The 71,787-nt window shown below is 45.5% G+C and overlaps 2 protein-coding genes, 1 non-coding gene and 1 pseudogene across 3 annotated transcripts; 2 read left to right on the top strand and 2 right to left on the bottom strand.

Moving 5' to 3' along the window:
- Positions 1–15,339: 15,339 nt before the first annotated feature.
- Positions 15,340–15,411, top strand: TRNAA-UGC (transfer RNA alanine (anticodon UGC)). Its single transcript has one exon. It is a non-coding gene; the product is annotated as a tRNA-Ala (tRNA).
- A 10,212-nt stretch (positions 15,412–25,623) lies between these two features.
- Positions 25,624–41,669, bottom strand: LOC144119063 (uncharacterized). The gene is made up of 8 exons (XM_077651789.1): positions 41,615–41,669; positions 39,501–39,570; positions 39,216–39,304; positions 35,300–35,365; positions 34,638–34,745; positions 34,057–34,110; positions 33,865–33,918; positions 25,624–25,921 (listed from the first exon to the last, which is right to left on the bottom strand). The coding sequence occupies exons 1-8, from the start codon at positions 41,657–41,659 to the stop codon at positions 25,673–25,675; spliced, it is 735 nt and encodes a 244-aa protein (XP_077507915.1). The 5' UTR covers positions 41,660–41,669; the 3' UTR covers positions 25,624–25,672.
- Positions 41,670–49,445: 7,776 nt separating this feature from the next.
- LOC144119062 (uncharacterized) lies at positions 49,446–54,587 on the bottom strand (annotated as a pseudogene).
- A 6,959-nt stretch (positions 54,588–61,546) lies between these two features.
- Positions 61,547–68,957, top strand: LOC144119061 (uncharacterized). The gene is made up of 8 exons (XM_077651788.1): positions 61,547–61,750; positions 62,202–62,305; positions 63,641–63,869; positions 64,670–64,707; positions 66,731–66,883; positions 67,211–67,276; positions 67,655–67,723; positions 68,113–68,957. Exons 1-8 carry the CDS (start codon positions 61,555–61,557, stop codon positions 68,233–68,235), a joined length of 978 nt encoding a protein of 325 aa, XP_077507914.1. The 5' UTR covers positions 61,547–61,554; the 3' UTR covers positions 68,236–68,957.
- Positions 68,958–71,787: the final 2,830 nt, after the last annotated feature.

Genomic DNA, 71,787 nt, shown 5'->3' with positions numbered 1-71,787 from the left:
CAGGAAGAAAGGATAGGGGGAGAAGTAATATACACAAACTATTTACACAATAAGAAATGTGTCCAGGTTGTGCGCGTGATTACTAAAAAATTGATGATCGAAAACTGGTTTTTGACCGAAGGAAATGGCGCCGTAGCTGTCTCACATCTCGGTGGAAAATTGAACCGCGCCTTAAGGGATCCTTGGTTGGGCTGAAGGTCATTCAAGCTGGTTGTGCTGCCTACACGAAACTGCTTTACATGGCGTAGTGCAGCTAGTCGGCTCAGAATGCGCCGTCGCGGTGGCTCAGTGGTTGAGGCGCTCGTCTACAGAGCTGGTGTATCCGGGTGCGAACCCGACTGCGGCGGCCGCGTTTCGATTGAGGAGAAAGGCAAAAGGCCTATTATGCGCGGCGCGAAGACAAGGACGAGAAGTTTAACACTCAAGGACCAGCGCTGACAGAGAAGAGAAGTTATTTCGCAGAGTGGATTCGGATACAGCAGTGAGGATGGAGAATTTAGTTACTTGGAAATAGTCTCCACGCATTCAAATCTCCGGAAGATCTCAAAATATAGCGCGGTTGCCGCCAAGGAACAGTTTTCTTTTTTTCCGTTCTGTGACATGGGCGTCAACAGTTTTAACTTTCGAAACACTTTTACGCTATGAAATTTGTTCGTTTATCAATTCACATGCTATGTGGTACTTCTAGGATGTTTCAATAACGTTAGCTTGAGGTTTATGAATACGCCGTGGCTCATACAGGCAGCATGAGGTCTGGTTTTAGGAGCCGCTTTTACTAGGTTGACATTTTATGCAAAAACCACACCAACACAGTTTATCTATGAGGGAGTCCGTAGTGAAGGGCTCCGGAAATTTCTACAATCTTTAACGTGCCCTGACATCGCACAGTAGACAGGCCTCTAGAATTTCCCCTCCAGCAAAATTCCCCAGCCGCGGTCGGGATCGAACGCGCGCCTTTCGGGCCAGTATATAAATTGGTGGTTTGACGTTACGCCGCTGTAAATGGGCACTGGCCTACTGGAGGGCTCCGTAATAATTTAGACCACCTGTAATTTCTTCACGTGCACTGACATTGCACAGCACAAGGGCATTTTTTTTTTCATTTGACCTCAGTAAATGTATCCACTTCGGTTAGGATCGAGACTACGGCCTAGGGTTCATCAGCCTAGCGCTTGAGCAACCGCGGCTGATTGAAAGTGCATTGATTGAAAGTGCTCAATGTGCTTAACGTCAGTCATACATTTAACGACAGCGAAAAGGCCCATCCTTCAAACGTTCGCGGTGGAGTGCAGAAGCACGAGAAGAAACGCGTAGAAAGAGGTCAGCAAGGCCTTACAAAGAACTCAACGTAATAGTTGGAGATATAGGAGGTTGTCGTGAAAATGTGGTGAAGCTGTTCCTTAAAACGTTTGATAGGCAGCAGAATGGGTAAGGTGGCGGCGTTAAAACGGCGTTGTGAGAACAATCTCCATGGTGCCCTGCAGTATATATCAGTACATGCAGATAATAGGCTGCCGTACAACGCTGTTCAGCAGCCTTCGCGCGAAAGATTAGACGTTGTCGCCGATCACGCTATCGCTTTCTCCCTGCCTTGGCGCCGCACGTCGGTTTCTAGCCATTCCCTTATTTGCAGTTCGAATAGTCCAGCACTTCAAGATCGCGTATGTATACCGTCGCCCGAAAATATAACACGAGCGCTCGAGTGCGTTGCTTGGATTGAGATTACATCCGCTGAGCGGTGGCTATGCTAGGCTAGCTGAAGCCCAATCGCCAGCCTATGTACCGTGCAACAATGTCTCGGACAGAAATGAGAGCGGCAGCTACGCTAAAATATGTAATTCCAAGCGACGCGCTCGAGTGATCGTGGTACCATTACGGGAAGACTTACATGATTCGAAAGGGCGTGGATCTGAGGCGCTCAAGCTGCGTACTCTTGCCACCTACGCCGATATCTAGGATGTATCTCCTGCGCGTACTTGCATGACCAGGAAACTCACATACTATACATTAGCCCACTCGGATACCCGAACCATTTTTGCGAGGGGCACAGGTGGTGCGCTCACGCGTTTCACAGTTGCAGTTGTGTGCACGCAATCAGAGATCAGTTTCGTTGAGCACATCCAGCGCTACCGGCTAGGATATCAAGCCAGCTCTTCTTCTATCATCACCAACATGAGTTCTAGCCGCGCACTTTTTGACCAACATGTTACCAACAAGCCCAACTTTGCCACCATCGTTGCTAACATGAGCTTCCACCGCCTCCACCGAGTCTGCCATGTGCCCAATATTCGCTCATCTTTCAACAATCACAGGATTATTTCCAATGTCGCCAATGTGTTTTCAACGCACCTATCAATGTGTTTTCAATGTGTTCATCAAGATTTCCATCAGAAATCATGTCGGAATTTTCAACAAGCACTTGAGCTGCAGAAATTTTAAAGTTTTAGAAATGGATAATCGAAGAATGGTTACAAGTGCTCGAAAGGTCGGTTTTGCTAGTGAGTGCCCGGCGACGAGTATTTGGATGCCAATGCCAAAGGCGGAAACACGAGCAAAAAACAAAGCATAGCACAGCGGCCACGTTGCGGCGCAGTGGCGAACCCTCCTTAGTGTTAATCCCGGCTCTCGTAGTCTGCTAGCCATCAGTGTTTGCAAGTGCGCACAGCCATATTTCTGATGACTGTTGTTTTCTTCGCGTTTTCATTGCCCTTGTTGTTAGTTCTCTGCCTCTCAAGAAAGGCATCCGAGTACATCCGACAATTTTAACACTCTATGCACTTCACCGGGACGCTTAACTTAACTAAGCTCTATGACCTCACATTTATTGCTCGATTACTCCTCGACCAAAACCGCTAAATTAGTCTCACTCGATAAGGTTCTTGAGTCTAGCTCTAGTCGAGTTAAAACCGGATTTACAGCCACAAGAGCAAGCACCCCCTGCGGCTATGGGACTCAGAGGGTACTGAGAGAAACAAATTAGACTCAATAAATCGTAAATCAGAAAGAAGTATTCATAGTGGCGTGCAAGTCGCAGAGGACAATTGGAAAAAAAAACGAGTTACTTGAACAAAACGCTTTCGAAGATCAGTCTGCCCACGGGGTGGAGCTGATGCTTAACGGTGGGCACAATGAGATGCTTTGCTCTTTTATTTATGCTGTAGAATGCATGTCATCTTTCTAAGTGCAGTGGGCCATAGCAGCGGAGGCTTTTTATTATTCAAGAAAGTAGCTTCCTCAGATCGCGTGTCTAAAATTAGAGGAAAAGGTTTCGGGACCTTTGAAACGCAGCTCATGCTTGCAACAAAGAGTTCACTGTGCGTAAGGCATGAAATGTTAGTGTCTGGTGCTATACATGCTGGCAGCTACTACCTTGCTGATACATTTGCTGTGGGGCTAAAACCTAAGAATTACAAGAGCACGCATCAAGAAACTGCAGACGATGTTACCCGTCCCGTTATTCATGCAGGTTGTTCAAATTTTAGGCATAATTGTTCTTCTAATGTCCCTTCTAAGCAAAACACTAATCTGAAGCCTATGAACAGGTCCTGGCGTAAGAGAAGAGTCCGACACTGCTCTTCAGCAAAAAGCAAATCAAAGTAAAATCCAGTGCCCTGAGAGTTCGAGAAGTGGTACATAAGATAAAACAATTGTGTACCTCGGCGAACGTGACAGACCTCTTTTTCACCAGTTCTTACGCACGCAATTTTCACTCATGGCTTAGTGTGCAACTTGCCGTGGTCTGTTAATTTTGGTGCTTTATTGACAGAAGCTTCGAGAGGAATTGGCAGAGCATGACTCTAAACGGCAAACAGTGAATGCCATAGCGGCTCATTCCCGAGTAATGGTATCATGCTGTGCCTCTGACGCCAATGTTTCTGTAGTAGGCAATCGAGCAACACAAGTACTCGAAAGAGTCAAGGACAGATCAACTTTGTCAACGTTTTTCGCCTCCGCAAACGTGTAAAAGCTGGAAAGAGGCATTCCGGAGGGGCATGACTGCAAAAAGGTATTGCTGGCAACAATGTAGCAATCTTTACTTTAACGTCCCTGTTTTGTTCACCTTTAGAGCTTTAGAGTGTGTGAGAAGTGGTTGGAAAGATGCAGCATAGTTTGAACTACGATTGTTTTCGTTCAGTCTGCCTTCACTTAGCAGATTACCGACATCTAACAAAAGTGATACGCCGAGACTTGTTCATCTTAAAAGCCTTTCATTAATGCAAAAAATTGCTATCTTTCCTTAGTAGCAAGGTAGCAGCATCTGTGCTGAGAACCGTAAGCCACACTTTAGGTTCGGATATAAAATAGCATAGCAATTTAGGGCTTACGAATGGTACGAAAACAAGAAGCAACGAGATTTTGCACAATGAGTTACTGCTTGTTCCTTAAAATTCAGTCCTTGTGCAATAACGTAAAGTAAAATAAAACAAACTTGTCTCATATTTCCTTGAGCGTGCTTGCGTGCCGCCAAAGCAGAGAAACTTTATGCGAGCTTAGCGAGAGCTTTAAGCAGTGCTGTGTGACACAAGCACGTAAATGAAGTAATGTGTGATTTTTATAACATCTAAAAAAAATTCTTAGTAGTAGCTGCTTAGTGAAAACAGTGCACACACAAAATCAGATAAACGCTGTCCTGAAGGCCAGACGAGTAGCGTCTCGGTCATTGAGCACGCGGAACTAGGCTGCTAGCGGCTCGCTTCACTGTGGCCAAAGAGGTGTCGGCGCTGACGCTAGCCGCCGGGAAGCGGCTGCCGATGACGGCGCTCCATTCGGGACGCGGCGCGGGTGCGAACACGCAGTGGTGGTCGCGGTGGGCTCCGTGGTCGTAGGGCGTGTACAGCGGCTGGCCGTTCTTCACCTTGCGTAGATGGTGGCAGTAGGGCTTGCACAGCACGATCAGCACCAGCGCCTGCACAGTGTCAGCATTCACCACATGCTTACTGTTTGGACGTGTGGCAGTGTACATGGCATATACACTGAACATATGTAGTTGGGAAGGACCTGCATTGTAGCAAAGGGAAAGCGATATTTGTGATGCGACTGTCCGGTGCAGGGAACAGCTTTTGAAAGTTCAAGGGACTGGGAATTCAAGCACAGGAATAAGCGGCGCAAAAGATGGTTCACTATTATCACTGAAAAAATAAAGCCCCAAATAAATTATGACGTCCGTAACATGCAACAGGAAGCGTGGATTGTAGCTATAGAGCTGGACACAGATAATATTTCCATACTTGCTAATTAATACCATTTAAGTGGCCTTTTTTATCTAAATGTGAAGCAACTACAGCAGCAAGACCTTTGCCGTGAAGTTAATGGCGTGTATACATTATTAATCCTGCTCGCAGTTTTCACATAATGACACTACAATTAGTAGTCAATTTTTTATCCAAGTGATTAAGTATTTCAAATTGGGTTTCTTGCCATTGCTTTCGGTGTCCAAAATATTCCAATCGAATAATCTCTCCGAATGCAATGTCAACGCCGCATTCAAAGACTGACGGAGTGATAAGTGCTTCTACCCGCACTGAACAAGCAGACATTCTTATATTTGAATTCAGCATATATATTGCGGCCTTGCAAAAGGTGCATGTCTTGACGCTGCGGATTAGTTCACATTTGTATCGTTGCCAGAGAGCAGCAAACTTACTGTTCGAATACAGAGAGATATTGCTTAGAGATCTGAAACAAACAAAACGGTGCGCTGTCTCATAAAGAGAATCCTTGATGCTGGGAAAACGAACTTCCAGACTGTTTATCTCACGCCGCTTTGTAGAACCGCTGTTACAAAGTTAGGCTTGTGTATTGGGTATTCATAGCTAATATAGCGGTGCAGCGCCTGCAGTTCAACATCTTGTGCTGACCACGGCACAGCCAATGAGCTCTAAACAGCAGCCAAAAGCTCATTGGTAGTGAAGTCCTATCTGTATCAGCATTCAAGGATTGAGAGTAGCCAGAAAGGTGAAGACAGAGAAGACGCTTCACGGTGCCTTGCATTTGAAGAGCAAATAGCGCGCTGGTCAATGCGCACCCCTCACAGGAGCCGACGCCTGGTTCCCACAAGTGTCGCACGCCTGACTGTAACAGTGATGACGATACTGAATAATTCTAAGGAAGCAGTGTCACATAAATGGAATGGCTGCAGTTGCTGCCGAGGCCCGATTCTCTCCGTTTAAAAGGGAGTACGTGCCAAGCAGGTTTCACGAGCAACACGGACTTTTGTTGTAGTATAAAATTCAGGGAGAACTGCACATGGGAACTCGCTACTCTCCTCTAGAAGTGTTGGGGGGGGGGGGTGGCTGGTGACTTTTTCGGTGAAAGAACGCGATAAATCAAGAGGAATATTGAAAGACACAACGTACTAAAAGTTTATATGACGACGTGAAGCGCCCACGCTCGGAATATGCTGAAAGATTGGCTACTGCTTAAGGTCAGATACAACTCAAGAACGCAGCAGCTTTTATCCCTCAAAGGACCCCCTTTCAGCCAATGGCGTCGGCCAATTCTCACAACCCTACAAGCGTGAAAATATAGGAGCGGCGCCACAATGTAAACAAGAGTCTATCCCCCACCTATGAGGGGAGGGATTATCCCCTTTCATTTACCACCTCCTGCTTTTTCACACTAGCAGGGTGATGAGAAGCGGCCGATGCCATTGGCTGGAAGGTGTTCTTGGACGTGGAAGCCGCTGCGTTCTTAAGTTTTATCCGACTATAGTGGGAATGTGCTGCCAAGCATTACACTTTCAAGTGCAAAGTAAAGAGCTCTTAGTCAAGTGTCATCTTCGCCTGATACCATATTGTGTTCTTCTATAATAACATGTTAAAGGAAGAGGTGCTCCTGTTCGATCGCTGTTCTGCTGCGCTCCGTCGTTTTTTTTTTTGAATTTGTGTATGACGGCCATTTCGTGAGCCCACTGGTCCTCGTGTGGGCAGTGCATGGTACGGAGTGCGCTCTGTTTGATTTCGCGTGTCCGCAGCCACCGCGGTGGTTGGAGACCAACGCCGAAAAAAACCCAGTCTTCCGAACCTCATGTTGCGATAGGTATCCCGTCATACTAAATGCATTCCGGCGTCCAGTTAAGCATCGGCTGACCAACATGTGGTGAATAACGTCCTCGAACCACCATTACTGGTGTTAACGGAGTGGGATCTATCCCAACGCATCCTCCCGCAGAGGATGAAGTAGCGGAAGTGGAGAACAAAAAACCTAGCCTTCAGGAAAGAGCCAATTATAATAAGAGCACCTTACACAATGCGCAGAGCGAGTCGGAGTGTGATGAAGCCCCGTTGACGCTTGTCTCCTATAATAAAAAGTGGAAGGAACGGATTCCTGTAGTGTCCCATCCGAGTCAAGAGGGCTGAAACTTTTGGCAAGTGAATACAAACAAATTTTCGTCAGAAATTGTTTCCGCCGCGAAGGAGAAAGTTACGTCATTCAGGATAAATAGAGACGACAGTGTCTCTGTATGTGTTAATTCCTTGGCATCAGCTAAGCCTCTGGTATTGCTATCTGAAGTGGCTGTGTTAGGTGTCAATCCTTCCATTCTTGAGCCCTACACACGAAACGTTGGGAAAATGGAGCTGAGCGATGAGCAACTACAATTTCTGAGGGATGCCGCAATAAACTCGACACGCCAATAGACTATGTACCGGCGTCAAGAGCATGGAGCGGTGGTATCCCGTCCCATATATTCAGTGAATCTCACAAGCAGAGAAGACCGCCCATTGCCAGAGAGGGTGTTCTTGGGCTTCACTAGTTATCCTGGCAAGAGTACTTTAGACCAGAACTCCGATGGTTCAACTACCGGCGAATCGGCCACGTTGCAAAGAACTGCAGCGGGAAGCACCTATGCAAGGTTTGTTCGGAGAGCCATGAGCACACCCACTGCGAATCGTTGCTGCAGTAGAAGCGTGAAAACTGTATTGGTAATCATGCCGCTTCTTTCTCAGGCCGCTTCTTTCAATGGTCCTGCTTTCCTCAACTCGGCAGAACTGAGGACGGAGCTTGAAGTCGTGCTATAGAACACCGCTCCAGGGCAGGGCCAGATAAACAGCAAGATGCTCGTTAACATGAATGAACCCTCTTCAAAGAAAATAATGAAATACTTCAAAAAGCAAGCACCGGAACAAGGGCCAGGTCCCCGACTCTTGGCAACTTGCTTTTGTAAGGTTGGATTGGATTGGAAAACATTTAATTCGTCAGAAAAGGCAGAATGCAGACGATCCGTGCTAGGTGGCTATCAGTCCATGACTGACAGCGACCTGGGTAGCCCATTCAATGACCCGGGTTTGAACTCCCAAGTCTGAGCTGACCAACACGGCCTCCCACTGCTCGAGAGTAGGAACCTGTATTAGAGATTTCGGGGGCGGCTCCTCTTTACAATTCCACAATAGGTGATCATAAGTGGTTATATCACCACATAATGTACATGCAGGGTCGTATTCACCGGGGTAGAATTTTGACAACATGTAAGGCGTCATGAAGGATCGCGTCTGGAGTCGCCTCCAAGTGGTCTCCTGTTCCTTATTAAAGGCTTTGTCTGGAGGAGGGAATATCCTCCTTTCAAGTTTAAAATGATTAGTAATATCGTGAAAAGATGATAGGCCGTCCTTCGAGAAACTCTCAGCAACGACAGCGGCCCCTGCTCGGCTGACGAATCCTCGAGCTGTTATGTGTGCCGCTTCGTTACCAGGGTTCCCCGAGTGAGCCGGGACCCATATCAATTCAATAATTCTAAGTCTTTGGTTTGACCCAATATGCTCATTGCTGCCTGAGAAATTCTGCCCCTCGCATAATTGCGTATGCAAATTTAGAGTCGCTCAGTATGGTAGTAGCTTCTGTGTTAATGATAGCAAGGGCGATTGTCGCCTCTTCTGCCGTTTCCGAGGATTTCGTTATGGTAGTGCCGGAGACTATCAGTCAACCTTGCGTATCCACCGCCGTTTGTGCGAACGCTTGTTTCTGGGGATATTCTGCCGCATCTACATATACTGCATGTTCATCTTGGTTGTATATGTCGTGTAGAGCTTTTGCCCTAGCCCTTCTTCTCCCCTCGTGGTGAGCAGGATGCATAATCTTAGCTAGTGGCTTAACTATTATTACCTTAGCGATGCGTTTAGGTATCTGTGTTTTGGTATCTTGGGGTGGCAACTGTATGCCTAGTCTTAAACGATCAAGTATGGTTCTTCCTGCTTTGGTGCGGGAAAGCCGGCCTCTCTGCATTGTTAAGTGTGCCTCTGTAAGCTCGTCTAAGGTGTTGTGTACTCCCAAGCCCAGAAACCTTTCGGTGGAGGTACAGTTCGGTAGCCCTAATGCTGCCTTGTATGCTGTTCTAATCATAGACTCTACTTTGGCTTTTTCACTACTGTCTCCCAAGCCCAAAAAGCCAAGCGATATTGGTCATTTATGAACAATCTCCCTGAAGTCGTCTCTGGGTAAACTGTTCGAGAGGGTCGTGAGCGCGCGACTGAAGAGACTCCTTAGGAATAATGATACTCACCCGGAAACGCTGTATGGGTTTAAAGAAAAGCTGTCTACACAGGATATTCTCCTTGGTATCAGAGAGGATATCCTGGACAACCCCGGCAGATGTCAGGTCAAGGCCATCCTTGCGCTCGATTTAAAAGCGGCATTTAGCAATGTCAACCACCAGGGAATACTGGAGGAGCTTAAGAGAATCAACTGTGGCGACCGCACTTTTAATTACGTAAGGGGCTTTCTCTCCAATAGGAAAGCGTCAGTAAAGATTGGTGATCCGACCTCCTCAACATTCAATCTAGGTTCCAAGGGCACTCCACAGGGCGCGGTCTTATCTCTGCTTCTCTTCTTCAACCTGGCTACGCGTGGGCTACCAGAGAATATGGACCGAGTTTAACGCATTGAGCACGCTATATACACCGACATTACGATCTGGTGTTTCAGTGGTAAAGAAGGGGAAATTCACGACCGGCTTCAGGAAGCAGCGAATGTCGTGTGCCAGCATGCGGCGAGGCATGGTTTAACGTGCTCTCCTGACAAATTCGAGTTACTCCTGATCGACCATGGCAGAAACAGAATAAGAAACTTTTGTCGTCCAGTACCTCCGTCGCTATTATGGTCCAGGGTATGAGCATTCCGATCAAGAAAGAGATCAAGACACTGGGAGCTGTCATACGCAATGGCAACACTAACACCACTACAATCAGACAGCCAAAAGCCAATCCCGAGCAAGTCTCTAAAATGCTGCTCCGGGTAATCAAGGAAATAAATGGGCTAAGAGAGAAGGGGGCCCTAAAATTACTTCAAGCATTCATTCTCTCTAACATAACATACGCCACCCTGTACTTACTGCTTTGGAAGAAGGACAATGACCAACTTGATGTTATTATTCGAAAGGCAGTTAAGACGCCGCTGGGACTTCCATTGTGCACATCCACTGAGCCTTTAATACAGTTGGGGATACATAACACCATCGATGAACTAATAGAGGCCCACCATGTAAATCAACTTATCAGGCTCTCGAATCTAAGCCTGGCAGGAAAATATTACCGAAACTGAGAATCCGTCCCCGGAAATTCGCCGACAAGATCGACATGCCCATGCAGATGAGATCACACATCGCGACTTTCCCCGTACCAAAGCGCATGGATGAGGAATACAATAAAGGACGCAGACTAGCCAAAGCTGTTCACCTCTCTAAGTGCTGGCATGGAAGCAAGGACACGATCTACGTCAATGTGGCTGCACCCGTGTAGGGGGTCGCAAGAATTGCAGCAGTTTCACCCTGGGGGGATATAATAGCAAGCAACGTTATCCAAGCGGTGGATACCACATCGGCTGAAGGAGCAACTATCGCGCTAGCGATATCAAAGAACAGCGAGGCAACGGTTACGTCCGACTCACAAGCAGCGGCAGGCAGTTACTTTAGAGGTGACGTTGGGGCTCCGCGGTGGGAAATTTCGCAAACGTCTAATCCTTCTAACGTCCAGACCTTCTGGACGACAGGGAACCTATCAACGACGGGCAATGAGGCGGCCAATACAGCTTCTCGAGCTCTCCTCCTCCGAGTATCAGGCACGGAGCCTCTCTCTGACACAGCCAACAACCCCTCATCCTTAATAAGCTACGCAAAAATTACGGAGTACTGTAAGATCATAAGAAGGACATATCCTTTTCTTCACAAAACCCTCAGCAAATTTTAAGAGCACATAATCAGACGATTCAAACTAATACTTTGCCCAATCCCTACTTGAGTAAATGGTATCCAGACACCTACGACTCGTACTGCCCATTCTGTGGAGCAGTCGGCACACTCTTTTGCAGAATTTTGGAATGTCAAGAAAACCCAGACTTGGACAGCAATCCTGAACCGACATAGGAGCGTTGGGAAGTAACCCTTCATAGCCACAGTCCTCTCGACCAGATACGCTGGTTGAGAGGGGCCGGAATATGATGGCGGCCAATGGGTTCTCCTACTTTACCCATCCAGTATTTAAGTTCTTAATAAATCTTTTTCCTAGTCCTCCAGGTGGTCGAAATTATCCTGGAGCTCACCAATATGCCACCTCTTTTTCCTTTCTTCTCTCAGTCCCTCCTTTATCCTTTTCCTTACGGCGCGGTTCAGGTGTCCGCCGATATGTGATACAGATGTTGCGCAATTTCCTTTCCCCTACACAGCGCACACTGGGCTTGAGATATCGGAAGACTTCCTCCACCCTCGGCACTGCAAATGAACACAAGCGCTGCTGGCCTTAGAGCTTCAAAAGGTATTTGACAACGTATACCACACTGCCATATTATGCGCTCTGACTCACATGGGTGTTGAGAGCCGAACGCAATACTACATCACCTCTTTCCTCCGGGATCACACAGCAGCAATTCGGGTCGGCCCACTGAAATCCTTCCCGCCATGGTGGCTCAGTGGTTAGGACGCTCGGCTACTGATCCAGAGTTCCCGGGTTCGAACCCGACAGCGGCGGCCGCGTTTCGATGGAGGCGAAACGCAAAAGGCGCAGTGTGCTGTGCAATGTCAGTACACGTTAAAGATCCCCAGGTGGTCGAAATTATTCCGGAGCTCTCCACTACAGCACCTCTTTCTTCCTTTCTGCTTTCACTCCATCCTTTATCCCTCCCCTTACGGCACGGTTCAGGTGTTCAACGCTATATGAGACAGATACTGCGCTATTTTCTTTCTCCAAAAACCAAATATTATTATTATTTTTATCACTGAAATCCTCCGCTTTCCCTCAAGTTAATCGAAGGAAGCCTCAAGGGTCGGTACTCTATTTCTTTTAACATCACACTCATTCTGATGGCTGAAAAACGTTCTCAGATTTTGAGTGTCTACCATTTTTTCTCGCATACGACATTACGCTGTGGGCCACCGCAGGCAATCTCAGAAGGATGGAAGAAACTCTTTATTCAAGATTTAAAGTGGTGCCGTAGTGCACGGCCTTCATATGCTCCGCTTGCTCCACTGCCAAGTCACAACTATTGTTACTCCACCCAACCTCTCTGGCTCCACGCACCAGATCATTCGAGTAATCATCGCATGAAAAATATACACCGCGGCATGCGCGAACAGAGCCTCCGAAAACTGGTACAAGCGTTCGTGATAAGCCGGATGCTATACTCCCTCTCCTCCCCTACCTCTACCTCACCAAAACAGAGGCAGAAAAGATAGACGCACTAATAGGACGTTACTACAAGACGGCCTCAAGTCTGCCCAAACGCATCCTCATTTTTCGTCTCTTACGCACTGGAGTCGACAACACGCTCATTCAGCTGACAGAAGCACACCGCATAGCCTGGATAGACAGATTGTCTTCCACTACTACTGGACGCCATATTCTAGCCTGACTGCAGCTTCGACCGATCAGCCCATCGGCCTTTAACAACCGCACTGTCTCGAAATACGTCAGGGACCATCTCACTATACACCCCCTACATAAAAATATCCATCCAGTCCACCACCAGACTCGTCGGGCCACCCGCGCCTGCGCCTTGCATAAAGCACATGAAAATGAACCTGACATAGCCTACATAGATGCCACAGAGTACTGCCAACTCTTAGCTTACGCCCTCTTCATACTCTTGAACAACCTACAACACACAATACCAGGCTCGATCAGGGCAAACAACTCGATACAAGTCAAGAAGCAGCCATAACGCTAGCGATATCGTCTTCCACTGTTAACCTCATCCTGAGGGATTCCAAGACTGCCATTCAATATTTTGCGCGGGAAGGTACATGCTGCCGCCTATAAAATTCTCACCTACAACTCCCCAACCACCTCGCTCCATCCAAATAATCTGGGTACCGCCCCATTCCGGTAATCCCGGTAACGAAGTGGTCCATTCCGCTTCACTAGCTTACGTCAATCTAGCGGTGCATGCCGAAGACCCAGGCAGTGGCAGAGAGCGGGTGATCACATACCACGACATCAGTGTACATAACCGCGAAGAACGCCTACTTTACACCCAGCCACACACATCCCTGACAAAACAACGACAACCTGGCGACAACTCCAGGCTCACAGCTCTCCTTCCCCAGCGCCCCCTCCTTGCTCTTTTCTTCCCTTCTGCTCACGCTCACAAATCTTCCCTTTGTGGGGCTCCGAGAGCCACATTCGACCATATTATATTCATTTGCCGCAACTGCAACCACCAGCCCAATGGGCTCTCGCGAACTCGGCGGGGTGGGAGCTTGTAGTTTCTGGCTCCTACCCGGCCTGGCAACTAAGGCTGGTGAAAAGGGGGGAAAAGGTCGCCTTCGGACACTGGCTGCCCGCCACCACCCATGAACAGGAAACAGCCCGCCTCTGAAATTTGGACTATAAGGGCTTCGCCAAAAATAATTTTTTTTCAGCACCACCACATCCACCACCGACAGTATGAACGCTCCGATTGATGTTTTCTGCCGCGTCTGCATATACAGCTCGTTCGTTCGTTCCGTATTTTTTCTCTGAAGGAAACCCGCCGTGTTGGCTGAGTGGTTAGGGCGCTCGGGTACTGATCAGGAGTTCCCGGGTTCGAACTCGCCCCGCCACGGAGGTTCAGTGGTTAGGGCGCTCGACTACTGATCCGGAGTTCCCGGGTTCGAACCCGACCGCGGCGGCTGCGTTTTTATGGAGGAAAAACGCTAAGGCGCCCGTGTGCTGTGCGATGTCAGTGCACGTTAAAGATCCCCAGGTGGTCGAAATTATTCCGGAGCCCTCCACTACGGCACCTCTTGCTTCCTTTCTGCTTTCACTCCCTCTTTTATCTCTTCCCTTACAGCGCGGTTCAGGTGTCCAACGATATATGAGACAGATACTGCGCCATTTCCTTCCCCCCCCCCAAAAAAACAACTATATTATTATTATTATTATTATTATTATTATTATTATTATTATTATTATTATTATTATTATTATTATTATTATTATTATTATTATTATTATTATTATTATTATTATTATTATTATTATTATTATTATTTTCGAAACCGACCGCGGCGGCTGCGTTTTTATAGAAGCAAAGCGCTAAGGCGCGCGCGTGCTGTACGATGTCAGTGCACGTTAAAGGTCCTCAGGAGGTTGAAAATATTCAGGAGCCCTCCACTATGGCACTTCTCTCTTCCTTTCTTCTTTCACTCCGTCCTTTATTCCTTCCCTTACGGCGCGGTTCAGGTGTCCAATGATATACGGGACAGATACCGCGCCATTTCCTTTCCCCCAAAACCAAATATTATTATTGTTATTATTATTATTACTATTATTAATATTATCATGAACTAATCGCGCGCACAACCTGGACAAAGTTCTTATTCTTTAAATTGTTAGTGTATATTACCTCTCCCCCATGCTCTCTTCCTGTGCCCTCAACTCTTTCATTTCATTTCTCCATTCTGCCTGCTATTTTTCATTTCCTCAGATTCTTAATCAGTACCGATGGCAGATGCCGGGGCTAGCTTTCCTTTTTATTATTATTTTAATAAAACCACCTACCACCACATATTCGTCCCCTGACCCAGGGAGCCAGTTCTGCGCCATTACTTTCATCAAAGTCACAGCAGTCTTGAACGTTCTCAACGCTGAAGGCTTATAGAGAAATACTGCGCCATTTCCTTTCCCCAAACTCCAATTAATATTATTTTTCTCTGGAGGAAGAAGGAAGGTGGGAGTCAAAGCAAAAGGAAAAGTGGTGCCGAGGTGTAAAGCGCCGGAATACTTTCGACCACCGGCGGATCTATAATGAGTAGTGACATTACTCTCTTACATTTATAAGAATTTATGCTTACAAATGTAAAAAAAATACGCAAGACAAAAAACAGTGCGCACAAATCTAAGCACATATTGCCATTATAATCACTCCCACTACCGCGGGGGTGTAGCTCAGAGGTAGAGCGCTCGCTTTGCATGCGAGAAGTCCCGGGTTCGACCCCCGGCTCCTCCACTGTGGTATGTTTTTTTTTAATATTCCTTGCAAATGTGGGGAAGTTGGTGGGCTAGCGATGGCAGACAAGCAAAATTTACTATATATGACCCACTTCGCTAGAAATGCACGAAGCCTGCCAGTGTGACGCGGCATTAGAGCGCTCGAAATTCGTGTTCATGAACAGCTGCTGACACATCGTTCCACAATGTGATGAGAGGCATTTAAATTTCATTTCGGTAATCTCCTCCAGACTCTTCAGCCACTACATGCTCAGCCAGCGCGCGCATTGTCATGAAAACAACATTGAGCGGTAATTTCTACAGACATTGAGTGTCTGACCATAACGACGTTCACTGGTTTTCGTCAACCGCAGTTGAGTTCATTGCCTACACTGTATTTATAGCTGCTCTCCGCCATCTGGTGTTGCCGGCCAACTTTCATGTTGAAAGTCGCAACATACAAGACCCGCCTGCCCTTGCGCAAATATGCAGTCATGATGACGATGTAGCGGAAAGCTTTTGGGGAAACGTTGAATTGGCAATGAGTGAAGTAAAAGCGCACATCAAGGTCATCGTTGGAGATTTCAATGCCAAGGAAGTCAATAAGCTGCGGGAGACCGGGCCGTGGCTTGAATATGGTACAGGTTCTAAGAACGGGGTAGGGGGGGAGTTATAAGCTGACTTCGAATAAAGAAAAAGTTGAATGATGAGGAAAACTTCCTGCGCACGGCAGACCAGGTGACCGGAGGTGGGCTTGAAAACTCCCGTATGATAAGCATAAATATACACTACTTACGTCAGTAAAGGTGAATTGACTTAGTATTGCCATGGTCTAACGGAACCGTGCATGCAGCTGTTGAGTTGTAGCGGGTAATATTTAAATAGTGGAGTCCAGCCCGAGCGCTTCTCACGCCGCCATCCGCTTCGTCGTGCTCATGCCCTAAAGCGCATGTACAACGGAGCTTGGCAAGTGGCATTACTCCTACAGTGCCAAAGCTTAGAAAATGACTGGCGTTTAGCACTGAAAAGCATGAAATATGCTGCCGAAGAACAGTTCTCTTTGAAGGTCGGCACCACCACCACGGTCTTGGTAAATAATTACAGGATTTCACTTGTCTGCTTATGAGCGCTACTGCGAAAGCCTGTCCATGTCCTCTTTCATCCTCAATTTTTCTTTTTTTTTCTGCCATTTAGCGTTTCTTTGAGCTTATTAATTTATTATTCTTTTTATCTTTTATTTTCATTCAATACAATTGAATGCTGCATTCGACTACACGTGAACGCATTTACTTTCCTCAGAAATAAATTTTCAATTCATTCCACTTGAACTGCACACTGTGGGCCCGAAGACTTTTCACGGCGGGATGTACCTCAAGGCGCGATTGGTGTGTCTACTCACACAGGAAACCAGTTATACGCCTTTTCTTTCCTTGACATCAACGCAGTCTAAACCTTTCGCTCGTTTTGAGGAATGGAAATGCTCAGCGGTTAGGTTTCTCGGCTGCCTAAGTGGAGGTCCCGGGTTTGAAGGCGAGACGCGGTAGCCGCGTTTCGATGGAGGCGAAACGGGAAGGCGTCCGTGGGTTGTGCGATATTAGTCCACGTTAAAGATCTCCAAGTGACAGAAAGTATCCGGGAACCCGCTGCAGTGGCAGCCGTTCTATTATTGTGAATTGGAAATCGTTCTTGGGGAAAGGAAATGGAACCCGACCGCGGCGGCTGCGTTTTTATGAAGCAAAAACGCTAAGGCGTCCGTGTGCTGTGCGATGTCTGTGCACGTTAAAGATCCCCAGGTGGTCGAAATTATTCCGGAGCCCTCCACTACGGCACCTCTTCTTCCTTTCTTCTTTCCCTCCCTCCCTTATCCCTTCCCTTACGGCGCAGTTCAGGTGTCCAACGATATATGAGAGAGATATTGCGCCATTTTCTGTCCCCCAAAAACCAATTAATAAAAAAAGGAAATGGTGCCGTGTCCATCTTACATCTCGGCAGACACCTGAACCGCGCCGTAAGGAATGGGATAAAGGAGGGACTGAAAGAAGTAAAAAAGAGGTGCCGTAGTGGAGGGCTCTAGAATAATTTCGAGCGCCTAGTGATCTTTAACATGTACTGACATCGCACAGCACACGGGGACCTTTGCGTTTCGGCCCCATCAAAACATTTTCGCCGCGGTCGGGTTCGCACCAGGGTACTTCGGATCAGTAGCCAGGTTCGAAACCAACCGCCACGGCAACGTTTCGATGGAGGCGAAACGCAAAGGCTCCCGTGTGCAGTGTGATGACAGTACACTTTAAAGACCTCGATTAGCTCAGCTAATAGAGGATATGCGAAACGAAAGCTGTCGATGTTCATTGCGTTCATTAGCGTTGGCGCTGATAACGTTCTAGACGCCGATGATTTTGAGGAAAGGAATTGGTTTTTGGGGAAAGGAAATTGCGCAGTATCTCTCCCATATATAGCTGGGGTGGTCCTATCAGCCTTACTTTTTAACATTGCCGTATTGCCCTAGCGCCAGTGGCAAATGCCCTTGCTGCTATCCCAGGGATCCACACAGCCATACACGCAGATGATATAACCCTCTGGATAACGGGAGGATCCATTGGAACAGCCCAGAATATCCTGCAATCTGCCATATATATCACCACCACCCAAATAACAAACACAGGCCTCCGTTGTTCTTCAAATAAATCGGAACTCTTGCAGCTGAAACTCCTCCCCTCCCCATTGAACTGCACATGTATGGGAATCCAGAGCCCATTGTGTCTGAGGTGAAGATTCTCGGCCTTCTCATTAACAACACGCTCGCTGCAGCCGTCACTCCTCAGCTCTTGCAAAGACAGACCAAACAGGTGGCTGCACTGATCGCGAGACCAATATGACCACTGTATTAATCATTAGCCGCATTACATACCACTTCCTATACTACATTCTCACTCAGCGCCAAACACGACAGGCAGACATCCTAATACGCACGGCTGCCAACTCCGCCCTACGTCTTCCACGGACGATTAGCATGAAACGTCTCCCGGCCACTGGTATCCACAAAACCATGATCGCATTAATAGCGACTCAACGCACCAACCAATTAGTCTGCCTGAGTCGCACGGAAACAGGACAATGCTTACTGCGACAGGTGTCTCAATCCCCCATTCCCACGCAAACAAGTCCTACACTTTACATGATTTCTATGCGCACGCAGGATCACAGATATCAGAATCCCCTACCACCCATTATGAGCGCTAGCCTCCATCAAGGTAGGCGGCAGGCTCGAATGTGCTATTACTCCAAAACATAAAGCAACCGCTCCGATGTACTTTATGTCGACGCGGCCGAAAATTCTAAAGCAGGATTCTTCACGGCAGGCGCAGCCTATCAAGACGGCACTGTGGGGGCCACCGCCACTATCCGAACTAGTTCATCTGCAGAGGCGGAAGGAGCCGCCATTGCACTTGCGCTGTCCCACTGTAGCATTGACAAAAACATAACCGAAATTTGCACAGATTCCCAGGCCACATGCCGCCACTAGCTAAAGGGCGTGGCGACGCCGGGCACACACCGTATTCTTGCCACAGCCACCTCTCTCGACCGAACGGTCATTCGACAGTGTCGTCGATCCCTGGGCATGCCTCGATCCGCAGTAATGAGCGCGTTCATGGGCTGTCCCAAGAACTCTCCTCCCGGACCCTGGACGATCAGGCATCCAACCCTGCACAAGAGGCCTCATCGGTCATTTACACAACTCATCAAATCACAACATTCTACAAAATCAGCCTCATGACATTACCACCACCCCACAATACTGTCGCCCTTTTCCAGGGCCGCATGGCAACAATTACAGACGGCCTGCTTTATTTAACACTACCGTCTATAATGCTTTCACCCCAGCTTTCCTCCTCATTGTAACACCTGTGGCGTGCCGAGATCCACACTTTTCCACTACCTTTCGGAATGTCCTTCCCCACTGGCAGCACCCCTCATCCCCAATCCTACTCATTCTTCCCGGGAGGCTGCTTTACGGACCGCTGAGCCCGCCGGCCAGAAATGGCAGGTGGACCGGGCTCTATGTGAAGCACAAGCCCGTGGACTCCTGGACCAGTATCGAACCACCTTCGCAGATTTCTTTTTCGTCTAAGAAAAGATGCTTCTAACCAGGGTACTCCGGATCAGTAGCCAAGCACCCCAACCACTGAGGCACCGCGCCGGGTCAAAGCGCAATCAAAGCAAGTTTTTGCGTTTGGACACCAAAGCCACCTACATGAAAGCGAGATTGAGGTGTCCACTGACGCAGACAGCCAGTTGTGCGTCTTTCCTTTCGTAAAAATCAACAACCTCTACAACGTTGTCAACGCCAATTAACGTCGGCGGCTAATTTGTTTTCTCTGGATTAGAGGAAATGAAATGGCACAGCAACTTGCATATCTTGATAGACACCTGAATCGCGCCGTAAGAGAAGGATAAAAGTGGGAGCGAAAATGAAAGGAAGACGGAGAAAATGAAGTATATGTGTAAGTGGTTTTTTATTAAAATAATAATAAAAAGGAAGGAAAAGATTTTTTCTAGCCCCAGCATCTGCAATCGATACTAAAGCACCTGAGCAGGAGAGTGGAAATAAATAGCAGGCAGAGTGGAGAAATGAAATCAAAGAAGAGAGGGGACAGTTTACACAGTAAAAACTGTGTAAACTGTGTTTACGCAGTAACTATTTACACAATAAGAAATGGGTCCAGGTTGTTCTCGTGATTAGTATAATATTGAAGATCGAAAACTGGTTTTTGACCGAAGGAAATGGCGCAGTATCTGTCTCACATCTCGGTGGACAACTGAACCGCGCCATAAGGGATCCTTGGTTGGGCTGAAGGTCGTTCAAGCTGGTTGTGCTGCCTACCCAAAGACCTTTACATAGCGTAGCGAAGCTTTTCGGTTCAGAATGCGCCGTCGCGGTGGTTCAGTGGTTAAGGCGGTCGTCTACTGAGCCGGAGTACCTGGGTGCGAACCCAACTGCGGCCGCCGCGTTTCGATTGAGGAGAAAGGCAAAAGGCCTATTATGTGCGGCGCGACGGACCGCCAGGTGTCTGCCGGAGCACACGGACGCGTCTCACGTCGGCTGCGATTTTTTCTACTCCATAAATTTAGGCTATAAACAATTTGTCTTCAACTTCTGTTTAAGAGAGTGCGTTGCTGGGCGAGTCGGTCAGATATTTTAACAAAGGGTGCTGCACACACACAGACAAGGCCAAGAAGTTTAACACAGCAGGAACTCTTCAAGTGCACTCTTGTTAATGTCTTGAGTCAAGAGCTAGCGCTGACAGAGAAGAGAAGTCATTCCGCAGAGTGGCTTCGGATACTGCAGTGAGGATGGAGAATTTAGTTACTTGGAAATTGTCTCCACGCAATCAGATCTCCGAAAAGATCTCAAAGTATAGCGCGGTTACCGCCAAGGAACAGTTTTCTTTTCTTACGTTGTGTGACATGGGCGTCAACAGCTTTTCTTAACTTTCGAAACACTTTTACGCAATGCAATTTGTTCGTTTATCAAGGCACATGCTATGTGGTAATTATAGGATGTTTTAATAACGTTCGCTTGAAATTTTTTAATACACCGTGGCTCATAAAGGCAGCATTAGCTATGGTTTTAGGAGCTGCTTTTGCTAGGTTGACAGTTTATGCTCAAAACCACACCAACACAGTTTTGGGCGTTTTTCTCGCTTTCCTAGCTCTCGGCAAGCTATTCCGACGGCAGCATAGAGATTGTCCGCTATGGCATGCCAGCCATCAGAAAATCTTCGTATTGCCTAGTGGGAGGACGTAGGTGGCCTGCAGGCATTCGCTGCCATGTCGTAGGCGTTGTTAAACAACACTGCAGTAACAACATACGACTCTACTTTTTACTCCATTTAGTGGCCACGAAATCTATGCTATCGACTCGTAATTGAAGGCGTATGTGCCGCCTGTAGATACCGATTCACCATTGTCGCTATGTCAGGAATACAAAGACTAGAAAACTGCGCCCAACAGTGAACATCACATACATATAAGAAATGAGGAAAACTGGCTTGTTTAAAATAGATCAAATCCACTAGCATTAACAAAAGAATCTAGCTTTTAATAAAAAAATCTGCCAAAGACCATTCGAAAGTGTAAATAAACAGCACTAAAACTAAAGCAGAATGATCTAAATGCATTGTTTTGTACTCTAGGCCTAGTAACCAGAAACGCGATTGGCATCATAAAAAAAGAAAAAAATATTCAGATACTGGATAAAAAATGTAATACTGGCGAGCGGAAACTGAATTCAGTTCGTAGTTGCCTCCTGAAATAGTGCTTCGTAAGTTGTGGATTGGTTTAGTTTGTTTTGGTTTATCTATGGTGGAGTCTGTTGTGAAAGGCTCTGGAAATTTTTACCATCGTTCACGTGTCCTGACATTGCACAGTAGACAGGCCTCTAGAATTTCCCCTTCATCAAACTTCCCCAGCCACAGCCGGGATCAAACGCGCTCATTTCGGGTCAGTATGTAAATAAGGGAGTTGGATGTTCCGACGCTGTGAATGGGCACTGACCTATTGAAGGACTCCGGATTAATCAGACCACCTATAATTTCTTAACGTGCGCGGACATCGCAAAGCACACAGGCTTTTTTTCTTCTTTTCACCTCTGTCAAAATCCCGCCACTTCGGTTAGGATCGAGACTACGACCTACGGTTCAGCAGCCTAGCGCTCAAGCAACCGCGGCTTATAGAAAGTGCTTTGAACTCACGCGGGTTCAATGTGCTTAACGTCAGTCATACATTTAACGACAGCGACAGTTCCCATCCTTGAAACGTGCGCGGTGACGTGCAGAAGCAAGAGAAGAAGCGTGTTGCGTGTAGAAAGTGATGAGCAAGGCCTTAAAAGTACCCAACGTATTAGTCGTAAAGGAGGTTGTCGTGAAAGCCTGGTGAAGCTGTTCCTTGAAACGTTGTATAGGCAACAGAATGGGCGAGGCGGCGGCGTTTAAACGGCGTCGTGAGAACAATCTCCATAGTGCTCTGCAGTCTATCACAGTACATGTAGATAATAGGTTGCCGTACAACGTTGTTCAGCATCCTTCGCGTGAAAGATAAGATGTCGGCGCTGATAACGCTAATGCATCCTCCCTGCCTTGGCGCTGCACGTCGGTTTCTAGCCATTTCCTTATTTTCCAATCCGAATAGTGCAACACTTCAAGATCGCATATATATACCGGCGCCCAAAAGTATAAGACGAGCGCCCGAGTGCGTTACTTGGATTGACTTTACATCCGCTGAGTGGTGGCTGCGCTAGGCTAGCTGAAGCCCAATCGCTATCGCCAGCCCCTGCACCGTGCAACATTGTCTCGGAGAGAAATGACAGCGTCAGCTACGTGTCATTCCAGGCGACGCGCTCGAGTGATCGTGGTACGTTTGCGGGCAGTGGTACATGATTCGAAGGGGCGTGGTGCTGAGGCGTCCAAGCTGCGTACTCTCGCGACGTACGCCAGTAGCTGTGAGGTATCGCCTGCGCATACTTGCATGACCCGGAAACTCAGACTATACATTAGCCCACTCGAATATTCAAACCATTTTTTCGAGTGGCACGCGTGGAGCGTGCACGTGCTTCACAGAGCAATTGTGTACACACTATCAGAGAGCAGTATCTTTTAGCACACCGAGTGCCACCGACTTGAATACCCAGCCAGCTCTTTTCATAGCCACCAACAAGAGCTCCAGCCGCCCAATCTATAACCAACATGTAACCAACTAGCCCAGCTTTGCCACCATCGTTACCATCATGAGCTCCCACTGCCTCCACCGAATCTGCCATGTGCCCAACAATCTCTCCAGTAACGTTGTCATGAAATCTATCCTCCGCCACCGTACCCAGCATCTTTCAACAATCACAGTATTATTTCCATTGTCGCCAATATGCTTCCAACGCACCCTTCGTGGTTTCCAATGTGTGCATCAAGATTTCCAGAAAAAATCATTTTGGAATTTCGCCAAGCACTTTAGCTGCAGAAATTTTGAAGTTTTAAAAATGAATAATCGATTAATGGTTACAATTGCCCGAAAGTCGGTTTTGCGAGTGGCTGCCCGGCAATGAGTTTTTGGATGCCAATGCCAAAGGCGCAAACACGAGCAAAAAACCAATAACAGCACAGTCGCCACCTTGCGGCGCAGCGGCGAAACCTCCTTAGTGTTAATCCCGGCTTGCGTCGTCTGCCGGCCATGAGTGTTTTGCTAGTGCGCATGGCCCACATTTCTGGTGACTGTTGTTTTCTTCGTCTATTCAGTGCCCTGGTTGTCTGCCTTGTCTGCCTCTCACAAAAAGAATCCGAGTACATCCGACTCTTTTAACATTATATGCGCTTCACCGGGACGCCTAACTTCACTAAGATCTATGACCTCATATTTATTACTCGATTGGTTCTCGAACAAAACCGCTTATGTAGTCTCACTCGATAATGTCCTTGAGTCGAGCTCTAGTGTAGTTAAAACAGGATTTACAGCCACATGAGCAAGCACCCCCAACGGCTATGCGACTCATAGAACACTGAGAGAAAGCAATGTGACTCAATAAACCGTAAAACAGAAAGAAGTATTCAGAGTGACTTGGAAGTCGCAGAGGGCAATCGGAGAAAAAACGAGTTGCTTAAACCAAACGCTTTCGAAGTTCGATCCGCCAACTGGGTGGAGCTGAACCTTAACGGTGGGCACAAAGAGATGTTTTGCTCTTTTATTTATGTCGTAGAATGCATAATTTTTTTCCAAGTAGGGTGGGGCGTAGCAGCCCAAGCGTTTTTATAAATCAAGAAAGAAGCTTCCTCAGATTGCTTGTCTTAAAATTAGAGAAAGAGGTTTTGGGACTCAAAACGCAGCGCATGCTTGCAACAAATCAGAAGAAAGAGTACACTGTGTGTAAAGCATGAAATGCAAGTGTCTGGTGCTAGACATGCTGGCAGCTACTACTTTGCTGATACATTTGCTGTGGGGCTAAAACGTAAGAATTTCAGCAGCGCGCATCAAGAAACCTCAGACGGTGTTACCCGTCACGTTATTCATGCAAATTATTCATATTTTAGCTACAGTTGTTCTTTTAATGTTCCCTCTAAGCAAAACACTAATCTGAAGCTTCTAAACTGGTCCCGGAGTAAGAGAAGAGTCCAACACTGCTCTGCAGCGAAACGCAAAAGCAAATCAAAGTACAATGCACTGCCCTGAGAGTTCGCGAAGTGGTACATAAGATAAAATAATTGTAAACCTAGGCGAACGTGACAGACCCTGTTTTCTTCGCCAGTTTTTATGCACGCAATCTTTCACTCATGGGTTAGAATGCAACTTTCCGTGAATTTTGGTGTTTTATTGGCAGCAGCTTGGAGAGGAATTGGCAGAGCATGACTCTAAACGCTGTGATAAACGCCAAACAGTGAATTCCATCGCGGCTCATTCTCGAGCAATGGTATCATGCTGTGCCTCTGACGCCAATGCTTTTGAAGTAGGCAATCGAGGAACACAAGTACTAGAAGAGTCAAGAACAGATCAACTTGTCAGCGTTCTTCACCTCTGCAAACACGTATAAAGTAGAACAAGGCATTCCGGAGAGATATGATTGCAAAACGTTATTGATGGAGAGCACACCGCGCCGCATGGCAACATTCTAGTGATCATTATTTTAATGTCCTTGTTCTATTCACCGTCAGAGATTAGATTGTGAGAAGTAGTTGGAAAGATGCAACATAGTTTGTATTACGATTGGTTTCGTTCAGTCTTCATTCACTTAGCGGATTACCGACATCCAATAAAAGTTATACGCCGAACTTTGTTCATCTCACAAGCCTTTCGTTAATGCAAAAAAATTGTTATCGTTCCTTAGTAACAAGGTAGCAGCATCTGTGCTGAGACGCGCTAGCCAGGCTTAATGTTCGGTAAAAAGTTAGCATAGCAATTTAAGCCTTACGAAAGGTACGAAAACAAGAAGAAAAGAGTTTTTGCACAATTAGTTACTGCGTGTTCGGTCAAAGTCAGTGCTTGTAAATAACTTGAAGTAAGAAAAACAAACTTGCGCATTTTTCCTTGAGCGTGCTCGCGTGCCGCCATAGCCGACAAATTTTATGCGAGTTTAGCGAGAGCTTTAAGCAGTGCTGTGTGACACAAGCACGTAAATGAAGTGATGCGTGATTTTTATATCATCTAAGAAAATTCTTAGTAGTAGCTGCTTAGTGAAAGCAGTGCACACACGAAATCAGATAAACGCTGTCCTGAAGGCCAGACGAGTAGCGTCTCGGTCATTGAGCACGCGGAACTAGGCTGCTAGCGGCTCGCTTCACTGTGGCCACCGAGGTGTCGGCGCTGACGCTAGCCGCCGGGAAGCGGCTGCCGATGACGGCACTCCGCTCGGGACGCGGCGCGGGTGCGAACACGCGGTGGTGGTCGCGGTGGGCTCCGTGGTCGTAGGGCGTGTACAGCGGCTGGCCGTTCTTCACCTTGCGTAGATGGTGGCAGTAGAACTTGCACAGCACGATCAGCACCAGCGCCTGCACAGTGTCAGTATTCACCACATGCTTACTGTTTGGACGTGTGGCAGTGTACATGGCATATACACTGAACATTTGTAGTTGGGAAGGACCTGCATTGTAGCAAAGGGAAAGCGATATTTGTGATGCGACTGCCCGGTGCAGGGAACAGCTTTTGAAAGTTCAACGGGCTGGGACTTCAAGCACAGGTATGTGCGGCGCAGAAGTTGGTTCACTATTATGACAGAAAAATAAAGCCCCAAATAAACTGTGACGTCCGTAATCAATAACAGGAAGCGTGGAACATAGCTATAGAGCTGGGCACAAATATTGTTCCTTACTTGCGAAATACTATCATTTAAGTGGCCTTTTTTATCTAAATGTCAAGCAACTACACCAGCAAGTCCTTTGCCGTGAAGTTAATGCCGTGTTTCCAGTATTAAACCTGCTCCGTCAGTTTTCCGGTAATGACACTACAATTAGTAGCCAATTTTTTATCCAAGTTATCAAGTATTTCAACTTGGGTTTCTTGCCATTACTTTCAGTGTCCGAAATATTCTAATCGAGAAATCTCTCCGAATATAATGTCAACGCCGCATTCAAAGACTGCCGGAGCGATAAGTCCTTCTACCCGCACTGAACAAGCAGACATTTTCGTATTTGAATTCAGCAGATATATTGCGGCGTTGCAAATGGTGCATGTCTGGACGCTGCGGATTAGTTCACATTTTTATCTTTTCCAGAGAGCAGCAAACATACTGTCCGCATTCAGAGAGATATTGCATACAGATCTGAAACACATTAAGCGGTGCGCTGTCTCATATTGAGAATCCTTGATGCTAAGGAAACGAACTTCAAGACCACTTATCTCACGCCGCTTTGTAGAACCGCTGTTACAAAGATAGGACTGTATATTGCGTATTGTTAACAAATAAAGCGGTGCAGCTCCAGCAGTTCAAGATCGCGTTTGTAGTGAAGCCCTATATCTATCAGCCTTCAAGGAACGAGAGTAGCCAGAAAGGTTTAGGCAGACAAGACGCTTCACGGTCCCTTGTATGTGAAGAGCAAAACTAGCCCGCTGGTCAATGCGCACCACTCACAGAAGCCGACCCCTGGTTCCTACAAGTGTCGCACGCCTGACTGTAAAAGTGATGATGATAATGAATGATTCTAAGGAAGCAGTGCCAAATACATCGAGTGGCCGCAGGTATTGCCGAGGCACGATTGTCTCCGTTTAAAAGGGCGTACCTACCAAGCAGGTTTCAGGAGTAACACGAAATTTTGTTGTACTATAAAGTGTAGGGAAGACTGCACATGTGAATTCGCTAATCTCCTGCAGAAATGGGGGGCTGGTGTTTTTTACGAAGAAAGAAGGCGGAAAATACAGAGGAATATTGAAAGACACAACGTACAAAAAGTTCATATGACGACGAGAAGTGTCCGCGCTCGGAATATGCTGAAAGATAGGCTACTACTTAAGGTCGGATACAACTCAAGAACGAAGACAGCTTTTCCCTGTCAAAGAACCCCCTTTTGGCCAATGCCGTCGGCCAATTCTCACGACTCTGCAAACGTGAAAATACCGGGAGCGGCGCCACAATGTAAACAGGAGTCTATCGACGACCAAAAAGGGGAGGGATTATCGCCTTTCAACTGCCACCTCCTGCTTTGTCACACTAGCAGGGTCATGAGAACCAGCCGACGCCATTGGCTGGAAGGGGTCGTTCGACGGGCAAAAGCCGCTGTGTTTTTAAGTATTTTTTCCGACTATAGTGGAGACGTGCTGCGAAGCATTGCACTACCATGGCAGTAAGTACAAAGTAGGCGCTCTTAGTCAAGTGTCATGTTCGCCTGATACCATATCGTGCGGTTCAATAATAACATGTTAAAGGAAGAGGTGCTTCTATTCGATCGCTGTTCTGCTGCGCTCCGTCAAGTTTTTTTTTTTTGCATTTTGTGTCTACCGCCATTTCGTGAGCCCACTGGTCCTCGTGTGGGTTTTTGGTACGTCTAGTTCATCGTACGAAGTGCGCTGTGTTTGATTTCGCCCGTCTGCAGCCACCGCGGTGGTTGGAGACGAACCCCTAAAACACCCAGTCTCCCCACCATAATGTTTCGATAGGTATCCCGGGCATGATAAATGCATTACTATGTGCAGTAAAGCGTCGGCTGGCTGTCATGTGCTGAATAACATCCTCGAACCACCATTACTGGTGTTAACGGAGTGGGATCTATCACAACGCATCCTCTCGCAGAGGATGGATTAGAGGAAGTGGAGAACAAAAACGCTCGCCTTCAGGAAAGCACCAGTTATAATTAGAGCACCTTACACGATACGCTGAGTAAGGCGGAGTGTGATGAAGCCCGGTTTACGCTTGTCTCCTATAATAAAAAGCGACTGGAGCGGATTCCTGTAGTGTCCCGCCCGACTGAAGAGGGCCGAAGCTTTTGGCAAGTGAATATCGATAATAATAATTGGTTTTTGGGGAACGAACATGGCGCAGTATGCCTCATATATCGTTGGACACCCGAACCACGCCGTAAGCGAAGGGATAAAAGAGTGTGTGAAAGAAGAAAGGAAGAAAGAGGTGCCGTAGTGGAGGGCTCCGGAATGCTTTCGACCACCTAGGGATCTTTAACGTGCACTGACACCGCAGAGCAGACGTGCGCCTTAGCGTTTTGCCTCCACAAAATTGGCAAGCGAATACAAACAGAGATTCGTTAGAAATTGGTTCTGCCGAAAACGAGAAAGTTACGTCATTCAGAGTAAATAAAGATGACAGGTTCTGTGTGTGTGTTAATTTCTTAACATCAGAGAAGCCTCTACTGTTGCTATCTGCAGTGGCTGTATTAGTTGTCAGTCCTTCCATTCCCGAGCCCTACACACGAAACGCTGGGAAAATGGAGCTGAGGGATGAGCAACTAGAATTTCGAGGAATGCCGGAATAATCTCGGCACGCCGACAGACTATGTACTCGACGTCAAGAGGATGGAGCGGTGGAATCCCATCCCATATATTCAGTGAATCTCACATGCAGGCAAGACCGCCCATTGCAAGAGAGGGTGTTCTTAGACTTCACTAGTTATCCTGGCAAGAGTATTTTTGACCAGCACTCCGGTGCTTCAACTACAGGCGATACGGCTACATGGCAAAGAACTGCCGCGCAAAGCTCCGATGCAAGGTTTATTCGGAGAGCCATTTGCACACCCAGTGCAAATCGCTCCTGCTACAGAAGTGGGAGAACTGTGGTTGTAATCATACCGCTTCTTTCTGAGGTTGTCCCCAAAACATAGCTGCTTCAAACCTCTGGTGTCACGAAAAACGTCATGGCAGTTCGCCTCGCCAAAACGCACCTCCTCCAAATCTGGAAGCAGTGCATCTAGTGCGCCAGAATCCAGTGCAGCCTGACATACACCAAGCTTTGAAACCTGCATCGTATGCGTCCGCGCTGTACAAGTCAGCTAAAAAAACTCAAGCAATCAAGTACACAATTCTGAATCCAATTCTTCAGCTGTGCGGCTTGCTTCCGCATTGAAGAGGCCTACTCGGGAGCGTTCTGAAAGTCATGTGCAATATCCTATTTTGGATCTCTCAATCCCCTCATTTGAGCGTTCTTCTGCTCGGCCAGTGCAAGCGGTACCTGAACAAGGCCCAGTTACTGGAGTCAACTCTTCAATCTCAGTGGTGCAGCTGTTTACTGTGGTTCGAGCTATTGTTACAGCCATGCCGCAAGGAAACAACCTCCCGGAGGTGAAGGCTTTGCTCTCGGTGGAGCCTCTACTGGCACAGCTTCCTAGGTCCTGCATTGGGCAAAGTTTTCATGAAAAACCGCTTACAAATGTCACCCTTATTCAGTGGAATGTAAACAGTTTAAGAGCAAAAAGTGCCGACTTTCCAAGACTTTTTGAGCAAAACAATTTTCCTGGGTTGTGCATACTTGAAGCCGGTGCTGGTGACGACTACCGTATTTCGAACTATTTGTCATACAAATCATCACGTCCCTCTGGTTTGAGCAGGGTGATGTGTGTGTGTGGAAGGACCTACCGTGCTACCTGATCCAGTACAGTTATTCTGATGTTCCGGAGTAAAGTGTCGTTGGTAAGGTCTGTGTAACTGTTATTAGTATCTGTAAGCATCTTGTCGTTGCTGCATTGATGCTGTACTGAATATCTTTAATATAGCGGGCTCTCATTTACCGATTTGCAGTGATTTTACACTCATAATATTGCTTGGGGTAGTGGTCACTATTTCACCCGGGGAAGGGTCGATGAGCGCGCCGTACAGAAATGTAACTTATGTTTTGTGAACGATGGTTCTCCGACCTTTCTACGCAGTTTTCTTTATCCGAGCTGCATAGATCTGACTCTGTGCACAGAATATCTGGTGTCTGATGTGGAGTGGGCACAGACATTGAGACACGTGGTGTGATTACTATCCGGTATTGGTAAATCATGCTAGCTTACGATGTCAGAGTGCCCGACGTAAATCCAAACTTACCATTTGGGAAGCTTTTCGTCTGTCAGTCACAACATAACTCACAAAGTTTCCATAGACAATAATATTGACGACTTCGTTTTGCTGGTGCAAGATAGCCTCAGTCTTTGCACCAAGCAAGCTCCCATGCCTGATGAGTTCACAAGTATAGTTGAAGAGCATGAGCGACATGAGGGCACTTGGATGAAAAATGGAAAATGTTTACAGTCGATTCAGGCCTTTAGAATAGTATCATGAGGCTCAAAAGATTCATTCGTTCATGCGTAAACGTCTGCAGCAATTTGTAACGAAAAAATGGCGTGACTACAGCAGAACATCGACCCCTCACACTCCAGTACCGAGGATACGGATGAAGGTCCGCTCCTTAACCCATTTGGGGCCGCTTTACGTTAACAAGTACGGCTATAATTTCTTTTATTTTTAATTGGAAAATGAGTATTTCTTTTTCAGTAGTTTGCAACTACACCAGCAGAGGGACAGCCAACACTCCTAAATCAAGCGAGCGCGTTCGCAGCACTCCTAGGAGTACATGTCTACGATCAACTATCGGCCAATTTCATTCCCGCTAACCTCTCAGGTAAGCGCCTCGTAAAATTGTTCTCCTGGTTAGAGTATCAATATTTCATGAAACATCTTTTATATAGCTTCAAGAAGAGCGGAAGTAAGCACTGAGTGCTGTGAAAGTTGCATACGTTTTACGCTTTTTGTGTAATATAAGAGTAAACCTTGCTGCAGTATCTTTAGTACACCAGTACCTCGTGTGTGCACAATGGCAGTCGCTCTTCTAAATAGCTGATACTATAAATTCGGATGGCTTCTTCGGCAAGAAACCATTCTGTCGGCTCAGCGAAACACACGAGGCTGCAGCAGATAATTCACAGAATGTTGGAGATGATGTTGATTTGGTCATAATTCCTTGAGACTCATCAGCAGAAACAGACGAAGAGGAAGGCGGCGAGGATTGTATGCGTGCTATGCCAGTGAATGACGTTTCTGGTAAAAACTGTTTTTCTGTTTAGTGTTTTAGTGTGGTAGCATTTACTTAGGCACTTTGAGGCTCCTCAATGTTCGGCGTCAATGATCGTGACAGCAACAAAGCACTATTTTTCTTCGTTATTTTCATCCGTAGTAGCCTAGACAGTATGTAGTGGGGCTGAAGCGGGTAGAATAGGACAGGGCTCGGACACCACTTAGGTTGGTGATTCAGTGAGGGAGGAGAGGAGTGTGCACTGCGAATATTTGTATCAGTTTGCGCGGGGGTCTCCGAATGTTCTGCGATCCACCTTCGAGGCGCAGTTCATCCTGCGCAGAAGCATGTCCTTTGCGTGGTTCTTACCGATGCTATTGCGTCCTGTTTTGAGCGAAACACACTTTTTGCCATAGCCTTCAAAGCCGTGCAAGTCCTTTACATCAAACTGTTTGTTTTGCAGGCAAAGTCGAAGTTAATTGCTATAGCAAGGAAGAAGATGACGAGTGTGTCCTCGCGTTGAAGCGCGCAAAGGTTCCTGTCGTGAACTGGACCAGGCATCAAGCTGAGCATACCTGGGAGAATTCAACTAACGAGGCAGCGGAGCGCAAGGCGATGTTAAGATCTCTCTACAGCGGTTATACTCCGAGTCAAATATGCAGCACCATTCTTGATGACCAAATACTCACTCATATGATAGTAGACTGGCAACTATACAAAGCAAAAAAATGGGCACGGCTTTTCTAGCGATTTAGATGATCTGAAGAGGTGCACCGGTATTTTTCTGCAGTCTGTCTAGAATAGCCGCCCACGTCTGAAACTTTACTGGTGCGTTGATGATGATGTTGGAGTGCCATATGTAGCTAAGCGTATGAGCCGAAATTGGTTTATTGAGATAAAAAAAAGTTGCACCTAATTCTTGATCGAGGAGACGACTGATCGGATGTTCAAAATACGTCCCCTCATGAACCTACTGAACGAAATGTGCTTTTTGAGGGCGGGATTCGCTCGCGCGACCTTGTGTCGAGCAGTCGCACACTACATCAAGTGAGCAAATACGCCGAGTGCCCGGTTACTGTCAACTAACAGTTTACCCGCTTTCAACAAACTTTGAAGTCTGAACGGATATTTCCGATCCGATGTGAGGTGAATGATGCTGGAGTTTAATGATAATCAATATATTGTAGAAGACTAGCCCTACTGATTACAACTTTCCATGCCATAATGACCATCAAGCGAGAGTTATAAAAACAGCAGTAATGACAGGCCCGCTGCGCTACTCGTCATGAGAACATTAGTTTTTTTTAGCATAGATGACATAAAATAGCGTATGCAACATTTCACTTTGTTGTAAATAATCGCACTCAAGACGCTCAACAATTACAAAGGAACATAATACACCCAAAGCTGCAAGAGGCGATATGCAGGCAACCAAACTTATTATTATGACGCCACTTCCAAAATTGCTGAATCTTGCTGAGCGTGAATTAGCCTTCATATACTGCTTCGTTCTGTGACCCCAAGCATGCTTCTTGTAATTTGCCTCACACGTAGTCATGGCCATATTTCTGCAACCGCTGCACATCTGTCACACTTCTGCGCACCGCTCACCAGGACCTCTCCTTGCGCTCCTTTATTTGTTCTGTGCTTACAGCAATAATAAACACTGCTCCACAGACTACAGGCCTGATCTGGCTATTAATTACTGTAAACCTAAAGTCGAGCGCGTTTTAGAGGGGGAAAGCTGCATGTGGCTATATTGTAGTGATGAAATGTAAGCTCCAAACACAGCCATCTGTTGCCTCACGATATATAAGGTGAGGTCGCTTAGCATGCTTAAATTTGCGAAATATTCAAGGCTTAACATAACAGCGCTAATCTGCTGAGTGCACTTTAAGGCAAATGAACTTCAGGATTTTCCGCTTGACCCTGGGGGAAGAAGAGATCATGGTAGCTCTACTGCGTGTTTCTCAGGTTCTTACACTCATTATCAGTCCTCCGGCCCAACATGACCATAGGCGATACATTCTCATGAGCAGCTGCTCCTAGGCCTCTTAATCATTACTCTAAGCTATTAGGGTAACGCGATTTTAGGCAGCACGTGAACACATCAGTTTTCCCATGCAACACATCAGAACAGCGACGGTGATGCCGCTTCTATATGAAAAAGGCTTGTTCAACGCTACTAGTGCAACCGCACACTCTGCATTTTGCTGCTCTTGAGTGGAGACCCACGCAGCTATTTAAAAAGTTTGACGTTACGCCTTGAATTCATTAAAGACATCCCACAAAAAACAGGTACGCGAAATTTGACTGATAATAATGGAACCGTAGTTGCGTTAATTTATTGCTTTTTATTCAGATGTTTGGACATTTGAAGACAATGTGGGGCAGCGGCAGTAACCACCGAGGGAAAATTTAAGACGTCTTTGAGAAACTTCTCCTTTTAGGTGAAATTTTCCAGCCCATAATTATTTGTAGATAAAGATGCATGTTACTCACCTTGAAAACGGCGTATATAAAGTAGAAAACGACATAGGAAAAGATGGATGTGTCCTGTTAAATGAAGACAGTGGACAGCATAGTGCGTTACGGGCGAGGTAAACATGACTGTACAAAATTTGTCACACCTGATTTTATAAAACAGGAAGGCATAGTCGCAAAAACTCACTGCACAACATCAAATGCCCTCACCCGGAGTTTGTCATGCTTTCTCAAAACGTTGTCGTCTTTAAGGTTGTAGCTGGGCTGTAAAATGAGAAATAACAATTTATTATCTTCCTCTTGTACATCCAAAAATAAAGGATAAATGCAGTTTTCGTGACATTTCTAGCGCGTTTCTTGTATCTATGTTTCTTAGATTTTTCTTCGTAATCATTTCTAATGGAATGAAATATAGCAACTAAATCATGCTGCCGGTGTTCATTTTACTACATCATTTCTATTAGTTTTGTCTTAAAGTATGCGCAATCGGTAATAAGGTGATCACTTTCAGACTTGAACTCACATGCATGCACTGAGACTCCGACGACATTGATCGCATGCTTTTATTCTGCAGTGACAACACTCAGGCGCTTTGCTGTTGGCATAAGACAGACATTTCATGCTTTGGTTCAGGAACATGCGTGGGTTGGAAACATTGAGTCTAACAGCAAGAACTGTATTCTCCCAGCAACACATTCATAGCTTATGCGCTAAAGCCATTATATGGCTATCAGCCTGGGCAGTGCATCATTTCCTTTCATGATTGAATAAGGAAGAAAGGAGGTACACACGATGTCTCCCCACTTGAGCACACAGGCAAGGGTCACACTGCCGCAGAAGCACAGGACGGCAGCCACTACCGCCCAAGCGATGAATAGCCGGAGTGACTCCAGAGGCTCCTACACATGCAGTCAGAGGCAGAAAAGAGACATGTGAAAAGCTCAGAACAAACGGCTTAACACAGGCCATTAACACGACCATTGCACAACTTTTCAACGCAATGACGACTCCTACGTGTCATATACCCGAGATATATAACAGTAATAAGTTATTACTGAACTCCTTTGCTTCTTCTGCTTGTGAGGCCACGTGCACTAGCGCGAACGCAGATTACAGTATTCACTTTTCGATCAACTGGATGCGACACGACGCAAAAGGGCGGAGTTCACTTTGGTGTTAGCGTGTAGTCGTTGAATTCATTGGGCATTCATTTCATACTTTTAAATGGAATGTCTTAGATATAAGCCGCTTTATTCAATAAGAAAAACAGTGCGCGACCATAATGACAAGATGCTGCACTTGTGGCGCCATAGATGATTGCGGGGCATCTTTGAAGCGGCATGCCGCGCTAGGCTAGCAATTTCTGCAGCAAGGGCTGTCATTATATTTACAAAGACGATTGCCGAACTGCAGCCACAGGAATTTTAAAATCCTACGCTTGAATGTAACTTACATCCACAAACTTGGTAACACAGTGGCACGTAGGATTTTCCGCGAGCTCTTCTTTCGGTATTCGAAACTGGGAGAGAGAGCGACGCCAAAATGACATTAGTAACCAGCATCAGACTAGTGTTTTCAAATCAGAACAGGAAACCAGTCTGGCGTGCAGGCGCCTAAAGCACAGCCTAATGTACAATTTAACGGTGCAGCGCGGCGCAATCGAGAAGCTGGTACATCCACTGAAAAGACGACACATCACAACTGTCGGAGGCGCGCCATAAGATTGCTGTCGCCTTACAGGTGGTCTGGTCGAAGGTGGGCCGCTTTTAAAATTGTTTTTATGAGGCGCTTTATTTATATGTCTTCAAACTACCCATTAGGTCGTCATTACGAGGGAATTATTGGGGTAAGGGCATACTGTGACTAGTGACAAAAAGGTCTTTAGAGACACGGTGAGAACAAATCCACGCAGTCCTATTTCTCTGTAAAAATCATTTCTATGGCTATTTCATTTAATGTTATTATTAGTCCAGCGAAGATTGATCTATTTATTGAGCTAATTCCAAAAAAAAAAATTTACCCCTACCCGATTCAAGATAATAAAGTGGTAATTTCGTCGGCTTGGTAACAAAACATATATATGTTCAGTCTTTCTCGTCCATGTGTGGTGTTGCGTTATTTGGATGCAAATTCCTGAATTCTACGCCATAAAGGGCTCTGTGGTTGGCCTTTCGGAGTGCGTCGCGGTGTAGCGAAGCCTCTGGCATCCATGAGGAAAAGTGTGCCTGCATAAAGCAGTGTACTTGAGAAACGGATAGGTTATGTCGCCTCCTGCGTCTCATTGTTCGCCTTTCGCACGGAATGAAAGCTGGCATTTCCAAGAATACACCGTATTTTCATCTAGACTGGGGCAATCTGTTGAAACAGGTCAGCTTGAATTAGTCACTGGTGTTTCTTTATTAATGTGTTCTAGGGAAATTATTCTACAAAGAACAAGGGAGAATAAACATTAGAATAGAAAGCGGAGATAAAAGTCTCATATTCGAACACCAAGGAAGTAAATAACAAAACAATATGTGCAGCAGAAAAGGGCTCTCAAAGGTACAAAAATTGACAGTTGCCGAATGAGTAGGCCGCAACGCGCGGCATGTCTTCTCGTGTCCTGCTTTTAGCTTCCTAGAGAACGTGGCAACGATCACAAAGAGTACTTTTGTGCTCACCAAACCTCGCGCTTCTCTTGACAATGATTTCGCAGCGCACCTTTATCCGAAGAAGGGCTCATTCACTGCTTGCGGTATGCTGCAACGCGTGCGTTCGCTTCTAGTGCGCTCCGAAATATGCAAATTTGACAGTGTTCACGCACTTAGTTCAAATCATGCTGCAGTTTGACGTTGACGTGCATTGTTAAGTAAGAAAAATTGGTGTCGTGGGCTGCATAAGACTACGGCAAATTTGGCGCACTCCAGAGGTTTAACTTGCTCAATAAACGCAGAAAGGAATTCCTGGTGACTCTGGAAGGTCGCATACAAACTATTTGCTTAGAACTGCATATAATGGTCACTGAACAAAGTCAAACAAACAAAACAATTGACCTTTTGCATTTCATGTGAAATCCTTTGTTTAGAATAGAGCACTATGGGCACAGGTGGCTTATATAGTCTTCAGATCTGTTGCCGTTATATAGCCTAATGTGACAAATGCATATAACAGGCATTGACAAAAGTAAAATACAAAACAACTCTTGTTTCACAGAAGACGACAATAGGAAAACTTGGCATATGTAGCCTCCCTGTGACCTTATCTTGCTTGTTATTTTGGTCCTGATGACGTGAGTGCGTAGCTCAAGCTGCCGCTATTGTTTGTTACGGGACGGAAAGCCAACGAAGAAGGAACATGAAGGATGGTGATGGCATAATTTTATTGGCGCTGGAGCCCTGGCGCAAGCGCTCCCGCCAGCGCCACTGTGCAGTTCATCGACTTCTAGTGCGCCACAAGACCAGGAGCCACCGAACGATGGTTCCGATCGCAAACTAGAAAAATGGCAAGACGATGAAAGACAGCACATGCCAATGGGTACGATAGAAGGGATGAACAGAGAAGTAGATGAAGGGCTTGCCGTCACGATGAAAGATATGAGCAGATTAGCCGATGACGACCGGGTGAAGCCAGGTCCACGAAGAGTGAAAAGCCACCGGTTACCGGAAGCCTACGCCTAGGACCGTGGACGCACACAACGGCAGGGCTGGGGCGCTGTGTTCTTTTGTGTGGGGGGGTGGTCAGTGGGGTCTCAGGTCAGCGGTTTTGATCTGGGATACGTGGCGTCGTTGGTCATCGTGTCTTCTGGGTTCACATGTGTGGGCGATCATTGAGACTCACATCAGTGGCGGCGGTCTTGGATCAGTGTGGTCGCAGTCATGTCGTCGTGTCTTCTGGTCGGGCTTGAGGCAGGGCAGATAAAATCGGCGGCGTTGGGTCATACCTGGCATGCTGGGATAATGCCGGGAGGTGCGAAACCACGAGCACTTCAAAGGAAACATGCGGGCAGCACAGCTCTGAAGCTCCGGGGCCGGGGTAGTAAAAATACCACGCACTTCCACCAAATGTTGCGCAGCGGCCAGCCAAAGAATAAGGCGCGATGAACAATGTACAAGAGATTTTTAATGTCCGCTGACCTAGAGCGAGCGCTCCGTCCCGCACCACTGCCGGCCTCGTCTCCTTCGTCGCAATATGTTCCGCTAAATGTGAATGTCCAAGCGAAGCGAATGACAGAATAGTTATTTAAACTATCTTCAACCACAACTTGCCTTTCTGTGGTTCTATAATAATTATAAAAATGACCTGGACCAGCTGAATTTAGACTGCAGAGAAATAGAGAATCCACGGTATAAAGCGGCTTTGTTAAAATACACCCAGAGTAGGCCTGAGCAAACAAAGTGATTGATCGCAAAGGTTTATTTGGTCTTGTTTTGAATTATTTAATGCACGGCAGCTGCAACAAATCATCGTCCACGCCAAACTAGGTGCAGTAATATCTGCAAATTAAGCCGGTTCAATAAAATATTTGGCATAGAAATGCTTTACGAAATGAAAATGGTACGTGCAGTTTAACGTCCCGCATCTGCATCTGGAGTATGCCGGATACAGAATTGGAAGGCATCGGGCAAATTGCGATAGCCTAGGGGTCTTAAGCGCGCTGATATGCAGGTTTTAACGAGTTTTACGATTTGATTTGTACTTTTGTATAAATGACTTAACTATGATGCAAAAAAAAATAAAAGGCACCTTACAGTTTTAATTAGTAATCGGCGCGGCGCAATAACAAAGGTGTGTTCGCTGAAATATGGCTCTGTACGGGACAAAACTGGCGCTTTGATTTGACCGGATGAACAACGCATACTTTGCTGAAATGCTGATGTGAACTGTTCACTTTAGCTTTGCTCTGGTACGCAAAATTATAAATAAAACTTAACCCGATCTTACAAGCACACTTTAAATTGCTTGCATCCAGGTGGAAAACTGTTTAAGAGTGCGAGTTCCACGTAAACTAGAAGTTCACGCGACCGTCAATGACAGGATTAGAATTCCGATCAGAAGTGCGGTCCTAGGCTCGAGCCGACTTTCAAATAATACCCTTGACTCCTTGATACCAATAGCAAGGTCCAGCGAAAAGAGTCCTAGCTCTTTTTCCTATTTCTGGCCCTTTCAGATGCAGCTCTTTACACATAAGTGTGAAAGAAGCGAACGAAGAGTGATGGAAAGCAGACTGCTGTGATGGTGTTTAAATTAACCCTGGTCACGATTACTTGTGGACTGGCCTTAGGGACTAAAAGAGTGCCGCTTCCTTTCAAAAGTTACAAACTGTAAGTCTGAAAAAGCTACAATTTTGGTAATACAGGCAAACATAGCAGACTGCAGTGAAAGCCACGAACCTTTTGCATGCCGCTGAATAGTATGACTCCTGTACAGCTGTTTAGGAAGCACTCCGTGCCGAAGTAAATGTCGAAGTATAGCATGTATTCTGAAAGTAGCGGGAAAGGAGTTTCAGTGAATCATCAGTATATTTTTCAGGCTACTACTTACGTCATTCGTGATAACTAAGTAATGGATTGAAATGTAGAAATTTTGAACCATCAGCTACAAAAAAGCCCCACTTTTCTTACTCTTCCTTTTTTAAGCTCACGAAAAGTTGGACATTGTTGAAAAGCACCCCTCACCTCGAATACCGCCGAACTTGTTCCTGTAGCCCAAGATGATATAGTAGCAACATAGTAGTGCTTGCGTGAGCTGAAACAAAAGATTTGAGCAAAAAAATTATGCGTCTGAACTGCAGAGGAAAGTAGGGATCATCGGCGACTACCCTAGACGAAAACCGTAACATGCACTTCTTAAACATAGTCTTTTGTATTTTAAATATTAATGCTTGGGGAAGCCTTGCTTCCGCGCAAGAAACATATATCGAAGTATCGAGCCGCTGCATGCGATTTGCCACATGATTCGATAAAATACAACAAGCACGCTTAGCCTAGTCGTGGTTGTACTTGATAGCGTTATTTTCTATTTGCGAGGAAGAGCGTCACATATACAGAGTAATGTTTCTTAGCCTCTAGAAATTTTTGTGTTAAAATAATGAAGCATACGTCGGTGCGGACTGCGCATGTGGACCGGACAACAATAGTGCCACTATGTCTATAATAGACATCATAACATTTGTTTTTTCCACCTCGAAGGAACAAATTAACATTTTAGTTTCAGTTTTAGGACACAAGATTAAGGTCGTCGGCATCTAAGGCGAATCACGTGTTTAAATTGTGTGAACCGGCATTGTGGTTTGAAGTGTCGAGCGTCAAAAATGTCTTTAAAAGTGTTTTATGGCAGACTTCCAGTGTTGAAAATATTTCAAATAGCGTCACGGCACGTGCTGTTCTCGCCGAAACCAGGTTAAATTCTTACAGATCAGTCTCTAAATATGCTGCGTTAAAAATGCAAGCGGTATCATTTTATAAACGCGCGAAGTTGGAACGCCAACTCAACGAGCCTTGAAACTGCCTCTTTTCGCTCGATATTTCGAACGACACTAGCGATTAAAAAAATTAAACGCTATAATTTCGCTCCTATGTTGACAGTCTTCGATTTCGCAATACAATCTTACGCGATAAAAAAAGAGAAATTCAAGAGGTAATTTAACTGTTTAGGCTCACAATAAATGAGCTTTGTTGCGTGCGTACTGTACGGCTTGCTTAATTATGTACACGGCAAGACTGCACCCGCATCTCAGTGTTTTAAAAATAAACTGCAAGAAATTCTTAGAATCATCAACATGTGGCGCCAAACCGAGCAACTTTTGGCAAGCAGCCAACCATTATAGCTATTTTATCAAGTCATTGGCCGCATTGCCATTCCTTCAAGCAGAAATTAACTTATGATACTTGGCAAGCATGAGAATATGTAATATCGCATAGACGGTAGTAAAATCAGTCATCGCTAATTATATATGATATCGGTGCCTCACTGTTTGCGAAGACTTTTATACGAAAAGCAAGGATGACACAAATATTTTCTACTTCCCACACCAGAATATAAGTCAGCGACAGGCATCTATCGCTCAGAGAGCTGCATTAATATGTTCGCATCGGACTATCATGTTAGTAGTAGGATTTTGCATGGGCATGTTTTACTGTACAACGGGATGCTCATGGCGATTAGAGAATAACAGGCCTCTTCTAGGCATAGCAACCATTCGCTTATTGCTTTTGACGAAGAAACTTATGCAGCGGAAGGTGAGCTTAAAGATTCCTCGAGAAAGCTCTGCACTACCGTAATCTGTAGTCCCCAAGAGGGCGACTTCATTTATTGACAAATAATACTGGGAAGAAAAATTGCCAATGCACCGAGTGTCATTAGCGGTGTAATCCCGGGTGCGAGTGCTCGATTTTAGCCATGCTTTTATCCGTGCACTCGACGCATTGGCCTGCAATGAAGTGTGGAACTTCGTTCGCACGTAAACAAAATTCTGCTCTCATGATGAAACATTACGGGAGGGCTTGAATACGAGGCCCGCACATGTTCTTCCCTTGCAGTTTTACTTTTTCAGTTGCTTGCGAGCAGCATGGGTGCTGAATCATCAAAACGTCGTTAAGATTAGGGTATCTTTTTATGAATTGCTCGACGCATTTTAGAGAGCTGATGTATTCTCTTGTCCACTGAGAAAAGAGACAATATAACACAGAGAGTGGCAAATACAAACCAAGGAAACGTCTGCTACGCAAACTCCTAATCACAGAAACCACGAGGAACATCGCGTTGCCTAATTAACCTTTAAATTACGTACAGAATAGACAACGGCGATCTTCTTGAGGTCCTTGTCGCTAACCATGTTCTTCAAGAAATGGGTTGCTTCTCCTTCTTAAAACATGGCAAGAAGCTGGCTCATTCTTCAGTTTCATCTTCTACTCCTGTTGCCTAAGCTTGTGCATTTCTTCTCTATCTTTGTCCACTCTTCATTTTCCTTCGTTATTACTGTTCTCTCAGCCCAGAAAGAGCATTAAATTATTACAAGTGAAAAAGCAAGCATTAATTTAAAGAGATTCCGATGGAATGCAAGAAATATAAAATATAAAGCATCTGTAAGACACAAGGGTTCAGCAGAAGTCGCTCTGAATCTATTACGTACCTCGTTCTAATCACAAAAATACTACTCTCAGCCTTGGAGACTTTCACGCGTGATGAAATTAGCCACCGAGACCGAACAGAATAACCCATTCTGTTTCACTAGTGCACTTCCAAAGTAGTAAGTACGGTATGCAACGCCGCACATTTGTATTTTTCGTTGATATAGGCAGGAGAGGCCGATTCAAATGATCTACCAGTGGTTGGTGCCACATGGAGGACTATTCGTTCTTGGTCTTGTTGTAAACTAGAGGTACCTCCATACGATTATAATGTTTGGTCTTTCTCTCCACAAAACATTGTTTCCTTTACCAGATGGCCATTGCAGAGAAGGTCGGTCAGGCCAATCCTATGTCTTCTCAGGCCGTAAGCTTACATGCACTGCTTAGGGCTGCTTCTGTTGAGAGATTACTTATTTTCGTTTTTATGCATGCTTTCTGGGAACCTGAAAACATAACTTCCCAGGCATGCGACTTGAGTTGCAAAGCTATCTTAAAGTTAAATACTAATTTGGCTTTCTCGATTGATGAATATGATAATAGTACCACTCGTATTCACTTTTTATACCATTACGTCATGACCAGCAGCTTGCTAATAACACGGCTAAAGGATATGGTAGTTGGGTATTTCCGCTCCACACCCATGTGACAGATGCCTTGTGGCAAAGAATAAAAAATAAATATTTAGCATGATGCAGCGAGTATGGGAAGGTAAATAATGGCGGCGCGTTCAAGAGACAGGAGATAAGAAATTGTGTTAGAGAACAGAAGAATAATGTGAACTTAGCCGAAATGAAGCGCAGCAATTGCACATGGGCGGTGCGTGTAATTATGACAACATATAACCAATCTGCAGCGATGGCGCAGAGGTAGAGCATCCACCTCGCCATCAAGAGGACTGGAACTCGAGTCCCGGTGCCGCGCATTTCTCCACCAGGTTGGAAACTGCATATGTCAATGAAATTGCATATCCGCGGGTTGGGTGCGGCCTGATCTCGGCAACAAGAACCGACAACACACTCCCTCGCCAGAACAAGATTTGGCCACCCTGGTGTAGTACTTGGCCACAACATTCTATGAACAAACCAAATAACCCTCCGCCCTCAGTCCCCAGCGGCTGCGCAGCAACTGACCAAGGCGGAGGTAAGACCTGTGACGCAGCGGAGGGTGCAAGTAACCTCTGTCTCCGTACAGGCGGCTATTGGAATGTGTACCTGGCAACGTTTAACGCTAAAACCGTATCCAGTGAGGCTAGCCTAGCAGTGCTGTTCGAGAAACTAGCGGGCAATAAATGGGATGTCATAGGGCTTAGTGAAGTTAGCAGAGCAGGTGACGCGTTTACAGTACTAAAGGACGGGCACATACTGTGCTATCGAGGATTAGCGGATAGACGAGAACAAGGTGTGGGGTTCCTCATTAATTAAGATTTAGCTGGCAAAGTATAGGCGTTCTGTAGTATTAACGTAAGGGTGGCTGCTCTCGTAATTAGGCTCAATAAGAGATACAAGCTGAAGGTGGTGCAGGCCTACGCACCTACATTAAGTCATGATGGCCTGACTGTTGAAAGCTTCTATGAGGACGTGGAATCGGCAACAAACAGATTAAAATCGCAGTACACTGTACTAAATGGGCGACTTCAATGCGAATGTGGGCAAGAAGCAGGCTGGCGACCAGGTGGTAGGCGTATATGGGATAGGCTCTAGAAATAGCAAAGGAGAAATATTACTAGAGTTCGCAGATAGAAATAATTTACGGATCATGAATACCTTCTTCCCCAGACCAGAGAGCAGGAAGTGGACCTGGAAGAGCCCGGATGGTAAGACTAAAAATGAAATCGACTTCATACTATGCACTCAACCTAGCATCGTTCAAGATGTGGACGTCCTCGCAAAGGGGCGTTGTAGCGACCACAGACCGGTAAGGTCACGAATTAGCTTAGACTTGAAGAGGGAACGGAAGCAGCTAGTGGAGAGGAAGGTTAACAAGCTAGCTGTAAGAGGGAAAGTAGAGGAATTCAGGATATCGCTGCAGAACAGGTATTAAGCTTTAAGTGAGGAAGGCGATCCTCATGTTCATACAATGAACGACAGTCTGACAGCTATCATTATGGAGACGCAGTAGAAGTAGACAAGGACGGTGCGACAGGATACAGCCAAGCTATCTCAGGAGACTAAAGATCCGATTAAGAAACGTCAAAGCATGATGGTGTCTAACTCTACAGGCAGAATAGAACTAACAAAGCTATAGAAGTGTATAAATAAGCGCAGGTTAACGACATAGAGAAGTTTAATTTGGAGAGAATCGAGCATGCTCTAAAGAACGCAGGTAGCCTAATAGCGGTGAAGAAGAAACTAGGCATAGGTAAATACTAGATGTATGCGTTGAGAGACAAGGAGGGCAATTTCAGTATAAATATAGATAAGATAAGTAAACTAGGCGAAGAATTTTACACAAATCTATACAGCAACCAATGTAATCAGAACGTTAAGAATAAAGACAGCAGCGTAGAGCAATGCGGCATCGCGCCAATAACCAAAGAGCAAGTAAAAAAGCCTTAGTAGCAATGCAAAGGGGGAAAACCGCTGGTAAGGATCAGGTAACAGCTAAACTGTTGAAGGACAGATTGAAGATGGTGCTACAAAAACTATCATCTCCGTATGCGCAATGCCTTATGACTTCGACGTTACGGGAAGCTTGGAAGAGCGCAAACATAATCTTAATTCGTAAGAAAGGAGACGCCAAGGACTTGGAAAATTACAGACCGATCCGCTTACTGTTCGTTGCCTACACGGAATTTACTAAAATAATCGCTAATTGAGTCAGGGCAACCTTAGACTTTAATCAACCAAATGGTCAGGCAGGCTTTCGTAAAGGATATTCCACAGTGGATCATATTCATGCTATCAATCATATGATAGACAAATGCGCCGAATAATCAACCACTATATATAGCTGTCATTGATTATGAGAAAGAATTTGATTCAGTGGAAACTTCAGCAGTCATACAGTGTGGGGTTGACTAGGGGAGATAAATACGTTATCCCTACTTTACCGCGGCGGACATAGTTAAAAGCCGCCTGGACCCCACCCCGTGATCGCGTACTCTACCTACAGCACACCAACCACGGCGGGCCTTGCTCTCACGGAACAAAGGAACGACACAAACAAGTATTTATTGCTACACCAAGAAAAATGTTAGCTAGCAACAAAACACGCTAAGGAATCGAGGTCGTCCGACTCACCCGAAAAGTTACGAGCGAATGTTCGCCCACGCTAGGGCAAGGGATACTTCGGGGTCTGGACGGGACAAGATACGGGGGGCAGTCTTCTCGCTGCTTCCTCGCCCCGCTGGCGAAGAGCGGAGCCGCGAGCGACATGTCAGCTCGCGCCGACGATCCTAGCCGATCAGCAGTCTCCCGCGCGCGAGCTTCAAGCCGTCTCTTGCGCTACGACGCAGGCGTCCTCCCTTGGTAGTCAAGGTAACTGACCAGGGACAGGGAAGTGTCCCTCCTTGAGGCAGCTGCTGCACGTACATCGCGGGAAAGTCTACAGAGGGGACTGCAGGCAGGTCCCCCCTATCGAAAAATCTCGTATGGATGGATATGTGCCTAGTATGAATTTATATGTGTGCGATATGTGGTAATACGAGATGATATGTGTTGAATATGTGCCACATATAATGTAATATGTGTGACGTATACGGTAATACGTGTTCCCCCATATCACACGTATGGCCCATTTGTGTCTATCGTATCACTAGTATGGCAGATACGTGTCTGTTGTGTCACACGTATGGGCCAATATGTGTCTCCCGTATCACTTGTATGTGTTGATATGTGTCTTTCAGTCACTCATATGGGTTGATACGTGTCTCCTAGTCACCCGTATGGGCCAATATGTGTCTCCCGTATCACTTGTATGTGTTGATATGTGTCTTTCAGTCACTCGTATGGGTTGATACGTGTCTCCCAGTCACCCGTATGGGCCAATATGTGTCTCTTGTATCACTCGGATGTGTCTCAGTCACTCAATTGGGACAATGTGTCTTTGTTATGGGCCAATATGTGTCTCTCAATTATATTTCAGCTCATATGTGTCTTTTATATGGCTCATATGAACTTAAATGCATTACATATTTCATCTTGTCTGTCATGTGGATCGCAACTGAGCTCATAATTAATTCGACCCCGGGTGGTCAAAATCAGTTCCTCTACTGTGGTGTCTCTTATAGGCAATGTGCAGCTCTGGGATGTTAAATCCCACTCATCGCACCAATCCAAGTTGTACCAGCTAGCACAACATGTGTGAACAAGCATATGGCATTCTGGTACTGTGCTTTCAAAGCTACACATCAGCTCAAGTGCATACATTTCAAAAAAGTTTATTTAGAGAACTATCAGGAAATAAAGAACTATAATTAGGCTAAGGACACGACCTAAAAGATAACAGAAAATGAGGCCACAATACATTAGTCCATAGGATAAATGAATCAATTGAATTAATCATCCCTTATTACTGAAGTAGCCTCCAATAGCAAGGAACTGAATATACAGACACAAAAATTTGATAGATATATCCTAAGCTTGAGAGGTGTGCTGAATAATTTGCCTCCTTGTCTGTAACGTGTTAGCAAGAATGAAAGATGTCAAAGTCAAAATAAAGCTTAACTGGGATGTCTTTTTGGAGGTGTAATTAATTTTTTGATATAGTCCCCCACTGACGCTGATGCTCTTACGCCATCGATGCACTACTATTTACTTGCTGTCAGAGAAGAATGAGGCCGATGGCCCCAGTTGGGACTTGCATGGTCTTTATATGTTCTTTCAGTTACAGGAATAGCAAGAAGCCTCATGGCGCTAGTTCAGAACTATAGGTGGGTGAGGCAGTGCATCCTAAAACTGCAGCTTGTTCAACGCGGTAGTTTCGTCACCCGATTTGTCATTCCAAGCGTTGTCATGTTAAATCGTATTTTTTTAGGACAAGCTTAAATTTAAGCAAAAGTGCACGCAATTCCTTCAGCATACTCAAATTCAAGAATGCCCGCAGTAGCCATCTCCTTAATGTGACAACCATCACAAATAAAATCATCCGCAAGTGCCATGAGCTCATGTGTGAAATGCAAGCACCAAGCTTCCACTGCGATTCTTGTTCCATACTTGACAAAGCTGGATCTTGCATGTGTACAGTCCCTACCCACCTTCTAACTGGAAACATCACACCCTGCCATAAAGAGGACTCATTCGACAATGGATATTGATAACAGGAACACCTTCTGCCATCCAAAATACGGTTTCAGCACACTTTTGTGACCGTGCACTGATGCAGACCAACAGTTTCCTTGTGACTATTGCAACATCAGTGGGGCCATGTGCAAAATGAAAACATCAAACTTTCTTTTCATTGTAATATCTTTCCTTTTTATTAGTTAATGAATGTGTTACACACCTGTGGCACACTGTAGAAAGCTGTAGCATCTTCCAAGGAGCTTAACACTTCAGTATCGCCAGACTGACCAGCGATTACTGCGCACCTTAATAACACGAGGAATCTCCAATTTTGACTTCACACAGTACAGAAGGTGCCCCCAAAGTCATGGTTTTGTGGCTATGGCATTTGGCTGTATGGCACAAGGTCACAGGATTCAACTTCTTCCAGTGCAACTGCACTGTAGTGCAGGAAAAAAAACACGTCCTGTACGATATCAGCGCACATTAAAGAACTCCAGGTGGTCAAATTTCATCCGGAGCTCCCCATTACAGCATCTCTCATAACCCATGTGCAGCTTCGGAACATTAATCCCCACATGCCATGATCGAGGACCAAGACAAGCAAAGCACAATGGTGGGTCTAAAAATTATCCAGAAATCTATGATAATGGTCAAAACCGTCGTGAAAGCAAAAACAGTTCGTGATAGGTAGCAAACTATTGTAAGTGGTAAACTTATGAATTAGCATGTTAAAATACACCACGCTAAGAACTAGTCACATATATACAAAGCTACTGGCCCGAGGGCCTAATAGGTTAAACACAGCTGCTTAGTGCAGGCAGTGACCACAGATCCAGTCCATGAGTGTGGAACAATGATAGCAGTCAGAATGGGGCACAGTGCATTGGACAGGCACACTTACGTCGTGAATAGCAGATTGCCAATATCCCTCAAGAGAATAATTATAACGGTTGTATCTTACCCTTACCTATGGAGCAAAAATGTGAAAGCTAACAAAAACTGCTCAACTTAAACTGCAGACAGCACAGCAAGATATGGAAAATGGTAACTGCAACATTATGAGCCAGGAAAGGAGCAAAGTGGCCAGATCATAGAATGAACACCAGTTAATGATATCCTAGCTGCCATTGATAAAGTGAACGAGGAAGGGGAGAGTGGCAGGGTGCGTGCCAATGTTTCAACAAGAGGATTTGTCCTAACCTCTAGTTGAAACATTGGCAAGCACCTTGAGGCTTTCCCCTCTCTTTTCACTTTGTGCCCCTCAAGACACCATCTGCCTGCCTTCTCTCCACCATTGCTGCCATTAAGTAGAAATGCGCAAGAGCAGGGCATGTATGCAAAGGCAAGATGACTTATGGCCCCTTAAAGGGGCTGTGAAAGGGGGTCTCGGCAAACATCCGATGTGCCCAGGATGCTAAAGGATGCTGCTTCCCAAATAACCTCCAGTAAAAATTTTTTATATGCTTTTTGTGGAAGCTGAGTTATCTGTAGTCAACATTTGAATTTCCACGTCTTTGCACCTTTCCTTCTCCTGTCGTCACTTTTTAAACGCTGAAATGTTGGTGCTCCTCTGCCGGCACTTCAGACTCGCCCCCTCTGCCGCCTGCTGACGCACACGAACCAACGCTAGCAGTCTGCTGCTGATGTAATGAGCACTACATGACGCAACAAGCACGGATTCGGGCAAAAGCACAGCACCGCAGGTCACCGCTAGGTCACCGCTAGGCACAGAAGCTGGAGTTTTAAATATTGTGTTGTAAATTATCGGCTCGCTTCTGAGGTCTTGTATGCGGCATGAACGCTCGTTGGCCTGTACTCTACATAATGCAGGCATTTTATAGACAACCTCAAACACCCTTTTCAGGGACCCTTTAAGGTAACGGAGTGAATTCCAAGAGAAGGCAAGTGTAGCGGGGATTGCAAGAGTCAGGTGAGTGGATGAGGTTTGGAAGTCTGTGGGGATAAGGTGGCCATAGCTTGCACAGGACATGGTTAATTGCAGAGATATGGGAGAGACCTTTGCCCTGCAGTGAGTGTAGTTAAGCTGATGATTATGGCCCTACTATACAGTATTTTTCAAATTAATATTTTATTAAAAATTTGATGGGTAAACAAGCGCTAGTGAAATGACAAAGGCTTAAAGGTGCACTAAAGAGGAATCTCAACTGGTCTTTTTACCGCGGCGACTCTATCTACACGTCCCGGGCACTATTAAACACTTCGAATTATTGTCCTGTGCGGGCCATTTCCCTAATTTAAATCGGATTAAACCTCCCAGCTCCCGCCCTTTTTTGAACTCAACGCTGTAGGTAGGAGGAGTCAACCAACGCGTGGAGTGCCTTTCAGACAGTCTATAGTGGCGGCTTTGCATTCGCTTTTATTTAGTTTTTAGGAAATTTTTGTGAATAAATAGTTTCAGTCGTAGACAACATAGCCATAAATTAGGCCCATGGAAATAAAAATACATGTGGACTCTTTTGATTTACGTATCACTCCGCCAATGACAGAGCGGCAAGCCGCCACGGGGCTGGCTCCACGCGTTGGTTGACTCCTCCTACCTACAGCATTGAGTTCAAAAAAAGGCGGGAGCCAAGACATTTGATTTAAATTACGGAAAATGGGTGCACAGGACAATAATTCGAAGTTTCTAAGAATGCCCGGAGTGTGTAGAAAGAGTTCTCGCGGTAAAAAGACGAGTTCAAATATCTCTTCAGTGGACCTTTAACACTGCCTCCTAGTCTCGTTCAATGAGGTTTGGAATTTTGCAAACATAATTTTCTTCATTGCTGAATGTGACAAAAATGCAAGGCTTGGCTACTCCACTGAGATTCAGCGCAACCAGTGGGAATTCTAGAGAAAAAAACACTGCATTATGTGACCTGGCAAGTACAAATCGCAGTCTTCACAAACAATTTTCCTGCAGAGCAAAACAACTTCACCATTGCTTGGGGACCCCTCATCAACTACCTCGAAAATTCTCTTAATAACGAAAAATTCGCCATCTTGAGACTCAATGACACTACTGTCACTTTTGGTGCCCCTTTGGTACTGCTGCCTATGCATCACAGTTCCTCTATAAAAAAATCTGAAATATTCTTGCACTCGAGGAATGTTGTTGAGCATTAACTCCAGAGCAGCCCTTTCTGCTGGCAGAAGCAGAGGCACTTCCTTCGGCACTCCAAACATGCAGGCACCCTGCACATAGTGAGCCTTACTCACGTTAGGGTAATGAAGAAATTCACTGCACAACTGCTGGCTCTTCAGTGGAATTGCGTTCAAAGAACAAGGTGCAGTTCCTGACTCATGATTGCCCGCTCCAAGATTTGATCAGGCACTCCATTTGCTGCCGTCACCAGTTTAACGATGTGGCCGTTCCCACTCTCGAATCCAAAGGCAGAATGGGCCCACAAGGGTCCGAAGTTACGGGCGGCTTGGGTTAGATGCGTCAGCTGGTGCACATTGAAGCTCATGCACCGCTCCCCGTATAGTGCTGCAGCTCGGCACACGAAGCGTTGCAGGAGGCGATCTGAAAAAAAAAAGAAAGCTATTTTACTTGTGGCATAGTCTTTCAATATATTTAATTATGCAGCTATGTGAACATTAGCCCACTACTCTAAAACTAAGATAATTCAGTACTGTTAACAAACCACTTTGACAAGAAGTTGCGCTACACCACCACTGAGGCAATGAGCTTTGGGAGTTGTGGTACCCCCGGTGGTGACCATGTTGGCATTGTGTACACCCAAGAAGCCCACATATATGCCGGCTTCGTAGGGCAGATGGCTTCCATTAGATCAGCACTATGGGCTGTGACTGCTGCACCTAACAGAGTATCCTGGATTCCTTGTTTTCTTGAAAAACGACAATTCCTCACAACAGCTAGCACAGAGCAGTTGTTACTACATGATGCAACGAGAAAGTGTGCAGCAACAAAGGTGTAGAAACGTGGAATAATTCCAGATAATTTGTCAAACATCAACCTTTGACAATACATAAGAGTGGTCTTTTAATAATGTGCCATTTATGCCGGAATATTGCCTATGCCTCATTTAATGTTTTCCGTGATAAAGAAAAGAAACAGAGCCAACAAGCGCCCGTCCTGTTTGTCTCCCTGCATCCGTGTCTGTTTAGCGCTATGTGGCAAGCAAGCTGGCATGTTCAGTCATCGAACAAATGTTCAGGCCAGTACAGAGAAAGCAGTAAGTCGCATGGTAAGTGCTCTGGCTGTTAAAATCATATGCTGTAACAAAAAAAATTCAGAAGCAATCCTCTCAAACATTCACTTGAAATTAAACACTCAAAATCTTCCCGATTCAGCCCTTTCTGATTTCACACTGAAAAAGGGTTTGTCACAGCTGAAAACATCATAGCCCTTTTGTACTGCTCGGCTTTCTTGCTGGTAAGCCACGATTCACTAAGTGGATATATTTATGAGTTTATTGCTGTAAGAATAAGAAACAGAAAAACAAGCACTTGACTCTTGTTTAAACAAAGAGGATGATGAAGACAGCAAGTTTGCGATATCTGCCTTTTTCATAAACCCCTCTGTGTTCTACATGCAAACAGGCTCCCAAATTAATTCTGGTTTGAAGTTTGCTACAAGTGGGCATAGTGGCATCCTACAAGTGAGATGCTTGCTGTGTGAAATAGAGGTCACTGGCAGGTCCCTTTCATTCGCTGGCTAGCTTTGCCCAAAATGACCATTAATGTTTCATTGGCATGCAGAACACCGCTGCATACAGTTAGCATGTGCTCCTGTAAGAAAAACATTATTGGTATTACTAATGTAAGAAATGAAAATGAACGAAATGCTGCTGTTTTGGTGCCATATACTTACAACTGGGCACTGCTCATGCAGTAAATTACCGCGGAGGCCTCATCATAAATGCATCCTACTGCTTCATTTTTGTTTCCTAAATGATTCATTTTTCTTGCGATTTTGTAGACAGTGCGCATGCACACAAACACACACACACACACACTACTACAAGGTACGGTCACTTTGGTTTGGTTTGTAGGGGTTTAACGTCCCAAAGCAACTCAGGCTATGAGAGACGCCGTAGTGAAGGGCTTCGGAAATTTCGACCACCTGGGGTTCTTTAACGTGCACTGACATCGCACAGTACACGGGCCTCTAGAATTTCACCTCCATCGAAATTCGACCGCCGCGGCCGGGATCGAACCGTCTTTCGGGCCGGCAGCCGAGCGCCATAACAACTCAGCCACCGCGGCGGCCCGTACGTCACTTTGAGACATTATGTTCAGTGCCATCTAGCCTGTTAGTAGCATTGCATGCTTTTCTATGCTGTAGGGACACTACACTCTGGATTGTGTGAACTGAGAAACCGCAGGCCTAGGAAAGATTATATTTTTGCTAAGAACACAGTTAACACCCTGTACCTTTCATTGTTAGAATAATTTTTTGGAGAATGAAAAGAAAGCCAGGCACTTTAATAAATATGGGTAACAATTTTTTTTTGTTGCATGTTTCTTTGTAATGATGCATGAGACATTAGTATACATGAATCACCTTTTGGTACTCACAAACAATTCCTCTGTACTTTACAACTAAATTTCTTCTCATGCTGTTTTTGTTTTAACAACAATGGCTGCAATGTCAAAGGTCAGTATACGTCACATGAGGCATGAAAAAACTGCAATATAATGACTACTTCGTCATTTGAATTCAGTACAACACCAAAGCAAGCCTGTTTCAAGAACCGGAATGACAATGAATGAAGCAGCAGAGATAATACTGCAGTTTTCAAGCCTCATGTAGCCTATACTAACTTTTTAGGTGACAGCCATCGTTCTGGTGTTGAAACAGCAACAGCATGACACAAGAAATGCAATCATGAACTATTCATCAGTCATAGTTGGCAGATGTCACGTGCTGATCTATGTAATGCCTTACACATAATTAAAAAGAAAAATCATGCCATCAGAACTTGGTGTATATGCTGCTTTAACCAGCTAGCAGACTTGGGACGAGCCAGGCTTGTCATAAGCAGACTGTCATTTCTGGGTATTAAGAGTCCAGCTTGTGCATTTTCTGGCAATCTGTGTCTGCTTTATGGAAAGTAGGGCTCGTCCAAAGTATCTTTTTGGTTGCCACAAGATGGAAGCAAAGGTACCAAAGGACCATTCCGGTACCACTGTAGAATAAATATCTATTAGAGGATTAATCCAGAGTGCATATAAAATCTTAAGGTTGGAATGCAGAATGAAATAACTATGCTCCAGACAGAATATTTGGCCTCACCTGCATAACTGATGGCAGCAGATGAAAGTTGCTCTTGTAGAAGTATAAAAATTGCCTCGCAGAGAAGAGCAAAGTGCCTCAAAAATTGAGCAGGGAGAGTGTTCAGGCAACACGGCACACAGTAAAAAAGCAGCCAGTTTCGCCACTCGTGTGCTTTCCAGAAGTGCCTCTCCTGGATTGTGCGAGGCAGACGGGTGACGTGATGTGGTGGTCGAATGCTGGTGAGACGTTTGTTGAGGGCATTCACGGTACTTGGCCGTCCTGCAAATGCAATCATTATAAGTGACCCATCAGTAGTGCTATGCGAGAGTGCACAGTTTTTTCCTATAGTCAAGTTTTTTCCTATAGACAATTCAAGAAGACAGCGGCTTTTACCCATCAAAGGACCCCCTTCCAGCCAACGGCGTCACCTGATTCTCATAACCTTGCTAGCGTGGCAATGCAGGGAGCAGCGCCACAATGAAAAGAGGAGTCTATCCCTGGACACAGTGGGAAGGGATTACCCCCTTTCGTCTGCCACTCCCTGCTTGGTCACATCAGCAGGGTCATGAGAATTGGCCGACTCCACTGGCTGGAAGGGCCCCTTTGACAGACAAAAGCCGCTGCGTTCTTAAGTTGTATTCGTCTATAAGTGCTGTCCATAAATGCTTGAATGTATGCAGTCTGTTTCTCGGCACATGGGTAAATATGCATGCATGTCAACTAAACCTTGTTACAGTACTATGCTCGTTTTGTACTGTCACTTCATCAGTGTCCATACTTTGCACTCCTGTACCTTTTCTGAATATGTACCAATAAGCCTAGCTACAAGAACTGCTTAGTATGCATGTTATGTTAGGTGCAATTCTTGAAAGAGCAACAAAGCATAGTTCCCTACACAGCCTTATGTCAGCTAGAAAACACGAAAACCCAGGTCATGAACAAATACTCACCTATGTAGTACTTCTCACGGCAGCTGGATGGATCAAACCAGTACCCTGTGAACTGCCTTGTCACACCAAGCAGCACACAGTGCATATATTCAACCGTATAGCACGACACAAGGTCAAGGTACTTCAAGGACCACAAAGGTGATGGTCCTTTTAGGCCATTGACCGATGTCTTCTGCAGCATGGCAAGCTTCATATTCTTTCGGACACCCTTTGATGTCCTCTCCTCCGCTGGTGGCTCAGTGCTGGTATAAAGGCGCCGTCCTGAAAAAAATTGGAAAATTGGTTTTCAAGGAAGGGAAAGTTGTAGTAATTGTCTCACATCTAGGCCAACACCGAAACCACTGCTTAAGAGAAGGAAGGAAGGTGGGAGCGAAAGAAGGAGAAAAAGAGGTGCCGTAGTGGAGGTCTCCAGAATAATTTCAACCACCTGGGGATCTTCACATGCACTGACATCGCACAACATATAGACGCCTTTTTGCATTTCGCCTCCATTGAAACGTGGCCACGGCAGCCGGGTGCGAACCTGGGAACTCCGACTCAGTAGTCGAGTGCCCTTCCTAAACTGCCATAATGATCACCTGAGATTAAGGCCACAATCGTACAAAGAAAACATTGAAAAAAACGAAATCCACCAAAAGGCTACAACAAAGCATAACATGTTTACTGTCCAGTAAGGTTCCCAAAGAGATTCTACTACAAAATGCACAATTTCTGTAGTACTGCCAAACTTTTCTACGATAAAAATGGCAATGCACCTGATACTCCAAAGTCAAATACTAGTGCTGCTGGCAAGACCTTGCCTATATATCTGCTGGACGTTTCAAAAGTGGATGTTCCATAATTTAAACCCAAATTGTTTTCTTTATTCCAAGCCATCTTTTAAAATGTTTGACGCCACGCCACACACTCTGCACTAATAGTTTATGATGTGTAATGAACTTCTGGTGGTTTTCAGTTGGTTCACTTCAACACTGCTGCTCAGTGAATTGTTTGCAAATAAAGAAAAAGAATCAATGTAAGCAAGAAAGCTTTAAGGTCATCAGCGCAGTGAAAAATAGTCATGGCTGTAGGTTAAACATCTTTTGAAGGACTCTTACTACAGTATACAAGAATGCGAAAGATCTTACGTAAAGAATGGGTGCCTCTCATGTTGAAACAAAAAGACAGCCTAGTACTCTTCTTTAACTACACTCTTTCAGCAACAGGCGTAGGTTAAGTGCTGATGTAACCCATAAACTCTTACCCAGCTGTTCACTACCTTTGGACTACTAATTGCAGTCGAATACAACTGAAGAATGAGCAGCTTTTCCCCGTCAAACGACCCCCTTCCGGCCATGGCGTCCGCTGATTCTCATGAACCTGTTAGTGTGAATATGCAAGGGGGGGACTATCCCCTTTCATCTGCTACTCCCTGCATTGTCACGCTAGCAAGCTCATGATAACTGCCCGATGCCACTGCTTGGAAGAGGGTCCTTTGACAGCGAAAATCCACTTTGTTTCTGAATTGTAACCAACTGAAGCTTACTAAGAGAGAGTCGTGTACTAACAGCACAAGTGCCATCTCTTGTTTTGGTTGCCTTTAGCTGCCGAAAGGAAGCTGGTATATGCCACCTCTTTAATGACATAACAAACCAGTGCACAATGTTAATGGTGCTGCAGACCACTGCAAAGAAATCTATCATAAACAACAGGTGCTATGATGTGACTGCAACTTCTTTGCTGACAAGGTGGCCAACAGGCCATGGCCTGGCTCTAAGACAAACTGCTGATTGGACATTACACCGCCCTCAAACAGTGCCTGCTTGTTGAGAAAAATCATCTAAAACAGCATATATGGTGACTCTGCATGCAGCTCAAGCAGGTAGGCAAGTGTAGCAATTGGCATCAACAACACCACTAGCTCTTGAACAGATCGCAGTACAGAACTTTGCTGGAAACTGGCCATGCGTCTGAAGTTCTACATAGATCGAAGGGCATCATGAATGTTAACAAGTATATGGTCTAAAAATGGAGTTATGGCATTTATTAGCGCTCCTCTCGGCTCCCAAAGGTGACAAAAGCTGAGGACAGTACTTGCAGAGGTATCATTCAACTCTCTTCGAGCAAGGTACACAGATAGTAGTCCAATTTTGCAATACCAGCACAAGCAAACCGGATTACATTGATGAGCAGTGGCAGTGGCTTTAAATATGCAAAATTAGTTTTGTTGAGCAATCACTAAACTACCAGCAACAGGATGGCTCGAAGGCACTAATAATAAATATTAGTGGAGTGGCGTTCTTACCTTCTTCCAGTTTCCCACATGCTAGGCACCAGGGGCAACCGAAAAGACCATTAAACTGCGTGTGGTTGCCAACAGATGCTCTTGCAGGGGCATCCACACACATGCACGCAATGTACACTTTCGAAGCCACAGCTGCAGCCCCATGTTGCCAGACAACCTCACCAACAGCCTGCACTGCCTTCACAAATTCTCCCACAAACAGCATCATGTCAGGGTGTTTCCGTCCAAACCACAAGCCAGCAAGAAAAGAATTCTCCATGCGATGAGGCTGTGGTAGTTCATTGACACACACCTGAATAGGCCAGACTGATGAATTATTGGACTTGAAGAGTGGGCTGCCATCAGTGTTCACTTTCAATGTGAAATCACTCCACTTTAGGAGTCCCTGTTGACGCATTCCTTTGCACACTGCCGCATTGCCAATGTCGGTTATTATTTTACTTCCAGAACTAGCTGCCTCAGCCAATTTTGACATATTTGCAAACAGTAAACTTCCAACTTTGTCTGTGACAAGGTGAAGCTGTTCTTTAAGGTTCAAGAGAGCAAAAAAACAGCCTCTTTTCTTGACAGTGCGCCATTCTACTTGTGTTTTGCACACTTTGCAAGAAAGCATCTGACTGTCACTGCTGGCCTGGAGGAGTGACATGCACACTTCGCAGTAGAAGTGGCGCTGAACGAGACTTGCACATTTCCCTGCCCAAAACTTTCTGAACAGGTATTTTGAGTGCGGTAGGCCCGACCGTTGATACCCGAACAAGGCATCTACCAACTTCAGCAAGTCGTCAAGCGCTGACCAAGTCAGCCCGTTAGCCACAACAAAGGCCATTATGAGAACAACTGCCTCAGCCAATGTCGTCGACGAGCCAGGCAGTGTTTTGCGCCCGAATTCCTGCATACATTCAGAAAGAAGCTCTGCGCTGTCAAATTGTGGCACAGTACTACCGTGCGGCACAGCGGCACCGTCGTCTTCGCCGTCATCCGGGTCACCGTACTCGCTGCTGCTGCTGCTGCTGCTGCAGTCACCCTCGCTTGTGGCATCCATTCGCGGTTCTATTTCGTCAGTGTGCGACAGAGAACTATTGTCGGCCCCGCTGTTGTCGTCCAACTGACAGCATTTATCGCTGCTGCCAGTTTCGGCTGCGGCCCCGAAGTGGGATTCACTGCTTGGTTGGCTTGGCCCAGCGGCACTAGAGCTGGCTCCAGATTCTACGCTAGCGGAGTCGGAGACATAAGTCGGGTTCCCGTTAACAGACGTTGCAGGCGACGTGAGTGACCGCTTCTTATTGAACCACGCTGTTGAGCGCGGCACAACAAACAGGCGGCTTTCATTTTCCAGATATAGCTTGCGACGTTTTGGAGTCGCAGGCTGGCTGCCCTGGCTCATGGCGGCGTGATGCAAAGCGATTTCGTAGGATATTGCCTGTAGAAAAGTCGCCGCTCTCGACTCACAGGAGGATAATAAACGTGGAGTAAAAAAAATGATGGATGGATAAGATAGAAGAATATAACTGAACCCTTGAAATTGGACGGCGGCTCACATCACCTAGCGTCATCCGCCGTGCGGCAGCGTTTTGGTGGTTCTGTTTTGAGACGGACGACACACAAGCAGACGACACACAATATTTTTGTGCCTGTCGTCGCAACAAAAGTAGGCCTCGCTGAGAACTGTTTTCGAGTTCGTTACCTTGGTTTGTTTAGCGAAAGCCTGTTATCTGTGACGTATCGAGGATCGCACTTGTCACGATTAGAAAGCGAAAATGCTCTGCTGCAACGCTCCGATTCTTCAATTCAAGTCAGCGTAACAAGAAGCCGGTCCTTACATTCACGTAATCTCGGCGGGCTGCAGCTCTAGAAACAGGGTTTCAAGGTTTTGTTTTTGTTTTTCTGACACCGGAGCCGCCAAGCGCAATTCATGTGTTTGAGAAGTTTGTGGCATCGTGTTCCAAGACAGCAAGCTTATTCAGAAGTAGTGCATGCATGCTTGTGTCAATATATACCGTTCCCTTGTCCGGGCCTTTGAGAACAAGGATAAAGGGGCGAAAGGACTTTTTTTTTTAAAGAGTTAGCTGGTCAGCTATAGTTGATTTGTCAGACATAATAAAAGGATTTTAGCGCCGTACGAACACAGGAAAGAATGGCGCTTCTGCCCCCGTGTTGTCTTCAGTTTTATTGTGTGTGTACAGTCGGGTACAGTAGTCTGTGGACCACGTGTTCCTCAAACGAAGGCGGTGGTAGTTCTGCTGTTAGCCGGCAGCTGGAGCCCAAACTTGTGGAGGTGAAAGCTAGAATTTTGTTCTTTCATCTCTATGAGTGCGGTCTCCAGCCGGCGCGGCTAATAGTCGAGATATCGGCTTCGTTTGAGGAACACGCGTGGACCGGCCAGAGTCTTTTCTTACCGACTGTACGCCTTGGCGCTAGAACCACTCCTTCTGATAATTTACAAAATTTCTTGAAAGCACTGCAAGCAAACCACACAGACGGAAATGAACGCAGCTGTGTATTCAGTATATAGAAGAAACGTACGTAGCTCGCGCGAAATTTCTTGGAGCTGCAGTGATATAAATTTTCCGCCGGCTGCATCCCATCTGCGAATGCAGTCTTTTTTCTTTCTTTAATGTGTTCACATACGATGTCTGTGCCTTCGAGTCCACTTCTTATATTCGCTTGTCGCGCGCATATATGTGCCTCTCATTCGGTGGTTGTTTCATATGCCGCGTTCATTGAGTGGATTTCGTCATTTTTAAAGTTTAATAATCTGTCGCCCACCACGGTGGCCCAGTATGGCGCTCAGCTGCTGACCTCAAAGACGCGGGTTCAATCCCGTCCGCGACGATCCAATTTCGATGGAGGCGAAATTCTGTAGACACGGTGAACTGTCCGATGTCAGTGCACGTTAAAGAACCCCTGCAGGTGGTCGAAATTTCCGGAGTCCTTCACTACGGCCTCCCTCATAGCATCGGTTGCTTTGGGACGTTAAATCTCCCTAAACCTAATTCCCTGAACCTAATTGTCTGTCGAGCCTGCGAGGGTTTTCATGAGCCTTGTTCACTGTAAGCTGCCGCGGTGATCGACTCAGTGGATAGTACTCGACTGCTTATCCGAAAGTACAAGTTTGATCCCGCGACGGTGGTATTCCGACGGAGGCGAAACGCTATAGAGTCTGCATGTGCGATGTCAGTGCATGTTAAGGAACCCCAGGTGGTCGAAATTTCCGGAGGCCTTCACTACGACGTTCCCAGTAGCCTGAGCGATCGCTTTGAGACGTTAAACCCCCTACACCATAAACCTTAATTATTCACTATGCATGTGTTTTTTTCCTCGGAGAAATGAAGATTTTATCTCACATATATGCCAAAGAAAGAAATCCAAAAAGTTCCTAGTTCAGCGAAAGCTAGTCGTGAAAAACAATGCTATACGCCATGGGCAGCCCTCAAAGATTCTTCCGCCGCCCGAGTGACTCGATCGCCCGATCGAAAATCTCTCACAACGCCTCGGGCGTTACAAAGATATATAATATGCGAGATAACTTCTCCAGTGCGGGCCGACCATGGTATGCGGGGTGTTTACACACAGGCCGGCTGCCTATCAAAGTTGATGTCGGCTACTTTTATATTGTCTCGAGCAGGACCCGAACCCTTACCCGTTTCCGATATGACCCTCGACACGATATATCGGTGCGGTAGAGAACAATTATGCGAAACTATACAAAACTCTTCAAAGCACCTCGATCGAGGGCGTGGTTCTGCATATTTGGCGCCATTCCGTGTTGTACCGCACATTTGCATTTTTTTTTTCAGAGTCAAGCCCTTCCTGCTCGCACCTTTCATTCTTTTGTTTTTATAGCATACATTCTTTCAGTGCATATATTTACATGTCCAGCAATCTATATATTTCCTCGGATGAAATAAAGTGGCTGTTTGGGCTTGTTAGTCAGTGATCATAGTTAAAGAATGCAGTGCGAAAAGACAAGGACAAACGAAGAACTGGAGAGGGCTGGCGCTGCAATCCTGTACACTTCTTGGTTTGTCCTTGTCTTTTCGCACTGCATTCTTTAACAATGTGTATTTCCTCCTCTGCTGGTCAGTGACAATACTATATGATACCACGCACCTTGCCAGAAGATACTTATTTTGCAACAGTTCTAGATTCTTCAAGCACTTGCTGCACTTAAGAACGTTCCAAAATAAGTTTTATTTTTGCAGATTGCCAGAAGTTGCTATTTAGAGCACAGACAAAAGACCAAAATCAAGAGCCGTGGAACAGAACCTTTATATCTTCAAACCAGACCCGAAAATGTTTCAGCGCCGTCCAAGAACTGGGCCCAGATTTTTTAGGTGTGTGCTGCACACTGGAACGTTTCAGGTAATGTTTCTTGTCGTAAGCCACACAAAACTTGCTGCTTAAATCACATATATTCCTTTTTTGTTTTCTCATTCCCTATTTCCCCCTTAAAGCAATACTTAAATCAATATATGTAGCTCAATATTTGTAACATTTCAAGCAATTCATGATGTGAACTATTGGAGACAAATATAAGAAGCTCCGCGTCGTCTGCTACTACATGCAGTCAACTGGATGGCCTCATGCGCTGCACAATGATGCTCCGACATGGAGGGGGATAGAGTTCATCGTCGAAGACTAAGTTCCGGCACTGAAATTATACAGAAAAAACAGACTGAATAAAACGTATTCATTAAGGCTAGAAGGTAATGCTGGTAAGTCGATCATCATCATCGTAATCAGCGGCTTCCGTACCTTGCGCTTGCGGCTTGTGCGGCGCCAAGCCAATCCGAGTTGGTTAGCCTTGTAAGCCTTTCCGCCTTTCTGTGTTGCTGCATGCAGGTTGCAAGTGAGCGGTAGTCACACGCGTCTTTTGTCCCCGCATTGTCGTTCGACGATGAGTTCCTCAGGTGCGCCTAGCTACGCATATGTAAAATATTTCGACGGCGCAAAAGCTATAGTTCATTTATCTTTAATACGCGAGTATACGCCATCATCTCTAAGCGACCTGGCAAAGAAAAAAGACGTTTACTGGGGCGGCGGCAAAGAAGAGGAGGAGGGATTTTATTCCGCCCAAGTAATGGAACTTGGAGGTGAGTTTTGCATTTACTTCACCACGTGGTCATTTAGATTTGAGAAGCCTGCCAGAAGTGTGACGCTTACACTGACGTGATGTATTTACAACCTATACGGTTTTAACGAAGCTTGGTGGCGTTTAAATGAGGTATGTGGTCATGGATTATCGGGATGAAAAAGCGCCCTATTGTTTACATGAAGCCTTAGACGTGCTTTATTTACTGTTGCGAACGCGTGCAGAACGCATACGTTACCACTTTGTTAAACAGTGTGTGCGCCCCGTGCACATAGCAGCTAGTCCGGCGAACGCTATTTAAAGTGTTTTTTTCTTTCTTAAATTGAACTATTTGCACGAGGCAGGGAGAAGCCCGCTGTTTTCAGATCTGCTAGTTACATAAAACAAATTTTTGTAGCTTGTCTTGTGTTTGCTGACGCTTTTATTATTTTGTCTCATGTATTCTGTTCCAGTAACAAAGGCAGACCTCATACGCCGCCTAGCCAGGCGTAAAATTCCGGTGCCGGACTTCGACTTCGAGGAGTCCGAGCCAGTAGCCACAGTTTCACAGGAAAATGTATGTACTAAGAGAAGAGTCAGGCAGGTGTCTCTCTCTGTATGTCAAATATTTATTGTTGCTGGGAGCAGCCAGGCAGCCTTCGTCAACAGAGTTCTGCAGCGGATTCTTGAATTGCAGTATAGACTGGCACTGAGCTTGGCAGTACATGTTGCTTATGCGAAAGATTGCGAAGGACACGAGGGCAGGAGCATCGTGCTGATTTCATTCTCTCATATGTTGTTCTTGGTGTCAGGTCAAAATTTCATTTTTCATGTTGCCTCCTTGCGTCAGAAAATGAAGAACAAAAAAAAATACCTGCTGTTTAACTACTGCTGAACCTGGTTTTAGAGTGAAAGATGTGGTGTATTGGGCAACTAGACGTGGCACCCTGGGAGGTGGATGATAAATTAATACTTAATCATGAGAGGTTGTACCTCAAAGTGCGATTGAGGAGTCCACTGACTCAGGGAGCCAGTTATGTGCCCTCCCTTTCCTCAATCATCGGAGTCTAGAATGTTGGCAACGCCAATGCCAATGGACGCTGATGGCCTGTAGCTTCAGTGCTGTGGTTCTGCCACAACGTTGTCAATGCCAACGCATGCAGTGCACATCTGTCACTACAATGTAGCTTATAGCGTGACTGAGACGTTCACTCCACTGTCCCAGGGGGCCAATTATATGCACCTTTTCTTTGCTTTCGAAGCTCCCGCTCTTTATCTGTTTCGGCACAACTGCTGCTCCGCGACGTCACGTGGTTCTCCTTAGTTCGAGGCCGTATGAAACACACGCCAAACAAGCTGCAGAAGGCAGTAGTAAAGCTTTAGCTTTAGAATGAAACCAAAGAGATAGTGTTATAGAAGCCAACTATACGGTGCAGCCTGTCCAGGAGCGCTGACATGAATTTTCGGCAGCAGGTTATTAACGTTGGTCATATATGACCAATGCCCTAAGGCGTGGCAAGGGAACAGTTACCACGGTAGCAGTGTAATCTTTATCAAGAACTAGGTTTGTCTAGCCTTTCAATCTGGACCGACACTGTAATGTCAGCAATGCTCCAAGCTTTCCCAAGAGCAAGGGAAGTGCGAATGGCCTATTTGAAAATGCTTTTCTTGATGTAAAAGTATCAAGGCTTGTGCAAATTGCATTGAAAATGGCCTGATATTTTTAAGTAATTTGAAGTAAATGCATGATGAATAATATCATCTTTCAGTCTTCCTTTACAGCTATGCATATTATTGTTTAGTTAGAAAATTCCGGGCATCAAGCTTGCCCTAGAATCAGTTTTTTATGTTTGGCTCTGTTTTCGTGCTGTAACCTGTATCGTAAGCACATGGATGGGGCATTTTACTGCAGGCTGTATCAGCAAAAGATGCAGCAAACAATGTCAAAACAGCGAAGCGGCAGAAGCTGCAAGAATTAATGGATGGATCAAGCTCAGACGATGACGTTCTTCCTAAGAAGCTGTTGGAAGAGCGCCGAAAAAATGCGACTCTCCTCCGGAGACTGAAACAAGTGCGCAAAGAAAAGGCGGAACTGCAGGCCCGCCATGACCGAGTTGAGGATATTTTCCTCAACAAATTTGGTGAGTGATAAGCAGTATGCCTGTCTCAAAAGTGGGTAACTTGTGCTGATTACAGTGTGCAACCAATTGTGTGATTGGGTGCGTCTGGTGTTGATATATGCTATTTGAAGGCTAATTTTAAATTGTATTTTAAGGAAATGAAATAAGCAATTAAGTTAAATTCTTACCAGTGCAAGGTAAGAGCAGTGCGGGCAAGGTAAAAATTGCATGCAAGCTTCCGCTATGAGTGCCCTAGGTGCAGTTCTTATTGGTAGTGCCAGTCTCAGTACTGGGTGAGTGAAATACATTTTCATATGATCTTTTTATTTTGAATTTTTGAAATGGAATAACTTGCACCTACACACGCTCAGATTTTGAAAATTCTTTTTTTTTTGCACTGGTCTCTGGAGTGCATGGTGAATCCCTTTAATCAGATTGAATGGCACCGAGGAAAACATCGCAGTGCCCCTTTAATGAGTCAAAGGATTATTTGCGGCCATGTGTTTTGGGGACAATGCCTCACAACCGTCTGGGTAGAGGACATTTTTGGCCAGAAGGCATTCGGGACCCTTTAAACGGTGTCTGCCAGCAGCAGCTAAGAATTTTGACTCAAAAGCAGAATGAAAGTGTTAAGCAAAGTGAATTTCTGCATAATTGCTAAGCACATTATTGAAATTAACAGCTCAGGTCACCAAACCTAGTAGCTTGGTTTACATGCTTTTGTTTTTCTTACTGGTGGCGTAAAAAAAGCAGTTGAAAGAAGTCTGAAATACCCAGCCAGGTGTTTTTCTAATGTTGTGTCTGTTGTGTTTCATATTTAGAATCCTGGCTCGCAGCACGCTGCCATCTTTGCCTGAAGGTGTGTATAAAACAAGGTGTTTTACTGAGAAAGTTGCTTTTTGTGCAGAGTGAGGACTAGATGTTGCAATTTGCACATTTCCAGGCCTGTGAATTTTAGAGAAGAGGACAAAATCTGAACCAGCTAAGGTCTGATGATCTTCCAACAGTGTGAAGTAGATTGGCATGTAGATTAGCAAAGAGATGGTGGGCCGGGGCTAAAGAAAGCAGGTTAATTGAAAAGTATCAGCGGTTTCAATTTTGGCAAGTTCAGTTAGAGATTTCAGCAGACTTTGAACTGATCTAAAGATCAGGAATGTCATTGTGGTAGAGCATCCGCCTCGCATTCGGGAGGTGCTGTGTTCGATTCCCAGTGCCACCGGGTACCCATCGGTTTTTAATGGGTACAAGATTTCCCCTGGCCTGGTGCTCGGCTCTTCTGGGTGAGATGCTTGGGAAAGGGTCTTGACCACAGTTGCTCTGACAGATCAGCGATAAGTTCCGCCGTCAACAACGTTAAATCTGCCTCGTGCGGTAGAAGCCCATTTGTGGCCCTTTAAACCACAGCCATGGCCTTGTAGTAGAGCACCCGCCTCGGCTTCGGGAGGTGGGTGGGTTCGAATCCCACTGCCGGCCGTTTACCCACCGGTTTCCTCTAAATGGGTACGAGCTATGACCCAGCCTGGTGCTCGGCTTGCTAGGGTACATGGCTTGGCAAAGGAGCCTGCGCATTCAAATCCCATCTCTGTGGGCTTGGACTGACCTGACTATAAGGTATCTTGCTAGGAGCTAAGGTCAAGGCTGTGCATTTTGTATTTTGAGGTTCACATTTGGCTCACAATCTCATCACATTACACCTCAGGACACCCTGCCAGTTTTGTTGATTTCCTATATCAAAGTACAATAAAAACTAAGGGTACTGGTTGGTGGCATCGTTAGTGATCATGTGCTGTAACACTATCTGCAAACTTAGCATGAGTACCCACTGGTTTTCTAGGATTGCCTTAATGCTGTGGAGCATTGCCTTCTGGGTTGGAGACCATGCTGCGTGATGTGTTTGCAGAAGCTGATAGCAGGTCCTGTGCAGCCACCTAATGTGGTCTCACATTCAGCAGCCAACACTGCTTGGTGTTATTATCAGTCCAAGCCATGTGCTCAGGCATTCATGTCAAGTTTGTGGGTGGCGTTAAACTATGTTGCTCTCACCACTGGAGCAAGTAGCAAGATGTTCACCTTATAGCGAGCCCACTGCTCAATAGGTCAGTTTGATTTGGCTGCACTCATTGCATTAGTTCTGTAAAATTTAAGTAGCTGTGTCACATATCTGCAGTGCCGGATTAGTGAGTTTGTGTGGGGCATCAGGCATGGGCATCTGCTTGCCTCGGTGTCAGCACAGAGTTGCTGCCAGCTGCACGTGTTAGCATCAACGCCCACTAACATCGCAAACAATGAAGAATTTTCAAACTAACTGTAATGAAATGTCACTATCAACTAGACCCAGGAAATTGTTTTTTGCAGACAAATTTGTTTCATGGGTATACACATATGATTTAGGAATCCCTATCTGCTGAGATGCTGTCTAGTTCACAATTCTTTTTTGGGGGGCTGAGGTTTACAATTCTTATACCACGAATGCTGTCCGTCTCTTCCTTTCAAGAAGAAACTGCCTTCATTTCATTAGGATGGCGGTCATATCTTTTCCAACCTACACAGCTAGGTGCCACCATTTTTCTGCACTACAGCTACACTTACACCGCAGACAGCACAAGCCAGTCAAAAATTCATGCTGCACTAGGTGGGCACTTTTGAAAAATGAATACGGAAGTGCTGCACTCTTTTCATTGGTGCATCCAGTGCAGCCAAATTGAACAGACCTAATGGGCCATTGCTGGTAATGGCTACTGAGTACCTTTTCTATGTGCTGTCTTTGTACTACGTTCTTCTGATGAACTGGCCCCCTCAGTGTACTTTGTTAATCCTACTGTATAGAATTATGCCTATTTAATGATGCTTAATATTTTTGCAATGTTCTCTATGCTATGCAGGAACATTCCAGTTGTACTTGCCGCACAGAGCGTTCCGGAGCCTCACCACTGCAGCAAGTACGAGAATGTTCACCTTATAGTGAACTCACTGCTCCGTTGGCAGCAGCTACCACTCTGCAGCCATCTCCACTAGGGGATTTCAAAAACATGGAGGTATTGAGCTATACCTTGAGTTTATCAATTTCATCGCATGTATTCATTGCATGTATTATTGTTGCCTGCAGTGGCACCTGTTATGGTAGTTCTCGCTGTTTGTTTTACATGCATGTGTGTGATCGTATCTTGATCTTGTCGCCGCCTCGCAAGCAGAGATTCTCATTTCATATTACAATTGCACAGTTTTGATTCACAAAATATTTTGGCTCAATTCCATGCAGCCAGCTGATATTAAGATGGCGTACCAGTATTTTTGGTAAAATTCCAAGTGGAGAAGTGCAGTAACATTTTGTGGCAAATGTCAACATTTTTCACAATTTGCAGGCTTCCAAAAGTACCGGGCTGGTTATGCCGCAAAACTTGGGTGCTCTTGCCGAGAGTAGTGGTCAGGTACAGTGATTTAATTGCCCTCTTTTTTCGAAGCAGTGTGTAAACTTGAAATGATTTCAGCTCCCATTCGTGGTAACTGCAGGCAAACAAACTCGGCCAATCAAACCGCTATAAGAGGTTCTGTGACATAATCTTTAGAAATCTCATATTTTGATCTATTGGTCAAGTTCCAGTTTTGGTTTCAGGTTTGTAGTTGACAGTTCATTATTTAATTAATGATTATTTTGGAGAACTATATTTTTTGGAACTGAGACAAAGACGTTCAAGAAGTGTAATGTGATAGTAAACTCAAAACGTATGAAAATTTCCTGGAGTTACCCTTTAATGTACCACATATATTACTCTTTGTGGAAAATGAGAAGTTTTCTAACTTTGCAGGCTTCCACTAGCATGGCTCCTGGTCCTCTGCAGAACCACCCAGGTGGTGTTCTTGGTGTCAGTGGCCAGGTACGGTGGCTTCTCATGTTTAGAACTATTTTTGTGAGCTTGAAATGCTTTTTGCTTCCATTCTTGCTAACTACAGGCAAACATCTCCCAATGATGCCATTATAAGAGGTTATGTTACATGTAACTGCAGGCAAACTTTTGCCAATCAAACCCCATTAAGAGGTTCTATGACATAACCTTTAAAAATACCTTATTTTGATCTATTGGTCAAATTACAGTTTTGGTTTTCAGTTTTTTACTTGTTGACCTTTCATTAATCAATTTCTCTTTATTCTGAAGAAGTAGTGTAATGCAATAGTAAACTCAAAGTTAAAAATCCTCCGCGGTTGCCCTTTTATGTGCCATGTAGATTACTATTTTGTGGCAAATGAGGTTTTCTCACTTTGCAGGCTTCCACTAGCATGGCTCCTGCTCCACTGCAGGATCATCCGGGTGCTCTTGTGGAAGTCAGTGGCCAGGTACTGTGGCTTCTCATGTTTAGAACTGTTTTTGAAAGTTTGAAATGCTTTTAGCTTCAATTAATACCAATTGGTAGTTGCAGACAAGCAATCTAGAAACTGGCAAGTGTGGGCCTGAACAGCAGTGCACACCTCTTGAAAGCGTGACATTTTCCTTCTGAATGCATGGTATATGGAGCAGAAAAAAAAATTTTGCCTGCACAGCAGTGACAGCTCAGAGTAGCTTTGAAGCCGCCGCGGTGGATCAGTGGATATGGCGCTCTGCTGCTGACGCGAAAGACGCAGGTTTGATTTCAGCTGCGGCGGTAGAATTTTGATGGAGGCGTAATTCAAGAGGTTTCTGTATTGTGCAATGTCAGTGCGTGTTAAAAAACCCCAGGTGGTCGAAATTTCCGGTGCCCTTCACTACAGCGTCCCTCATAGCCTCAGTTGCTTTGGGACGTTAAACCCCCATAAAACCAAAACTTTATGCGCACGTGTAAATCGGCCTGAAATAACATGTCACGATGTTCCTGTGTGCATGACGCATGAGAAGAAATATGTTCAGTGCCGAGACAACTTGGTGTATTCCATTCCTTTGTCATGTGGTGGATCGTACATTGGCCAAACTGGTCGTTGTTTAACTAAAGACTTAAGGAGCATAAGAATAATGTGAAAAATGCTCCTGTATCAGAATTCATTGCCGTGATTGTTCATGCTGACCAATATTTGAGAAAAGTAAAATTGTAGCAAAAAGGAAAGGCCAGCTCACCAGGGAGATAATTGAGGCATCAGAGATTGAGGATAGGTATGGAATGCATAAGCACCCCTTCTGTTGCTATCTCGAAGAAAGAGCACGAATTTTTGATGTCCTAGATTACGTGCATCGAAAGCTTTCGCTTGCTCACAATGATTAGCCTGTGGAACTTGATGTTTTCTCTGTATGTTTCTGTTTTTCTGTGATACCAGCACGTATTTAAGCCCTGGTGTCCTGAATAAAATCGTTCTGTTGTTAGTTCACCCTATCGAAAATTCTCATATGGATGCATATGTGTCTCGTATGAATTTATATGTGTCTAAAATGGGGTCATACGAGATGATATGTGTCTAGTATGTGGTCATACGAGTTGATATGTGTCCAATATGTGTTTCGAATGGGCTGATATGTGTCCCTAGTATCCCTCGTATGGGTTTATATGTGTCCTTCGAATCCCTCGTATGGGCTGATATGTGTCATTCGTATGCCTCGTATGGGCATATGTGTCCTTCGTATCCCTCGTATGGGCATATGTGTCCCTCGTATGCCTCTATGGGCTGATACGTGTCTATCGTATCAGTTGTTTGAGCCGAAATATGGATTTTGTATCACCCGAATGGGCCAATGTGTCTTTCGTATCACTCATTTGAGGCAAATGCAGCTCTCGTATCACTCATATGGGTGAACTGCGTGTCTCAGTCAGCTGATATTGTCACGAACCCGAAGACGACAAAGTTGGCAGTGGCGTGCACGGAGCGCTCGCGCTAGGCCCACCGCCATTAAATCATTCCATCGCCATCTGTTATGTAGTACTGTCTTCACCTGCTTGCCGTCGCGTAACATTTGGCGTGAGGTGCGGAGTTCATCCCCATCCTGGTCCTGGAGCTTCGGTGTCCTGCGTGTGCCGTGGTCGTCGGTCGTGTGTTCCTGCCCGCACCGCCCGGTTGTGCCCCAGCCCGCCAGACCAGAACCGACCATGCCCCGGCCAGAAGACACGACAACTTGACGACGCCGCCGCTACTCGAACCTATGACCCCACCGACCCTAGAAGTCGCCAACATATTCGAACACAGCCCCTGCCCATGCCGTTCGGTGTGTTCATGGGCCTCGGCCGTCGGCTCAAGGTGACCTAGCTAGCTACGGCCCGGAAGCTTCTTGGACCAGCGCTCATCTGATCATCATCTGTTCATCGCTTTCATCGTGACGGCAAACCCTGCATCTTCTTCTCTTCTGTGTTCATCCGTCCTGTCACGCTAATCGTCACGCACTGCGTTTCGTCTTCACTGCCGGTCTTTCAGTTCGCGCGATCGGGACGATCGCTCGGCAGCCCCGGGTAGTGTCACGGACTCGAAGACGACAAAGTGGGCAGTGGCGCGGCACGGAGCTCTCGCGAAAGGCCCACTGCCATTAAATCATTCCATCGCCATCTGTTATGTAGTACTCTTCACCATGCTTGCCGTCACGTAACAATATATGTCTTTTATAAGGCTCGACGTATGAAATTAAATGGATAACATTTCATCTTGTCTTTCACGCGGTGCACTTGAGCTCATAATTGAAGAACACAGGTGATCAAATTAGATCCCTCTAACGTGGTGGCATGTTAAATCCCAAGTATAGTACCATTTTACGCTGTATCAGCTTAGCACATGAATGGACAAGCATATGGCATTCCAATACTGTCCTGTTTCAAAGCTACATCTCAGCTGAAGTGCACACATTCAAAAAAAAGTTTAGAACACCCTCAGGAAAACTAAAATTAAGCCAAGGGCACCATCTAAAACATAATAGATAATGAGGCCACAAAACATTGGTCCATGAGATAAATGACTCAAGTAGCTTCCAATAATAAGGAAGTGACTATACAGATGCAAAAATTTCCCATACATATATCCCGAGCTTGAGAGGTGTGTTGAGTAATTTGCCTCCTTGTCTATAACATGCTAATTACTGAAAGTGAAAGATATTATTATAAACGAAGCTTCAGATGTCTTTTTTCACAGGTGTAATTCATTTTTTGATATCGTCCTCCACTTACACTGATGCCCTTGCATCATCGATGCATTATTCTTGTTTACATGCTCTCAGAGAAGAATGAGGCTGATGGCCCCAACTGGACACTAAAGATCTTCAAATGTTTCTTCAGCTACGGTATAGCCAGTAGCTACAAGGCACCAGGTCAGAACTATTGGTGGGTGATGCAGAACATCCCGAAACTGCAGCTTATTCAACACGGCGGTATTGCCACCTAACTTGTTGTCATGCCAAGCATTGTCACATTAAATGATGGATTTTTTTAGGACAAACTTTAAGAAAAAGTGCACGGTCCTTCAGCACCCTCAAGTTCAAGAATGCCCACATTACGTAACCGTCTGCTTAATGTGACAATCATCACAAATAAATTCATCCACATGTGCCACGAGCTCAGATGCGAGAGGCAGACAGTGGGCATCCACTGCACTCCTCGTCTTTCACACTCAACACAGCTGGATCTTGCATGTACGTACAGTTTGTACCCACCTTCTGACTGGAAACATAACATACCCATTACCATAAATTGGACTCATTCGATGGTGGATAATGATAGGGAGAACACCTTCTGCCATCCAAAATTTGGTTTCGAAAAACTGTTATAACTGTACACTGATGTATACTAACATTTTCCTTGTGACTACTTCAATATCAGTGGTGTCATGTGCAAAATGAAAATATGAAAAGTGGGAACATCAAACTTTCTTTTCATTGTAACGTCTTTCCCTTTCACGAGGTGATAAATGTGTTACAGACCAGGAGGTAAAAAATATACTGATCTCCCCTCGTATAAACAGAATCCACCAATACCATCTGTTTAATGAAACAAACCTACATAA

Source organism: Amblyomma americanum, chromosome 2 (assembly GCF_052857255.1).
Source record: "Amblyomma americanum isolate KBUSLIRL-KWMA chromosome 2, ASM5285725v1, whole genome shotgun sequence".
Classification (NCBI taxonomy): Eukaryota; Metazoa; Arthropoda; class Arachnida; order Ixodida; family Ixodidae; genus Amblyomma; species Amblyomma americanum.
The sequence above is the reverse complement of the archived record's forward strand: the minus strand, read 5'-3'. Positions and strand labels throughout refer to the sequence as shown.

What these genes read in the sequence shown, in the direction of transcription:
- LOC144119061 (XM_077651788.1), top strand. Translation starts at nt 61,555, where the DNA reads ATGAGTTCCTCAGGTGCGCCTAGCTACGCATATGTAAAATATTTCGAC. An exon ending in CCACAGTTTCACAGGAAAAT is followed by an intron (nt 62,306 to 63,640) that starts GTATGTACTAAG and finishes ATTTTACTGCAG; the next exon opens with GCTGTATCAGCAAAAGATGC. An exon ending in GGGATTTCAAAAACATGGAG is followed by an intron (nt 66,884 to 67,210) that starts GTATTGAGCTAT and finishes CACAATTTGCAG; the next exon opens with GCTTCCAAAAGTACCGGGCT.
- LOC144119063 (XM_077651789.1), bottom strand. Translation starts at nt 41,659, where the DNA reads ATGGTTAGCGACAAGGACCTCAAGAAGATCGCCGTTGTCTATTCT. An exon ending in CAAGTTCGGCGGTATTCGAG is followed by an intron (nt 39,305 to 39,500) that starts GTGAGGGGTGCT and finishes CGCTACTTTCAG; the next exon opens with AATACATGCTATACTTCGAC. An exon ending in TTATATACGCCGTTTTCAAG is followed by an intron (nt 25,922 to 33,864) that starts GTGAGTAACATG and finishes GACACTGTGCAG; the next exon opens with GCGCTGGTGCTGATCGTGCT.